The sequence below is a fragment of the Silurus meridionalis genome, chromosome 3, assembly GCF_014805685.1.
Source record: "Silurus meridionalis isolate SWU-2019-XX chromosome 3, ASM1480568v1, whole genome shotgun sequence".
In the NCBI taxonomy this organism is placed as follows: domain Eukaryota; kingdom Metazoa; phylum Chordata; class Actinopteri; order Siluriformes; family Siluridae; genus Silurus; species Silurus meridionalis.
Genome location: NC_060886.1, coordinates 32,490,305 through 32,562,393, shown reverse-complemented (window position 1 = coordinate 32,562,393; position 72,089 = coordinate 32,490,305). Strand labels below are relative to the sequence as shown.

At 39.7% G+C, this 72,089-nt stretch overlaps 13 non-coding genes across 13 annotated transcripts; 8 read left to right on the top strand and 5 right to left on the bottom strand.

Moving 5' to 3' along the window:
* Positions 1-906: 906 nt before the first annotated feature.
* Positions 907-978, top strand: trnap-agg. Its single transcript has one exon. It is a non-coding gene; the product is annotated as a tRNA-Pro (tRNA).
* Positions 979-5,522: 4,544 nt separating this feature from the next.
* trnap-cgg lies at positions 5,523-5,594 on the bottom strand. Its single transcript has one exon. It is a non-coding gene; the product is annotated as a tRNA-Pro (tRNA).
* Positions 5,595-7,415: 1,821 nt separating this feature from the next.
* Positions 7,416-7,487, top strand: trnap-agg. The gene has a single exon. It is a non-coding gene; the product is annotated as a tRNA-Pro (tRNA).
* Positions 7,488-15,626: 8,139 nt separating this feature from the next.
* On the bottom strand, positions 15,627-15,699 carry trnak-uuu. Its single transcript has one exon. It is a non-coding gene; the product is annotated as a tRNA-Lys (tRNA).
* Positions 15,700-34,713: 19,014 nt separating this feature from the next.
* Positions 34,714-34,787, top strand: trnat-agu. The gene has a single exon. It is a non-coding gene; the product is annotated as a tRNA-Thr (tRNA).
* Positions 34,788-35,043: 256 nt separating this feature from the next.
* trnar-ucu lies at positions 35,044-35,134 on the top strand. The gene is given in 2 exon segments: positions 35,044-35,080; positions 35,099-35,134. It is a non-coding gene; the product is annotated as a tRNA-Arg (tRNA).
* Positions 35,135-37,860: 2,726 nt separating this feature from the next.
* trnam-cau lies at positions 37,861-37,933 on the bottom strand. The gene has a single exon. It is a non-coding gene; the product is annotated as a tRNA-Met (tRNA).
* Positions 37,934-47,152: 9,219 nt separating this feature from the next.
* Positions 47,153-47,224, bottom strand: trnaw-cca. Its single transcript has one exon. It is a non-coding gene; the product is annotated as a tRNA-Trp (tRNA).
* A 560-nt stretch (positions 47,225-47,784) lies between these two features.
* On the top strand, positions 47,785-47,857 carry trnak-uuu. The gene has a single exon. It is a non-coding gene; the product is annotated as a tRNA-Lys (tRNA).
* A 763-nt stretch (positions 47,858-48,620) lies between these two features.
* Positions 48,621-48,693, top strand: trnak-uuu. Its single transcript has one exon. It is a non-coding gene; the product is annotated as a tRNA-Lys (tRNA).
* A 2,280-nt stretch (positions 48,694-50,973) lies between these two features.
* Positions 50,974-51,084, bottom strand: trnal-caa. The gene is made up of 2 exons: positions 51,047-51,084; positions 50,974-51,019 (listed from the first exon to the last, which is right to left on the bottom strand). It is a non-coding gene; the product is annotated as a tRNA-Leu (tRNA).
* Positions 51,085-55,153: 4,069 nt separating this feature from the next.
* Positions 55,154-55,235, top strand: trnal-uag. The gene has a single exon. It is a non-coding gene; the product is annotated as a tRNA-Leu (tRNA).
* A 2,246-nt stretch (positions 55,236-57,481) lies between these two features.
* Positions 57,482-57,554, top strand: trnak-uuu. The gene has a single exon. It is a non-coding gene; the product is annotated as a tRNA-Lys (tRNA).
* Positions 57,555-72,089: the final 14,535 nt, after the last annotated feature.

Genomic DNA, 72,089 nt, shown 5'->3' with positions numbered 1-72,089 from the left:
GTTATTTATTTGTTACCATTCATAGTATTGACAGACAGACAGCGGTCAATTATTATTAGCAACGGTCTGTTAAACGAAAATAATTGACCGCCGAACGTTTGGTATACAACATAAACTCATCCCTATGTGCACTGGACAAGTAGTCTCACTCTTCAGATGCATATTTCACAAATGACTAGATGATATTTGTGGCTTCTCTCAGTTAAAGCTACTCTGTCTCACCAGTTGGGGTCCATGCACTACTTCATCTGTCTAAGAGACTTGAGTCAACAACAATTTTTTTGTGTTACTGTTTGGGTAGAAGTGGTCATTTAAAGTGGATCTGTTAGATTCTGCATGGTTAGGAGAGGTCATTAGGGATAATACTGAAATGTTGAGCCCTATTAAAAAATATAGAAATTGCTGACCTTCAGAGCTTCGAGCCATTTATGCCTGCTCAGATCCCTGGACTCATTTCATAGAAAATGTTTGTAATCTGCATGATAGGAGTTTGACCCATATGATTTAAATGTGGAAATGCTCTCTTTTCACAGTAACTGTTCCAAAATGTTAGCATGGAGAACAGGAGACATGTATTTGCAAGTTCAAATCACTAATGAACCTTTCTGTTTCCTGCAGTTACAGAAGCAGCTTTGGCTGGACACATTAAGTTTTATCTATGTGTTTAAATTGAAGACATATGCCAGCAAAGCACATGAACTATGCAGTGACATATCAGTAGACACTTCTTCCACAAGAAGGCTTTTTGGTCTAGGGATATGATTCAGGTTTTTTGATCCAGGATTTTACTTTGCATAACATGAAACAAAAAGATCCACAGACCTCCAGCTGTTGGGTTCTCGCCTTCCCTTCAACTTCGTGTGCAGAGTCGTTCCAGGTGCGAATCAATCTTGCTTGCATTTGCTTGGCTCGTTGGTCTAAGGGTATGATTCTCGCTTAGGGTGCGAGCGGTCCCGGGTTCAAATCCCGGACGAGCCCAAGTATTACACTGAATAAACTGTGTGTGGGTGAACAAAAGCTGTAGAACACTGAACTCTGTATCATTGATAGCGTGGATCTCACATGCTGCTTGTTCTCTCACAGCATCAAAGAGGTTGGAATCCTGAAATAGTTGCTTCTTTTACCAAAGCTACTACTCTGGTTTTATGCTTAACAGTCTGTAAATACATTGGCGATCAAAATTAAAGAGCAATTTATAAACAATTGAACAATTCTGAAATAATGTCATCTTCACTGCTCAACAGTTGAAGGAGTTTTTGTCGTGTCTATACCATGCTACCAGAACACCTTTTCCACAAAATAACTAAGGCATTAAAAAAAAAAACATTATTTTGCAGAAAACACACTGATCAAAATTAGAGAACACCAAGAATATTGAATCTTCACAACATCACAAACTCATTCAAGTCTGCCAAGAAGGCTGGTCGTCCACGGAAGACAAATACAAGAGAGGACAGGATACTGCAGAGGATCTCAATGGGCAATCGTTTCCACACTGCAGCTGGAATTGCTCACCAGTTCAGCGCTGAACAGGGTGAGGATCTGTCTCGTCATACAGTGTCTCGATGTTTAAGAGCATTTGGACTGAAAGCCCACTCTGCAGTGACCAAACCTTTCATTAGCAGAAAGAATCAAAAGGCTAGACTAAGCTTTGCTGAGGAGCATGTTGTGTGGACAGAGGAGAACTGGTCCAAAGTTCACTTCAGTGAACTCAAAAAAATATTTATAAAGAGATCACATTTTTAGGTTTTATGTGATGATGGAGGAAGCTGATCTGGAATGTGATCTTCTTCTGCTTCAGGATCAGTTACAAAACAAAGCCCATGTGCTCGTAAGCTCTTAGTAAACGCTTCATGAAGAAAACATGAAGAGAAAAAGCATTTAAACACATGCAAAGGTTATTAAATACAACATGCTCTAAAATTAAAACACACCCAAATACACAGGACCAAAAACAGAGTGTTATTAAAAAAGGAGCTTTTCTGCATTTAATTGATTCTTTTTATATAACAACTCATATAAAGTGACAAGTAAATTCCTTTGGAGTTTTTAGTTGCTCTTTACAAAAACATGCTGTATGTTACCACGGAAATGTTGCAGTAGTTCTATATTATGAATCTGGACTTTTTCAATGAAGAACAAAGCTTGGAGTAGAATGAACTAATAACAATAATAATAATTATTATTTAATAAAAGGGGAAAAAAAGAAGAAGACAAAGAAAAAGATCTGCATTAATTATAGAAACAGTTGAATTGTAACACACAGGTCACATTGACAATTGTCAGTCTCACACTGCCCTCTAGTGGCACTGTCAGTGCTTGATTTTTGCTTAATTCTGAGTAAATATTTTTTAATAATTTGTTTGTTTTATAATATGTTTATGATGTATCTCTCTCTCTCTCTCTCTCTCTCTCTCTCTCTCTCTCTCAGACTAGAGTACAGGTGTGCAGTAAAAAAGCTCACACATCTGGCCTATTAAAGAGATGTGTGAGGATGTTGAGCAGTGTGTCAGGTTTCATTTAACACTGTATCATTTTATATGCCTTCATCCTGTACAAACAACTGATGATGTTTGGGAGTGTAGATGAGAGAGATGGTCTCATATTGCTCCAGAAAATGATTATTAAGTTACTGAAAATAATTTGCATTTTTAGTGGATGTTCCTCTGATGTAGTGACTGTCAGAGTAATGAAAATACTCCACCATGTACAGTAATTGGGTGACAGTAGGTAGCGCAATAATGACCTTGTTTATTCATGACAATAGAATTAATGACTTCAACTTTAATAAAAAACAAACACAAAGGTGAATGAGAGAGATCTCAAAGTAAGTACTGTGGCAGAGACATTAATGCTACCTGCCTGCAAAACCTTTTATTTTGAGATATATATATATATCTCAAAATAAAAGGTATATATATATATATATATATATATATATATATATATATATATATATATATATATATATATATATATATATATACAGGAGTGCAGAATTATTAGGCAAGTTGTATTTTGAGGATTAATTTTATTTGAGGATTTAATTTGAACAACAACCATGGTTTCAATGAACACAAAAACTCATTAATATCAAAGCTGAATATTTTGGAAGTAGTTTTAGTTTTAGCTATTTTAGGGGGATATCTGTGTGTGCAGGTGACTATTACTGTGCATAATTATTAGGCAACTTAACAAAAAACAAATTCATACCCATTTCAATTATTTATTTTACCAGTGAAACCAATATAACATCTCAACATTCACAAATATACATTTCTGACATTCAAAAACCAAACAAAAACAAATCAGTGACCAATATAGCCACCTTTCTTTGCAAGGACACTCAAAAGCCTGCCATCCATGGATTCTGTCAGTGTTTTGATCTGTTCACCATCAACATTGCGTGCAGCAGCAACCACAGCCTCCCAGACACTGTTCAGAGAGGTGTACTGTTTTCCCTCCTTGTAAATCGCACATTTGATGATGGACCACAGGTTCTCAATGGGGTTCAGATCAGGTGAACAAGGAGGCCATATCATTAGATTTTCTTCTTTATACCCTTTCTTGCCAGCCACGCTGTGGAGTACTTGGACGTGTGTGATGGAGCATTGTCCTGCATGAAAATCATGTTTTTCTTGAAGGATGCAGACTTATTCCTGTACCACTGCTTGAAGAAGGTGTCTTCCAGAAACTGGCAGTAGGACTGGGAGTTCAGCTTGACTCCATCCTCAACCCGAAAAGGCCCCACAAGCTCATCTTTGATGATACCAGCCCAAACCAGTACTCCACCTCCACCTTGCTGGCGCCTGAGTCGGACTGGAGCTCTCTGCCCTTTACCAATCCAGCCACGGGCCCATCCATCTGGCCCATCAAGACTCACTCTCATTTCATCAGTCCATAAAACCTTCGGTCTTGAGATATTTCTTGGCCCAGTCTTGACGTTTCAGCTTGTGTGTCTTGTTCAGTGGTGGTCGACTTTCTGCCTTTCTTACCTTGGCCATGTCTCTGAGTATTGCACACCTTGTGCTTTTGGGCACTCAGTGATGTTGCAGCTCTGAAATATGGCCAAACTGGTGGCAAGTGGCATCTTGGCAGCTGCACGCTTGACTTTTCTCAGTTCACGGGCAGTTATTTTGCGCCTTGGTTTTTCCACACGCTTCTTGCGACCCTGTCGACTATTTTGAATGAAACGCTTGATTGTTCGATGATCACGCTTCAGAAGCTTGGCTATTTTAAGACTGCTGCATCCTCTGCAATATATCTCACTATTTTTGACTTTTCTGAGCCTGTCAAGTCCTTCTTTTGACCCATTTTGCCAAAGGAAAGGAAGTTGCCTAATAATTATGCACACCTGATATAGGGTGTTGATGTCATTAGACCACACCCTTCTCATTACAGAGATGCACATCACCTAATATGCTTAATTGGTAGTAGGCTTTCCAGCCTATACAGCTTGAGTAAGACAACATGCATAACGAGGATGATGTGGTCAAAATACTCATTTGCCTAATAATTCTGCACTCCCTGTGTGTATATATATATATATATATATATATATATATATATATATATATATATATATATATATACAGTGAGGAAAATAAGTATTTGAACACCCTGCTATTTTGCAAGTTCTCCCACTTAGAAATCATGGAGTGGTCTGAAATTGTCATCGTAGGTGTATGTCCACTGTGAGAGACATAATCTGGAAAAAAAAAATCCAGAAATCACAATGTATGATTTTTTAACTATTTATTTGTATGATACAGCTGCAGATAAGTATTTGAACACCTGAGAAAGTCAATGTTAATATTTGGTACAGTAGCCTTTGTTTGCAATTACAGCGGTCAAACGTTTCTGTAGTTTTCACCAGGTTTGCACACACTGCAGGAGGGATTTTGGCCCCCTCCTTCACACAGATCTTCTCTAGATCAGTCAGGTTTCTGGCCTGTCGCTGAGAAACACGGAGTTTGAGCTCCCTCCAAAGATTCTCTATTGGGTTTAGGTCTGGAGACTGGCTAGGCCATGCCAGAACCTTGATATGCTTCTTACAGAGCCACTCCTTGGTTATCCTGGCCGTGTGCTTCGGGTCATTGTCATGTTGGAAGACCCAGCCTCGACCCATCTTTAATGCTCTAACTGAGGGAAGGAGGTTGTTCCCCAAAATCTCGCAATACATGGCCCCGGTCATCCTCTCCTTAATACAGTGCAGTCACCCTGTCCCATGTGCATCCAACCATCACAAACCAGCATCCAACACTCAGTTTCCTGAAGGTATTGAACCTTGAGTCTGGTACCTTTCAAATATTATTCTGTCTGTCTGTCTGTCTGTCTATCCATCTGGCCATCTATTTGTCAGCTTTTTTGTCTTTATCTATCTGTCTGTCAGTTTTATATTTAGTCTGACTGCTTCTCTTTTCTATTTACCATGCTGTCTGTCTGAGCGCAAACAAGTTATCACCGATACAGTGTTTTGACAGCACTTTTCACCCACCCTAAGGTTGTTTCCTGTAAAATCTGGGCTTGTCCGGGAGTTGAACCCGGGACCTCTCGCACCCGAAGCGAGAATCATACCCCCAGACCAACAAGCCTTGCTGTAAAGTAACCAAAAACTTTAAGGTGTCCAGTCAAAGCGGCCCTCTGTAACTGCAAGAAACAGAAAGGCTCATTAGAGATTTGAACTTCATTTTAACTTTTGTAATAAAATGTTACTGTACATTGGAAACACATGTCTTCTCTCCTCCATGCTAACATTTTAAAACCGTTACATGGTGCAACCTAAAATGTAAGATCGGAAAAGAGCTAAACTATTCAGTCCAACACTTGGCATTGATTTACCACTGGATTGACACTACACCCTGCACATGTAGGTGAAGAGAAGGCGAGATCCAAACAGCCAGAGGTCCAAGATTCTTTTTGTTTCTTTGTAATCATTTTACAGACTGTTTAGCATAAAACCAGAGTAATTTCAAGATGTTCAGGCAATTTTGGGCTCAGTAGCTTCAGGAGAAGAAATCGCCCTTGAAGGATTTCAATCTCTTTGGTGGTGTGAGGAAACGTGCAGCAAGCGAGAACCAAGTTATCAGCCGTACAGCATTATTACAGCTTTTGTTTACCCACACAAAGTTTATTCAGTGTAAAACTGAGACTCGTCCCAGAGTTGAACTCGGGACCTTTCGCACCCAAAGAACCATACCCTAGACCAGGGGTGGGCCATACATTTTTACAAGGGGCCACATGAGAAACCTGAATTGTGTCAAAGGGCCACACCAATGATAATATTTTAGGGATGCACCGAAATTAAAATTCTTGGCCGGAACCAAAAACCAAAAATGAGGAAACCAAGGCCAAAACCGAAAACTGAAACACCGAAAGAAAAGATTGTCAATTATTAGAATTGCATTTATGGTTATGAGTGTGTACTAACCTCACTAAAATCAATACATTGCAATTCAAAGAATAAATCAATTACAAAAGTGTTTTATTTATTATTATAAATGATTGTTATTTATTTGTTACCATTCATAGTATTGACAGACAGACAGACAGCGGTCAATTATTATTAGCAACGGTCTGTTAAACGAAAATAATTGACCGCCGAACGTTTGGTATACAACATAAACTCATCCCTATGTGCACTGGACAAGTAGTCTCACTCTTCAGATGCATATTTCACAAATGACTAGATGATATTTGTGGCTTCTCTCAGTTAAAGCTACCCTGTTTCACCAGTTGGGGTCCATGCACTACTTCATCTGTCTAAGAGGCTTGAGTCAACAACAATTTTTTGTGATACTGTTTGGGTAGAAGTGGTCATTTAAAGTGGATCTGTAAGATTCTGCATGGTTAGGAGAGGTCATTAGGGATAATACTGAAATGTTGAGCCCTATTAAAAAATATAGGAATTGCTGACCTTCGGGGCTTCCAGCCATTTATGCCTGCTCAGATCCCTGGACTCATTTCATAGAACATTTTTGTAATCTGCATGATAGGAGTTTGACCCATATGATTTAAATGTGGAAATGCTCTCTTTTCACAGTAACTGTTCCAAAATGTTAGCATGGAGAACAGGAGACATGTATTTGCAAGTTCAAATCACTAATGAACCTTTCTGTTTCCTGCAGTTACAGAAGCAGCTTTGGCTGGACACATTAAGTTTTATTTATGTGTTTAAATTGAAGACATATGCCAGCAAAGTACATGAACTATGCAGTGACATATCAGTAGCGTCTTCTTCCACAAGGAGGCTTTTTGGTCTAGGGATATGATTCAGGTTTTATGATCCAGGATTTTACTTTGCATAACAGGAAACAAAAAGATCCACGGACCTCCAGCTGTTGGGTTCTCGCCTTCCCTTCAACTTTGTGTGCAGAGTCGTTCCAGTTGCGAATCAATCTTAATTGCATTTGCTTGGCTCGTTGGTCTAAGGGTATGATTCTCGCTTAGGGTGCGAGAGGTCCCTGGTTCAAATCCCGGACGAGCCCAAGTTTTATACTGAATAAACTGTGTGTGGGTGAACAAGAGCTATCAGAACACTGTATCAATGATAACGTGCATCTCGCTCGCTGCTTGTTCTCTCACAGCACCAAAGAGGTTGAAATCCCGAAAAAGTTGCTTCTTCTACCAAAGCTACTACTCTGGTTTTATGCTTAACAGTCCGGGATTGCCTGTTGAGATCCTCCAGTATCCTGTCCTCTTGTATTTGTCTTCCGTGGACGACCAGCCTTCTTGGCGGACTTGAATGAGTTTGTGATGTTGTAAAGATTCAATATTCTTGAAATCACAGATTTGGAACGACCAACTTGTCTTGCTATGGCTGATAGGGTCATCCCTTCATCTGGACAACCTGCTGCCGGAGGCTTTCAGTCACATAAGAACGGCCCACCATCTTGCAGAGTCAGTGAAACTGGAAGTTAGGCTGCCAGTTGAATAGGGGTTGACAGAAAATCAAGGAAATTAGCACCAGGTACCAGATTAACACCAATAACTGGGAGGTATCTGAAAGTGTTCTCTAATTTTGATCAGTGTGTTTTCTGCAAAAAAAATGTTTTTTTTTTTTTAAATGCCTTAGTTATTTGGTGGAAAAGGTGTTCTGGTAGCATGGTATAGACAGGACATAAACTCCTTCAACCATTGAGCAATGAAGATGACATTATTTCAAAATTGTTCAATTGTTTATTAATTGTTTTCTAATTTTGATCGCCAATGTCAAATGCTTTCTCAAAGTCTAAACTGATAATAAAACCATCTTTATTCTGCGCATGCATGTATCTTATCATATCTTTTATAAAATTTTTTGTGTCTGCTATATCTCTACCCTTTACACCGTACACTTGGTTAGTTTTAATTATGCTCAGCATTACTTCCTTCAGTCTGTTGACTGAGATTTTGGATAAAATCCTAAAATCAGTATTCAGCATAGTCTGTAGTTTTTAAGATCTGTTTTCTCCCCTTTTTTCTTGTATAGCAATTTTATTAAGCCCATTCCCATTCTTTGATTCAACTCTCCTTTCTTAAAAATATCCACATATACTTCTTTTAAAATACAAGTTAAAATGTCTTGAATAACTATATATATCTTGAATAACTCAGGATACTAGCGGAACGGATGTTGCATTTTTTTCCCTTTTGCACTTTATTTATACACAGATTTAGCCACACAGTTGCACAATTTTGTGCCATTCCTGGAACCAGATCCTGTTCAAATGAGAGATCATGCTCAGCTATTATGATAACAAAACAAGTGTTCAAGCCAGTGATGTCAAATGGACTCTTTTAGTCTAAAGACATGCTCAAGCATTTGGATGAGTCTTTATTATACAGTGACATTTTGCCAAAATCTTTTAGTATCAAAAAGCAACAGAAAACTTGAACAGAGTCAACATGTTAAATAGATTTCTCTCATGTTTTTTCAGTATCAATAACAACTCAAGTCTCCTCCACATGGGCTCAGTTTAGAAAAATTGACCAAGAAGTCTCCGATTCAAACCCACACCTCCAGAGGAGACTGCAACCTGAACGCAGCGCCTTAAAAAGCTCAGCCATCCTGACAGCCAGGCTTAGATGTTTCTTGCATTGGTGACCATGTGTATGGTACGGAGGCTCCACTGTGTGTGAACGTAGCACTGCAAAGGGTGGTCAAAACCGCCCAACACATCACTGGCACCCAACTACCTGCCATTGAACAACTTCACCACAGCAGATGTCTGAGCAGAGCTCACAACATCATCAAGGACTCTTCACATCCCAGTCATAAACTGTTTAACCTCCTTCCATCACGAAGGAGATACAGGAACTTACGCACCAGAACCAGCAGGTTCAGGGACAGCTTTTTTCCATCCACCATCACATTACTGAACTCAACACTACACCGCTAATCACTACAAAACAAACACAAACAAAAGACTGTATATAACCTCTGTACAATACATGTACATACTACATATTATATCTTTTCACTCCTCAGTACATCTGCACTTTTACATCTGTATGTATATTTATCATTACTGTATATTCTGCCCAACATTTCACATTCATCTGTGTATATAATGTATGTGTATATATTTATATATATATATATATATATATATATATATATTTTTTTTTTTATATATAGTAGACTGTTTATTCAGCTTGCTACTCCTTAATGCCATAATCCTGTAACCTTTCATTCTGCACATTTTTCTTAATTACTGTATGCCTCCATATTTATTCACTGTACTCCTGAATGTCCACACATCTCTGCACTGAAATAGCCTTTATACTTATTCACTGTATATACTTCATATATATACCACTGCTGTAAATATGCCAGATAGTTATCTGCACTGTAAATATGCTAGATATTTATCTGCACTTTGCACGACTGCTACATTTTGCACTTCTGGTAGATGCCAAACTGCATTTCGTTGCTGTGTACCTGTACAATGCAATGACAATAAAGTTGTATCTATCTATCTATCTATCTATCTATCTATCTATCTATCTATCTATCTATCTATCTATCTATCTATCTATCTATCTATCTATCTATCTATCTATCTATCTATCTATCTATCTATCTATCTATCTATGTCTAGGCCATGTGGTGAACATGCAACAGTAGCAGATGTATTTCGTTCATGGTTTACGGTGTTGACTTAAAAAAGTGCTGCTGATCCACTCAGCCATGGTTACGAAAGGATTTTCCGATTCTGCACATCCATCAAAAACATTTGTTTTACTGATACGCCAAGTCTCAAATCAGCACTGAAATCAGCCATGATGCGCACATTCGCCATTTTTTTCTGTTTTGTGTTTAATGGTGAAAAAGTGCCAAAGTCTGTCAGAGACACTTTCAATTCTAAATGCTTCTTTTTAGGTGAAATTGTAGACAAGTCAAGACATTGCAGAAAACTTTATCACCGCTGTGATGGCCGAGTGGTTAAGGTGTTGGACTTGAAATCTAATAAGATTTCCCACGCAGGTTAAAATCCTGTAGTGATTTATTGTTAAGTCTTTACTGTGTGAAGTGAAGGATGTACAGAAGTGTTTCAGCATAGAAGAAACGTTAGAAACAAACATAATCTGTTTTACTTGAGGTGAAAGTTGTTTTGCTGGGACGAGGAGGAAGTCCATTAGAACTCACATTATCTCTTTAGGAAACATGATTCATCTTGTGCTTTCTACAAGATCAAAAGGTTCAAAAGATCTTTTGAAACTTCTTGTTTTAAAAGAATATGTTTCATATCACTTTACTTCTGTTCTCAGACTCTCACTAGTGCACAGAGATGATTATGGATTAAACATTGTTGGATATTTATTATGCCCAAAGGAAACTTAATTCTTGGAGAGGTTTTCCATAAGACCTGCGATGCCCGTAGTGCCTTTCTGATCAGGGAAGAATCACACTGCACACAGCAAATGTTCTTAAGTTTTTTGCAGGCAGCACAACATATATATACACACAGAGGAGAGAAAGCTGACCTAAAGTTGTTTCCTGTTTAGACAAGAGGATATACTAGCCGGAGATGTGTGAGCCCAGATAAGACTCCCTGATTACTTTACAGACTAACATCGTAAATATTCTATAGACACTGAACAGACAAAGGAATGTGTGTGAAACAGTGTGAAAACCGTCTTAACACTAACAATGGCCACTTTAAATCATTTATGATTTAGCATCACACACCAAAACATAGGATGTTCATCCTAGGAACAGAATCGGTGACATAAACTGGAAATGAAAAGATAAAGACAAACAAAAACATACAGATTCCATTTCATTTTTTCCCTACATGCATATAATCCTTCATCATCACCACTCCAATCGAGGCCTTTATGGCCGGTCTTACCATCGTCATCAAACATGGCAACATACAAAGTACAATTCCAACAATCAATAAAAGAACCATTCCTAAAACAAAATAGTGTTCAACACTCATAAACAAACTCTTAATCTTCTCAAAAAAAAAACTTTGTTGAGCAGTTGTTTCACGTTCTCCAAGATATCATGAGACAATTGTTTCTCAGTGCTTGTTCAATATGTCTATTAGCAGTATTATAAGGTAGTTTCTTCTCACTGAATCATGTATTCAAAGAGAATAAAAAAGATTTCGAGTCTAGTTACAACTATGCACATATTGTTATAGAATTTAGACCTAGAGCAGGTATCAGGGTAAGCTAAACAAAACAGTCAAGTGAGTCAGATCTTCACCCCGGAGGTGGCCCCCTTTCTACTATAAAGAAAGGATCTTTCTGTGGGCTCTCAACTGTTTCATCCCTAAATACTCACTTAGGTAGGCTTCTTAGGCTAACAGACCAATTAGTGCACAGATTAAGTGGGTGCTGTTTAGATCCTGCTTGCGTGTATCCACTGTGGCTGATAATCAGTCAGAACTCCAGTTCTGGTTACAGCTAGAACAGTCACTGGACCCAGATACTTCGGCTCACTGACCTTGGTAGGCTTCAGACTTCGTATCAGGACCTGCTGATTAGGCACAAAAGGGTGTATTGGCTTATCTGTGGGCAGAGGAAGAGTTAGGGAGACATCAGCACTGATAGAATTCAATTTCTCAACCAGGGCAGAAACGTAGTCGTCTCCCATCACTTCCAGGTTACCTAAGGAAGCAATGCCAGTGCGTGCCCTGACCCATGGGGTTGGGAAAGGCTTGAACATAAAACTTTCAAAGGTTAGTTTTGTTGAGGATGGGGTAATTTTCATTTCTGTGAGTACTGCCGGAGAACAACAGCCTGTTTCAATGCAGGCTATAGAAATACGCTCCTTGATGGTTCTGTTTGTTCTCTCTAACACTCCAGCTGACTGTGGGTGATAGGGAATATTAAAATGCCAGTCGATTGCTAAGGTTTTTGCCAAAAGTTGTGTTAACTTCAAAGCAAAAGGTGTGCCGTTATCACTTTCAATCACACTAGGAATACCAAACCTAGAGATGATCTCTTTTATTAATATTTTGACAACCGTTTTAGCATTCTCTGTCACGCATGCAAATTCACTTACTGAATCTGTCAACTATAACCAACAGGTACCTAAAATTTCCTACAGGTGGCATATGTGTAACTATGGCCACTTTGGCTGGGTGTTGAACAGCTTTTAAAAGGTCGCCTATGGAATTAAAATGTGCTATGGGCATTCCATCGGCTGTTTTAAAGTCTCTTTGCTTCCATGTTTCGGCAAAATAATTTCTTTACCTGTTAGTGGGATTTCTGGGCGTGGTGACTTCCACACACTCAGTCTATTCATGGTAATATAGTGGTACATAGTGACAGCCTAATATAATTTTCTGGTCTAGCCTTGCCCTGTACTTGTTCTTCAGATATGCCAGTGTGGAAAAACCGCTCTCACAAAGGTATGTAGTTGGAAAGGGTAAAAGACACCTCAATGCTTTTACTGTAAGCTCTGGAAATTCTGTCTGGCAACTGATCCAGAACTTCATAAGGGGTTGTGTGTCATACATATGCCTACTGACAGAGTCTGTGGACATCTCTATGAGCTGATCCTGAAATTAATCGTGAAATTATGTAGGCCGTCACGGACCACATGCAATGCCATCGCGGACCACCAGGGTGCCGCGGACCACCGTTTGAAAACCCCTGGTCTAAAGATTTAAAAAGATACGCAACAGGGCGATATCTGTCACCGTATTCCTGGGCTGGATCCCTGAAGCCGTACCACCAGGTTTGTGCACATAAAGGTAAAAAAGGCTTAGCATAATTCTGAAGACCTAGAGCTGGGGCAGACTGTATAGCCTTCTTGAGGGCAGCAAAATTGTCAGTCCACAGTCCACAGAATAAGATGTGATGGGGAGCTTTGTGATCAATAGCACTACGCAAAATTTAATCATGCTGTGCGCAGTCAGGCATCCATGCTCGGCAGTAGTTCACCAGTCCCAAGAAGCTCTGCATCTGTTTCACAGTCTGAGGTCTTGAAAACCTAGTCACAAGCTGTACTCGGTCCTGCGATATCTTATGTTGGCCTTCTGAGATCACATGGCCCAGATATGAGACCTTTCTCTTCACCCACTGTAGTTTCTGGTGTGAAGCTTTAAATCCTGCCTGAGCCAGTACATTGCAGACAATTACTGATGCTTTGTGGCAGTCCTGCTCAGTCAGTCCTGTGACAAGGATGTCATCTGCATATTGAGGAATGGAGGTTGTTTCTGGAAGGTGTATATCAGTCAAAGTTCTGTGCACAACAGCAGAGAATACAGCTGGCGAGTCAACAAAGCCCTGAGGAAGACGTGTCCAAGTGAATTGACGTCCCCTATAGGTAAACGCGAAAAGCAGCTGCGTCTCTGAGGCCAAAGGGACACTGAAAAAAAGCAGAACAAAGATCAATCACAGTAGAAAATCTGTGAGTCGCTGGTATAGAGAACAATGGTAGCTACATTGGGCACCAAAAGAGCCAAACGGAATAACTAATTTATTAATCTCACGTAAATCTTGTGTTAGCCTCCAGCATTTTTTATCCGCCTTCAAGACAGGATTAATCACTGTGTTATAAGGTGTATAAGAATGTGTCTCGATCAAAACATCTTGTGACAATAAATTGTCAATAACTTGAGCAATGCCAACATTCCTCCCTTTCGACAATGGATATTGTTTAACAAAAATCGGATAGTGTGTTTTCATGAGTGCATGATATGGTTTTACCTGGATTAAACCTGCCTCGTCTTTGTGAGAGGCCCATAATTTAGGGTTAACTTCACCTAAATTTGGTTTATCGGGCAGGACCTCTGTACTTCTCTGGAAAAAATCTCCCGGATGTGGCTGTGGTTCGGTTGAGAGCATGAGGACAGAACGAAAAGACAGTGAGACATTGGTTTCAAAAAACAGAATTTCCATTCCCATTTTGTGCATCATATCTCTTCCTAAAAGGTTTAAAGGTGAGTTTGGAATTATTGTAAAGCTATGATAAAAAATTTTATCAGTCGGTGTCACCACAGGCAAAAGGTGAGTTACAGGACATGAAATTGGAATCTATTCCCTAATAGATGAACTTCCCCTTTTTCCTAGGACCTCCACCTTGAGTTTTGTGCTGAGGCTGGAATGTACCACTTCCTGTTGCAATGAAGAGCCCAACGGGTTAACTAAACCTGGAGCAGAACAGAGACCTCTAGCAGCATCTTAATCTCTAGGAAAAAGTATTTAGACGTGACACAATTTTACTCCATAATGCCAAATGATCTAAATAAAGATTAGTGCAGTAACCGGCACAATTCCTATACATCCAATCTTTGGGATTTTCTCCCGGCAGTAAGCGAGAAATCCCATGACCCAATGTCTTTACACAGAACTAAGAACAGACACACAACCCTTAACACACAGACAATACACACAACACTAGGCACCAGGGGGATCGCAGTTTTAAACAAAAAATAATCCAGTCTCTCCAATTGGATCACAAATTTTGTAAGTTAGGAGAAAAAAAATTGCCTATAAAGCCAAAACAAGATTGAAGTCTTTTGAAAAATTTGAAAGTCTTTTTAAAATGTCCGTTTTTCTTTAGTTCCTTTTCTTTTTTATCTCACTTTTATTTATTTATTTATTTTTAAATACATTTTTCATTTATAATTTTTTTCGGCATATAAAAATTAGCGTGGATTCTTTTGGATACTTCACACAATATCGCCTGTATTAGACAGAGCGTGAAAAACGTCTTCTAATCTTGCATTTTACGTCTACAGTGAGGAAAACAATGTGCAAATAGTGACTGAGATGTATTCACAATTCAAGTTTCAGTGACACCTCAAATAATGTCACAGTCAAAGTATGTTTGAACCAAGTACAGGCTTTGACATCCAGTGGCTCTGACAATAGTCGTCTTTGTTTGAACCCAAAAGATATTCCCATGATCCTCCCATGCAAATATCTTTTGGGTTCAAACAAAGACGACTATTGTCAGAGCCATTGGTTGGTCAAAGTTAACACCATAAAGGATGCTTACTACAGTGAGACTAAACCATAATTTGCTAATGTATCGGTAAGACTTGGAAAGCATGTGGAAATGTCAGAGCCTGTACTCTGTGCAAGAAAAAACATCTTATGGTGTTTTGACATGCAGAGTAGATTCAGACAAGCTTTGGATTATCCCACCAACAAGAATCAGCCACCCATTGGCTTTTTAACACCCGAACAGGGACTTGAACCCTGGACCCTCAGATTAAAAGTCTGATGCTCTACCGACTGAGATATCTAGGCCCTGCGCACATTCCTGCTTTGAACCTAGAACAGTTGCGACACCTGGCCTCAATAAACTACTTGTCTCTGTGCTGGCTCAGAGGGCGAATCTCAGGAGTTTCTTGAAGCTTTCTCCAATAGTTTAATGTGCCTTTTTTGCAAGACACCCACCATGAAGGTTATCCCCTATTTCATGTCCAACAGCAGTATTCAAGGATGCAGGCTAGTTGAAAAATGTGACTATGTATAACTCACATAAAAAGCACCTTAAAAGCTCCTTTGCCAATCTTTGTCCATAGTCTTATACATAGCATTTGCTTTATGAAAACTAACTTTACATTTCATCACAGACCAAATGACTGACACGAAGTTCATTAGTTCACTGTATAGTGTAACAGATTGTTTCCTGTACATATGAAATGTAACTCCTGACTCTTATTTACACCAACAATCAGGGACTTTAAATACGGAAAATGTCAGAGCATGCAACCTGACCGTCAGACAAAATTTGTCATTACAACCGTGACGAGAAAATGCAAAGCCTTATCTGGGCAGACTTTCAATCTGAGGGTCCAGGGTTCAAGTCCTTGTTTGGGCATTTAAGAGCTAACTAGTGGCTCATTCTTTGTGGTGGGATAATCCAAAGCTTATCTGAATCTTCCCTTGATGTCAAAATGCCATGATATTTTTTCTTGCACAGAGAACAGGCGCTGACGTTTCCACATGCTTTCCAATTCTTACCCATACATTAGCAAATTATGGTTTAGTCTCACTGTGGTAAGCATTCTTTATGGTGTTAATTTTGACCAACCAATGGTTCTGACAATAGTCGTCTTTCTTTGAACCCAAAAGATATTCCCATGATCCCCCATGCAAATATCATTGGTTTAAACATACTTTGATTGTGACATTATTTGAGGTGTCACTGAAACTTGAATTGTGAAAAGATCTCAGTCACTATTTGCAGAGTTTTTTTTTTTTCAGCTAGAGCAAATTGACAAAGCTTGGTAACATGTTAAATGAGGGTTATAATGTACTAACATTAATTTGATGAGACAGACTACACTTTGGACAAATTAAAAGTCTCCACATTGGACAAAAAGCAAGAGTCCAGAAACCATGACCTCGATGTGATTCAAACACACAACCTTTTGATCTGGAGTCAGACGTGTGACCGCTGCGCCAAGAGGTCCAAGTGGCCCAGAAAAGGCTTTGCATTTTTCTCGTCATGGTTGTAATGACAAATTTAATACTTTGATAGTGACATTATTTGAGGTGTCACTGAAACTTGAATTTTGAATACATCTTGTCGAGAAAAATATTTTAATCAACCATATCTAGCGTGTGTTATAATCAAACTAATATTATCAAACTAAATTAACCTAATTAACTTAATAAAGCAATATAGAACTTATTAGATATAATAGATGTAGTTTGACAAAACCTATTTGATCTATATGTTAATCAAACCTTTATTTACATCAAGTATTAATAATAATAATAAGGTATTTACATGTGTGAGTAGGATAGAATCTGACTAAATGTTATGAGTGTATGGAATAGGCAAAGAAGGACAGGAAACAAACTTGAGGGAGATTAAGCATCTTTATTGAAATAGCAAGGCGTACGGGCTTCAGCAGCTGCAGGAGACATGTAGGAGTAGCTAGGCCCAAGGCCGGGCGAAGACACAGAAGCATGGGCAGGAGACATGAAAGAGCGGCTTGGCCCAAAGCCAGGTGAAGGCACAGGAGCACGGTGACTTGGCAAAGCAACAGGAGACGTAGGGGAATAATCAGTGGGAGACCAGTGTGAAGGATAGGGAGAAAACTGTGGTGTCGTGTCAGGGAAGTAGGAGCATCCGTGACGGCTGTTGAGCTCAGGAGAAGTCTGTGTGCTCTTGTCATGCGTAGAAGTGCTCTGCATAATGCGAGGAGGCAGGAAGGCATCCTCAGGGACACTTGGGCTGGAAAGATGTTCAAGAAAATGAGTAAGCTCAGCGGCAAGTAAGGAGAGCTGAAACTGGCGAAATTGTCGGCGAAGAATGCCCAACTGAGTCGTTCTGGGAGGCAAACGTGGTGGAGCTGAGCAAAAAGAGACCAAATGAGACCAACAGAGATAAGATGTTAAAATAGGGAATATCATAGTGACGGTTGAGCACAAGCAAAGGATAACACTCAAGGAAAATCATATACACTATGTAACAATCAGTTCAGAATACACAATTAGAAAAAATGTAATCTAGGCGCTTGCAAGTATTAAATAAAAGCATTATATAATCAAGCACAGTATACAAGCAATCAAAGACGATGACATAACTCAAATAAGTGAAAGTAGAATAGCAAACAGCATTATAAAAGAATAAAGCATAACACTTACCCATTGCAAATGCAGGAAGACAAAACAGGCCGCAAAAAGGTTGTTCACACTTGAGAGACTGAAGAACGTATGCTTGAACTCAGAGAAACGCGGGGCCCTGAAGGTCAGCACAAAGGTCGAAAACCTGAACAGGGGACTGAGCATCCTGTGGGCTACAGCCGCTGAAAACAAAAATTCAGAGAAAAAAGGTAAGCAGACACCTGTTATACTCAAAGTCTGTGATTAGTAACTGTATGCCTATGAGGTTGTCGGCCCCGGGGAGGGTATAGACTGCTGGCCTAGGGCCAAAGAACTATCGGGTGGAAAATTAGTGTTGGATGAGTATAAGCAAAAGTAAAGACATAAGTTGTGAGGTGTAGAGTCACTGCGTATAGAGATGCAGGGTGGGACCCACGTGAATAAAGTTGTGAGGTGGAGAGTGACTGCGTATAGAGACGCAGGGTGGGACCCACGTGAATAAAGTTGTGAGGTGGAGAGTCACTGCGTATAGAGACGCAGGGTGGGACCCACGTGAAACTACGGCTAATTGTTTGTACCTTAGTCTGTCGGACTTTCCATATGGTCTAATTAGGTTGCAGACTAAGCAGACCGAAATCGTGTAAACCCAAAAGTGAAGTCTTGGTGATTCGGGTGCAAGTCCCGATGTGAGAAGACAATGTGAGAGGATATTGAGATTATTGAGATGAAGTGATGGCCATGTGTACATGTACGGTAAAAAGAGAAACGTTGTAACTGCAGTTGTGTAAGTGTTGTTGTCATATTGTTTATGAGAAGCGTGTTTTGTGAAAACCGGATTTATAGTGGTGTTTCTATGTATGTTAATGTTTTGTCTGTGAATTTATATGTATGCCTGTGTTTGTATTGTTGCTTGCTGTTTGCTTACGCTGCTTGGGATGATGCTGAGTTTGTGAGTATACTCATATTATTTGCATATCTGTACTATTGATAAAATAGCATGGTATATACGCGCACACATTAGAAGCACAGGAGAGCTGCGCGTGGACGAGAGACAGAGCACAAAAGGAGGGGGCGCGGGCACGCGCGTATAGACACGGAGTGCACGAAGGGGGGTGCGCATGCGCATAGGCGCACGGAGTATAGCACACACACATAGTGTTCGCTCGCTGACACACATACACATACATGCATACACTCGGACATACACAGTGCGAATAAATGAATAAATAAAATAGAGAAAATATAGCAAGATACATGTATGGATTTGATAGACATAGAGATAGAGACGAACGGACTTAGAACTCATTTTGGGACGAAACAACATATAAAGATAGAGGTGGCATAGAGAGGAGGTAGACAGAGAAGCAGATACAAGACAAATTGTGGGCTATTACACGATTACATGGCATAGAGGTGTTACACCAGATATTCCCAGATGAAAACTGGTATGAAAAAATAAAAAGCGTCTGGAAACCTCAACTGTTAAGCCCAGTATTGCGCACCCTCGTGGAAGCCCCTACACCTAGTAAAGCCGTGATACACCTGTTTGATTTCATAGCAGACCCACACAACGAAGACGAGGAACCATTGATAGAATTAAATGCAGAAGTACCTGAACAATCTAATTATTGCTCAGGACTGACGGCAACTGTTGTAGTAGAACCTAAAGAGGTTTTGTGGGAAAGAGGTGTAGCCACCTCGATTCTAATCGATAAAATCAACTCGTTAAGTGGACAAAGCCGAAAGAATCCAACACGACCTTGTAAGACAGTGAGACGGATAAACGTCTATCTAAAGTGGTCTGCTCAAAATAGAAACCCAGGCCACCGTAGAGAGGCACACAGAGCAAGACAAGGGTGCATCATGAGCAAGGAGGAATCCCCAATCACACCTGTGGACGTGATAATTATACGGCATAAAGGGGCTGAAAAGGAGATCAAAAAATACATGAAAAAATGGAAAGACCTGACAGCTGGGGATTTGCAATGGCCGGAAGAGGGAACATTTAACAAAGAAAAGTGTGATGCAATGAAAACCAGAAATGGAAATTGGGGAGAAATAAAAAAAGAAAAGAAAGAAAAGACAAGACGGAAATTAGACATCATTGAATGGTTTAAGCATGAGGGGGAGATGTTAAAAGTGCACAAAGAAAAGACAGAGAAGGGAACAGGAAGTAAGGAGGGAAAAGGGTCAGAAAAGGCCTCAGTCCCACCATTGGAGGAGTTTTGAGGAACAGAAGAAAGCACCACCATATGCTGAAGTAAAGAAGCCAAAGGTGATTAGCTTCTACCCAGTACTAGGAAAGAGAGAGTATCACGACATACAACTAGACATAACAGGAGGACGCATTAAAGGGAGAATGGAACTCCCAGCTTCAGACAACAAGATAAACAAAGGAAGTGCAAGACAAACAAACAGAGTGTTATTTCAGAATCTTGAAGCAGAAGAGGGAGATGATGAAGAAAGCGGCAGTGAAGGGAGATATGATTATGAACATGATTATGATTTAGATATCCCACCTGAAGACTGGGAGAGAGAGCGAGAGGAACTAGAACCACCTGAGCATGACCAGAATCAAAGACATCGCCAGAAAAAGCAAAAACAAAGGCAAGGAAGGTGTGAAAGCACCCCTAAGGTACAAAAAAGATTAAGCAAAGCCACATCTCTTCCAGATGTTAGAAACAAGGAGGAAAGGAAGGAAGATTCAAACTCAGAGGAATGTAAGGATGAAGAAGATTTTGTCATCCTGAACCCAGAAAGAGGGGAAAAGGTGCATGTCCATGGAATATTGGAAATGACACCAAAAATGCCACTGAAAAGTGATCCACTGCGAACAGAGGTGAAAGCTCTGAAAGAAGAAATGACACTTCAGGAAGAAGAAAACGCAACAAACAGACAAGAACTGGCAGAAACCCAAAAGAGGATGGAGAAAATGGAGGAAATTCTAAAAGACACTCGAAGAGAAATGGACCAGACAAGAGAGATCATAACGAAAGTGACAGGTGAAAATCGTCAATTACAGGTGAAGCTATATCAACATGAACATGCCCAGCTTGATGCAGAGATACAGAGGGCAGAACAGAAAAGCGCAGAAAGAATGGAACAGTGCCGACAGTATATTGATGAGCTAGAATCTCAACTATCCATGAATCAGCCAAAAACCAATGTAAAGGCTGGAAGAAAGGAAAAGCAGAAAAAAACAAGAGAAGCCATAACGGATTTTCCACATGAACGAAGGATGACAAGGTCACAAGGGCATAGAAGAGATCACAATGATGAAGAAGAAGACATAGAAGAAGGAGAATGGATAAGTCCCAATTACCAAAGATCTCTACAGATGCCTGTCATTATAAAAGGCACAGAATCAGTATACACACCATGGTCATTTATGGATCTTACGGGACTAATAAGCCGACTGCCTAACATATGTGAGGGAGCACAAAGATGGATAACACGCTTTGAAGAACAAACCATGGGCCAGATGCTGGCTATGGGAGATATCAAGGCGATCCTGACACAGTCATTGGGAAAAGCTAAAATGATAGAAATATTGGATCAGGCACATCTAGGAGACGTGGGAAAGGATCAAAAGTATGATCGCTGGACGTTTGGAGTGAAAAGAAACGACGTATGGAATGCACTTCGATCTGCATACCCAACGCAATCTGATCTAACCAAGGTGGAAAACCTGAAAATGGACGAAAAAGAAGGAGCTGCGGCCTTCATTCTTAAATTACAGAAAGCATGGGCTGAAGAGATGGGGTCAGCATGGGATGAGACAACGGCTAACATCACATTGTTCAAAATAATGTTGAAGAGAGCGCTTCCAAGTGAAGTACAAGAACAGCTTGAATCGGTTGTGGGACTTAATGCACTGCCCTGGGCAGCTTTCCAGGCAAATGTCACACATGCTGTGGAAATGCACAGAAAAAAGAAAGAAGCAAGTAAACAAGCAGCAGAAGATTTAATAACATTGCTGCACAAAGCACAGCTCGGAGAGATAGCACGGAGCAAACAAGAAAGTCAAGAAAACGCAAAGAAGAGAAGTTCAGCTAAACAAGCAGCAGTCATGATGATACCAACAAATGCACAGCAGGATCCAGCTAGGCAAACCATACCAGATCAAGGAAATCAGCAACTAATGCCTGTGGGACAACCAATAATGACCCATCCAATGTATCAGCAATATCCACCACAAAACAGAGGGTGGGGGCAAGGAAGAGGCAGAGGAAGAGGAGGAATGTTTCAACCAAGAAATTATCAACCACCGAGAGGAGGAAGATGCTGGAACTGTCAAGATCCCAATCACATGATGAGAAACTGCCCCTATCCAATAAGACAACAGCAAGGAAACCAGCAACAAAATCAAAGCTGGCAAGACCCCGGAAATTGGGCGGGACCATGGATGGGCCAGAATCAGCAGAATCAACAAACTCAGGCAAACTTTAGAGGTGGCCCTCCGGGACCACCTCAAGGTAACATGTGAAGATGCCCAGAGAAGCCAGAGGGGGAGCTGGTACAGTGCCCCACCTCACTGTACCCTGCACAAGAACCAACCATAATGGTGGATGTGAGTAACCAGCTCCAGACATCGTTTTTGATTGACACAGGAGCAACATTTACAAGCATTGGAAAAGAAGGCTCTAAGCTCCCTCTCTCACGCAAAGCAGTAAAGACAGTAGGCTTCTTGGGTAAAACTCAAACTTTGCATTTCACAGAGTCACAAGACATAACAGTAGAAGGAATCACAATACAAGCACCATTGTTGTATTCCCCCGATACCCCAGCAAATCTATTAGGCAGAGATGTACTGTGTAAGCTAGGAGCAAAAATCTTCTGTGGACCTACAGGAGTGTGGGTCAAACTTCCAGAAATCCTAGCTCAACAGTGTGTGATGGTAGAAAGAAAAATAGAACAACAGACACTGGATAAAGTCTATTGGCTGGAACTCGACGTGACATCTTCAGAAATTCACAAGCTGTATGACCACTTGAAAACATGGTTTACAAACATGCGTCCAGACTGTAAGGAAACCAGGAAACCATGGCACTGCACAATAAGGTATGATGAGGGGGGACAAGATGAAGAATATGAGACTTTGTGGGGAGAACATGTAGAAGGAAACCAGTACAGCCTTAAAGCAGAAAACGTGATCATTGGTCCCCAAGGGATAGCTGCAACAGTACAACTACCAGACCACATTGCACAGTGGTATTCAGTCAAGAACTCTGTTCCACATGTCTCCCTAATGATCGGGCAAAATCTTAAATCAAAAGACTTAGGGCCAATGGTCAGAGAAGCAAGTCAGATAACTGAATGGATACCAGTGGAAAAAGATATGAGCATGACATCAGACAGGAAATATCTCAGAATAAAACTAACAGCTGAAGACAGTGCGGTAGCTCACACTATTTTGATCAACAGACAGATGCAAGTGAGAACACAAGTAGGGCAGGTAGGACAATGGCAACAGAAGAACAGGCTGAACTAGAAGAAGAACAGGTGCTGAAACAAATTCCGGAAAAGCTATGGACTAAACATCAGACAGATGTAGGGTTAGTTAAGTCATCAGGGTTGGCGAAAATTCAATTAAAACCCAATGTGCAATTACCGTACCAGAAACAATACCAATTGTCGCAACAGGCGATAGAGGGGATAAGACCCACCATTGAGGGACTAGTTGAAGCAGGAGTGTTAATCCCAACAAACAGCCCTTGCAACACCCCCATTTTTCCAATCAGAAAACCAAATTCAGACAAGTGGAGATTGGTCCATGATTTAAGACCAATAAATCGTGTGGTGGTAGCAGAAAATCCTGTAGTACCTGATCCACACACACTGTTAACAAACATCCCTGAAGGGACTAAATGGTACACTGTAATTGATTTATGCTCAGCATTTTTTAGTGTACCTCTGCATTCTGAGTCTCAGTTTCTGTTTGCATTTACATACGGGGGAAAACAATACACCTACACACGTCTGCCACAAGGGTATTGTGAAAGTCCGTCAATTTTTAACCAGGTGTTAGCACGAGATCTGGCAGATCTAGACATTCAAAGCAGTTTGCTTCAATATGTGGACGACCTACTGATTTGTAGTCAAACTAAAGAACAGTGCATGAAGGACTCGTTAAAGGTCCTGGAAACCCTAGCTCATAATGGACACAAGGTCAGTAAGGAAAAATTGCAATTCTGCCGACAAAGGTAGAATATTTGGGTAGAGTGCTCGAAGGCACTACACGCAAAATCTCGCCCTCTCATGTAGAGGCAATTCAGAAGACACCACAACCTCAAACAGTGCAACATATGTTGTCATTCCTGGGGTTAGCAGGTTTTAGCAGACCATGGATTTGTGATTTTGCATTAAAAACACAACCTCTCAGAGACATGATGAAAGCAGCTGATCAGACAAAATCTAGCGCACGCCTGGTCTGGACAGAGGAAGGAAAAAAGGCTTTTGAAACAATTAAAAGTGATCTAAAATCTGCCCCAGCACTAGCTTGTCCAGACTACACAAAACCATTTCACCTCTATGTGTCAGAAAGGCGAGGTTTTGCATCAGCCATTTTAGCACAACAGCAACAGAGCATGGGAAAGAAGCCAATTGCATACTATAGTACGGCTCTTGACAATGTGGAGAAAGGCATGCCACCTTGTTACAGAGGATTGGCAGCGCAGCATTTGCCTATCAAAAGCATCAACAATCACGATGGGTCATCCAGTGACCCTGTACACTTCTCATGCATTACATGCTCTGCTGACAAGTCAAAAGTTTGTGATCACGAATGCACGAAGGACAGGGTATGATGTCATCCTGTCTGCACCAGAACTAACAATTGAGAGGTGCCTCACAATCAATCCAGCTGATCGAGTGGTCTTATCAGATGAGGGAATTCCCCATGAGTGCACTACAGAAGCAGAGAAATTTCTAAAAGCTAGAGATGACCTAGAGAACCAACCATTGCAAAATGCCCAAATTGTTTTGTCTGTGGACGGTTCTTGCTATCGTGCGAATGATGGCAATAAAGCAGGATATGCTGTGGTCATGCACAATGAGTAAGATGACTCGTTTCGAGTACTAGCTAGTGTAAGTGTACCACAACCTTGTTCTGCCCAATTGGCAGAAATAAAAGCGTTAACAGCAGCATGTAGGCTGGGAGCAGGAGGAAGGTGTACTATTTACACTGATTCAGCATATGCACATGGGGTATGTCACACATTTGGACCCATCTGGGAACAAAGGGGTTTCCAGAGAGCTGATGGATCATCCATTTTACATGGTCCTGCAATTTCGGATTTGCTCAAAGCAATGATGCTTCCAAAGGCATTAGCCATTGTGAAGTGTAAAGCCCACAAATCTGATGGAGATATGGTCAGTAGAGGTAATGCAGCAGCAGATGAGGCAGCTAAGAGCGCAGCAGTAGAAGAAGATTGTGTGAAAGTGATGGTACAGGATGAAGAACATGAGGAAGTACGAGGGCAGGTAACAGAGGAAGATCTTGGGGAATATCAGGATGTAGCAAGTGGGGAACAGAAAGAGAGGTGGAAGAAACGAGGTGCAGTACAAGACCCCAACACAGGGTTATGGAGGAGTGTTGATGGAGTGTGAGTGGCACCGTTAGCTCTTTTACCAAAGCTCATTGCTGAAGCACATGGGGTAGATCACTGTAATCGTAGGGAGGCCATAGACACAATCCGAAGGAATTGGTGGTCGCCATATCTGGCCAGTATGGTGGACAAATTCCTGAGGTCCTGTGAGCTATGTGCAGCACGTAATGTCAGAAAACATTTCACAGCACCAATCAGTCACATTCCTGAACCAAGGGGACCATTTCGACATTTGATGATGGACTTTGTGGACATGGCAGATAGGAAGGAAGGGAAAAGATACATCTTGGTAGTAATAGATCGTTTTAGCAGATGGGTGGAGGCAACAGCTACTGCCAAGAATGACGCAAAGACCGTAGCTAAGTTTTTGATCAGGGAAGTGGTTCCGAGGTTTGGGATACCTGACAAGTTGAGCTCTAAAAATGGACCGCATTTTGTAAATAACGTGATCAAGGCCTTTGCCGAAGCTTTGTGCATCAAGCAAAGAATGGGGTGTGTTTACCATCCACAGTCACAGGGAATGGTTGAGAGAGCAAATGGGGTGTTGAAAGAGAAAATAGCCAAAATTTGTGCTAGCACAGATTTGAATTGGGTACAGGCTTTTCCACTGGCATTGATGAAAATGCGCTCTCAAACAAATCGCAACACACACCTGACACCACATGAGTTGCTGACAGGATGACCCATGCCAGTTGCTTTTACACAAGGACCTTACACAGGCTCCTCACTTGAACAACTTGAAGCAGACATGTCTAGTTATTGCAAACATCTGACGCAAATACACAGAACTTTATATTCACAGGTCCGTGAAGCCACACACGGGGCACAGGTTGATGAGCCAATGCAACAGGTGCAACCAGGTGACTACGTGTATATCAAAGTGTTTAAAAGGAAACACTGGAGTGAGCCACGACGTGAAGGCCCATTCAAGGTGGTACTAGCAACTCCTACCGCAGTCAAAGTTGAAGGTAAGGAATACTGGTATCATCTTAACCATTGTTGCAGAGCTGCAGTGAAAGGACCACAGTGGAGGAAGTCTCAGGTCGAGTTGGCACACTGCGCCCACTCTGACGACTCAGAGGACGATGACGACGGCGCAGGCCCAGCACAGGACAGAGGACCAGCATACAGGACACGTGCCAAAACCACACAACCACGGCCAGTTGAAGGAGAACCGAGGCCAGGTTGTTCGTATCAGGTTGATTCACGACCACCACATGACACACTAGACTCCTGTCACTCCACCTGAACAGTTTGACACTCTTAATCTACAAGATCTAGTAGACTTAGATATCGATCTACCTGTGGAACCATGATGAAAAATTCCCTAAAGACCAAACAGACTCCCACCAAAAGACACTGGGCAGTACTCGTTATGGCTTTAGCAGTATGGTTCATTTGCCCTTACATTTTCATTAACCGTTATTTACATCATCCAGCAGATATATCAGTCCCTTTGTCCAACATTTCCCTAAATAACTATTCCCAACCCGCAGCAGGTCCAGAAAGTCGCACAATGTCCACAAATAGATACAAAAGGTCTAAACCACTAGGGTCTCTAGGTCACCTTGCTAAAACTAGTCTCACTTCAGAACAGGCTACAAAGGTTTCTGTACATATGGCCAGAAACGTGCTTGCAGAACAATTCCGGTGTGCATTGGGCGTTTTAAATAACACTAAGGTCCTGCCATCCTTTCCAGTAACTGCACAACATATGTTTATAACATACACTATATCCCTTTTTCATCCCTGCAACTCTACAGAGATAAATAATACTCCTGAATACGAGATGAGACTTGAGGCTCGAATGACCGACACGGATAAAGAAACAGACATTATAGTGGTCACAGGAGTACCCCACAGAATTATACCTCGCATATTAGGCACCCGCAGTTGTGTTGATATTACGCTTCTATGGTATTTTGGTTTTCCCCAAGTTGGGATCCCGCATGGCACGTTTGAAAGAACCTCAGTAGAATCTTTAGCGTATGGGGATGTTTTGTATAAAATTCTAGTATATGTCCCTAACTGGCAGGAAGAGATGAACTTACCTAGAATACAATTTAGTTTCAGATACAAGAACCCCAACTATCCCTCTAATCCAAAAGCCCCGACCTGTTATAGATATGCGGAAAGGATCAATGTGACATCAGTAAAGCAATATGCTGAAACTACAAACATTCAGCCAAACCTTAACCTGTACAGACAATGGTTGGTAGATTCAGGGCGTGCAGCAGTGCCCCACTCTACATGCATTGTATGTGACAGAAGATCTCGACGTCCACCTCGTGTTATGCCGACAGTAGGGCTAAAGGCATGTGACAAAGCACCTTATAACACCACTCATCTTTGCCCAGCTATATGTTTATTAGGTTCAGCCGCTGTTGATTATGGTGCCAACTGGATGCGCTCACGTAGTGCTGCGTGCGATTATCAGCCCCTGGCTACGCTTAGTAATGATGATTTGCGGGTGGTTGTGCATCCGGGACAAACTTTCCCGTTGTGCCTTCGCGCAAGAGGAGTGGTTACTGTAGGATCACTGCCGGAGGCGGCATGTAGCCAACAGATTGATGCAGCGTTCCACATACTTAACTTAAAACAGTCTTGTAATTCCTCCACACAAAGGTGTGATTCACGTAGTCAATTTCATGTCCCAAGCCTAAGAAGGGGCACGCTAAACTTAGCAGACATATTTTGGTTCTGTGGTGGAAATGACGTGCTGCAGGTTCTACCGAGCCTATGGCATGGTCGCTGTGCACCGGTAGTTCTAGAAGGACGTCTCATTGTCATGGCGGTAAATGAGACCCATTTAAATGACCTGGTGAGGTCAAGACGACGTCGAAGCACTCTTCAGGATGACATTGAAAAAACTCTGTTATCTAGTATCATGAACAATTATAAGGACAAGTATCTCACAATCACTAATAAATCTATATAAGTTGGAAGGGCACACCAGTAGGTGTTCCAGTTGAATTTGCTGCCCTAGATAAAGGCGCCTCCAAGGCATTGACAATGTTTCTCCCTTGGATCCAAATAGATCGTAATATGGCCTGGATAAATTATATTTGGTACAACCAACAACGTTTTATCAATCACACAATTGAAGCCTTGAAACTGATATCAGAACAACTTCACGCCACTACATTAATGGCTGTGCAGAATAGATTCGCTATTGACAAAATGCTTGGACCAGACCAAGGTGTATGCCATCTTATCGGGGAGGACTGTTGCACGGTTATTCCTCTTCACACTGGCTCTGCGGGTCCGCTACACGCTCTACTAGACCGCATGGCGAAAGCTCGTGATGAAATGGTCTCCAATAATGCGAAGGAATCTGCACTTACCAGTTGGCTAGGTTGGTTTTTTTCTTCAAACTGGTTGGCGTGACTAATACGTATTTGAACTACGCTTGCCATTATTCTTGCAGCCGTGGCATTTTTTGTTTGCTGCGGAATACCTTGTCTCCGTGCTCTTATAAGCAAGACTGTGCACTCACTGTTCGGACAATATGTACAGCTCCCAATGACGGCTGTTATGGAGCAGGAATCTACTACAGAACACATCTATGCTGCTATGGACCATAACGTCTACGTGGACATGAAAGCAGATTTTTTGGGTTTAAACAAAGGACAAGAATAACGTACACCAAACATATCCTTTTAATATGTATATAGATATATATCTGTCTAGCCATCTATCTATCTGTGCTTGATTATTGATCTTGATGCTAATAACATACCTGTGGAGGTTTACTTCTATATTTCCCACTTTCATGGCAAATGCTTTAGGTCGTTGCTTGTCCGCATTATATTGTATGAACCATGTTGTTGTTGTGAGTTTTACATGTTGTCTGCAGGAACATGGCCGCGGGTGAACCCAGGTGGCTACAGCCGAATCTGCGACTGTTTCCTGGTGTGTGTGCATTCGCAGAAACATGTTATGAGGGTTATCGCCGCCTTCGACACATTCAGGGGTGTAGTAGATTCAGGGCGTGCAGCAGTGCCCCACTCTACATGCACTGTATGTGACAGAAGATCTCGACGTCCACCTCGTGTTATGCCGACAGTAGGGCTAAAGGCATGTGACAAAGCACCTTATAACACCACTCATCTTTGCCCAGCTATATGTTTATTAGGTTCAGCCGCTGTTGATTATGGTGCCAACTGGATGCGCTCACGTAGTGCTGCGTGCGATTATCAGCCCCTGGCTACGCTTAGTAATGATGATTTGCGGGTGGTTGTGCATCCATTCAAACTCTGTCTATAATCTTCCTGGTGGACTCAGATGGTCACCGGAGTCTTCATGTCGCCAACAGATTGATGCAGCGTTCCACATACTTAACTTAAAACAGTCTTGTAATTCCTCCACACAAAGGTGTGATTCACGTAGTCAATTTCATGTCCCAAGCCTAAGAAGGGGCACGCTAAACTTAGCAGACATATTTTGGTTCTGTGGTGGAAATGACGTGCTGCAGGTTCTACCGAGCCTATGGCATGGTCGCTGTGCACCGGTAGTTCTAGAAGGACGTCTCATTGTCATGGCGGTAAATGAGACCCATTTAAATGACCTGGTGAGGTCAAGACGACGTCAAGCACTCTTCAGGATGACATTGAAAAAACTCTGTTATCTAGTATCATGAACAATTATAAGGACAAGTATCTCACAATCACTAATAAATCTATATAAGTTGGAAGGGCACACCAGTAGGTGTTCCAGTTGAATTTGCTGCCCTAGATAAAGGCGCCTCCAAGGCATTGACAATGTTTCTCCCTTGGATCCAAGTAGATCGTAATATGGCCTGGATAAATTATATTTGGTACAACCAACAACGTTTTATCAATCACACAATTGAAGCCTTGAAACTGATATCAGAACAACTTCACGCCACTACATTAATGGCTGTGCAGAATAGATTCGCTATTGACAAAATGCTTGGACCAGACCAAGGTGTATGCCATCTTATCGGGAGGACTGTTGCACGGTTATTCCTCTTCACACTGGCTCTGCAGGTCCGCTACACGCTCTACTAGACCGCATGGCGAAAGCTCGTGATGAAATGGTCTCCAATAATGCGAAGGAATCTGCACTTACCAGTTGGCTAGGTTGGTTTTTTTCTTCAAACTGGTTGGCGTGACTAATACTAATATTATCAAACTAAATTAACCTAATTAACTTAATTCTTGCAATATGGCATTTTTGTTTGCTGCGAATACCTTGTCTCCGTGCTCTTATAAGCAAGACTGTGCACTCACTGTTCGGACAATATGTACAGCTCCCAATGACGGCTGTTATGGAGCAGGAATCTACTACAGAACACATCTATGCTGCTATGGACCATAACGTCTACGTGGACATGAAAGCAGATTTTGGGTTTAAACAAAGGACAAGAATAACGTACACCAAACATATCCTTTTAATATGTATATAGATATATATCTGTCTAGCCATCTATCTATCTGTGCTTGATTATTGATCTTGATGCTAATAACATACCTGTGGAGGTTTACTTCTATATTTCCCACTTTCATGGCAAATGCTTTAGGTCGTTGCTTGTCCGCATTATATTGTATGAACCATGTTGTTGTTGTGAGTTTTACATGTTGTCTGCAGGAACATGGCCGCGGGTGAACCCAGGTGGCTACAGCCGAATCTGCGACTGTTTCCTGGTGTGTGTGCATTCGCAGAAACATGTTATGAGGGTTATCGCTTCGCCTTCGACACATTCAGGGGTCCCTGTGAGGCGTGTGCAGCCCTAACTTATGACCATCAGACACATTGCTTGTGGTGCCAAGACGGTGACGACTGTCCTTTGGGTGACCGGTGCCATGATGGACCCCATGAGTGGTTCGGTTTTCCTCCGCAGAGGGATGAATTTGCTTGGGAAACAGATGAGGACCAGCGTAGACCAGTGACCGCCATTTTGCGCCATGCTAACATGTTTTCTCTGGAGCGTGGTTGAGCACAAGCAAGGATAACTCTGTCTATAATCATATACACTATGTAACAATCAGTTCAGAATACGGCAATCTTAGAAAAATGTCATTTGGGGTTCTTTCCTTCTCAACAAGAGCATTATATAATCAAGCACAGTTTCCTGCAATCGACGATGACATAACTCAAATAAGTGTAACATACTACACCATTATAGGAATAAAGCATAACACTTCTATGGACAAATGGAACCAGCAACACATCGGGATTGGCACTGTCGCCCTATCCTGATTCACAGATATCGCACATTATCACGGACTACATTGTTTAATTTCAATTTTCATTTTAACATATGTGTCTCATATTTAACTGCATGTACACCCACGACTAAGGATGACCTTGGTGGTGATTCCACTGTCGAAGCCACTGGCCAAAGATAAGGGGAACTAGAAAATGTTTGAAGACAGAAATGGGAGAAGGCAGTTCATCGATGTTGTGGTTTGGCGCACCCATTAGTGTGAGGGTGGGAGTAATGTCGATCTTATAATGTTGCATTGTCAATCTTAATCATTTTGCTTTTATTTCTTTTACTTTTTGTTTTTGCTTTATTATTCTTTTCAACACACGAGTGCCTGGTAAAGTGCTATCATTTGTTGATGGGCTCAGATGCGAATACCCAGTTCTCTGGCTCAGAAAAACTACATGTGCCAAAGAAGTCAAAGACTTTTACTTTGTTCTACTGCTGTATTACATGACATGTATGATTGAGAAACGGTTATAAGTGGTTATAAGCGGAATGTGAGACTATAAAGTCTCAGAGGGGGGAGTAATGTCGAGAAAAATATTTTAATCAACCATATCTAGCGTGTGTTATAATCAAACTAATATTATCAAACTAAATTAACCTAATTAACTTAATAAAGCAATATAGAACTTATTAGATATAATAGATGTAGTTTGACAAAACCTATTTGATCTATATGTTAATCAAACCTTTATTTACATCAAGTATTAATAATAATAATAAGGTATTTACATGTGTGAGTAGGACAGAATCTGACTAAATGTTTTGAGTGTATGGAATAGGCAAAGAAGGACAGGAAACAAACTTGAGGAGATTAAGCATCTTTATTGAAATAGCAAATTACAGACCTCTGAGCTGCAGGATTACATGTAGGAGTAGCTAGGCCCAAGGCCGGCGAAGACACAGAAGCATGGGCAGGAGACATGAAAGAGCGGCTTGGCCTTAAGCCAGGTGAAGGCACAGGAGCACGGTGACTTGGCAAAGCAACAGGAGACGTAGGGGAATAATCAGTGGGAGACCAGTGTGAAGGATAGGGAGAAAACTGTGGTGTCGTGTCAGGAAGTATTATCCTGTTGAGCTCAGGAGAAGTCTGTGTGCTCTTGTCACTAAATCTTAGAGAAGTTCTGCATAATGCGAGGAGGCAGGAAGGCATCCTCAGGGACACTATATTAAAGATGTTCAAGAAAATGAGTAAGCTCAGCGGCAAGTAAGGAGAGCTGAAACTGGCGAATTGTCGTGAAGAATGCCCAACTGAGTCGTTCTGGGAGGCAAACGTGGTGGAGCTGAGCAAAAGAGACCAAATGAGACCAACAGAGATAAGATGTTAAAATAGGGAATATCATAGTGACGGTTGAGCACAAGCAAAGGATAACACTCAAGGAAAATCATATACACTATGTAACAATCAGTTCAGAATACACAATTAGAAAAATGTAATCTAGGCTTGCAAGTATTAAATAAAAGCATTATATAATCAAGCACAGTATACAAGCAATCAAAGACATGACATAACTCAAATAAGTGAAAGTAGAATAGCAAACAGCATTATAAAAGAATAAAGCATAACACTTACCCATTGCAAATGCAGGAAGACAAAACAGGCCGCAAAAAGGTTGTTCACACTTGAGAGACTGAAGAACGTATGCTTGAACTCAGAGAAAAATAAGGGCTTTATACTCACTCATATTTTTTAACATAAAGTTATGGGCGTAAATAAGGAAACGGAAAGACAGGAACCCCAAATATGGTGTTGGTTGGGAGAATAGAAGCCAAGGCCAAAGATAAGGGAACTGGAAGAAGTTGAATCAACACAAGCAGAAAATGGAAGATAAGGGGAAAAGAAGACAGAAATGGAAGAGAAGGCAGAAAATGGAAAATGATCATTAGTCATCCAAGGTCAAGGAATAAAAAATAAAAGATACGGTGGCTACAGGGTATAAATATGAGCGTGAAACAACAGTCAGTGTACTTCCTCACTATGGCGTGCTCTATCATTTGTTAATGTGCTGTTCATTTTGATGTGAAGTACCCACCTTCTACTGAGCTCTTTGAAATGTGCATGGAAATAAAGAAGTTTTGCTTTTACTCATCCAGGACTGAGGATCCTTCATTGGCGGTTTGTGTCTATTATATTTGTGTTTTTTCTAGAATTGGCTGGGCATTATTGGGAATCCTCTGAGCAAAGAAATCCACCCTCGATGTGTCGCCTCAGAGACGGGCTCTGAGTTCCGACAATCTCAGTCACTATTTGCAGAGTTATCTTTTTTAGCTAGAGCAAATTGATAAAGCTTGGTAACATGTTATAGGAGGGTTATAATGTACTAACTTTATTTGGATGAGACAGACTATGCACCACGAGTTCTGAGTAGCTTGGGATGTAAAATTGCAAGTGGATAAGATGGTTTCTCTCGGGCACTGAATGGTAAATTGCAGGCTTTGCTCTGACCCTTTTGAAAGGTTGATAGTATTTGTTAGCAATGGAAAAAAAAAGTGATTTTAAACAAACTACGAGCCATCCCTTGAGATAAACAGTTCCGAGATAGTAAATTACAGACCTCTGAGGTGTTGATTACATGGGTATGTCTTAAATCCTAAATGAACGTTTTCACTGCTATGGCATGGCTATTGTTTGTCAATATGTATCTTAACTATATTTGTATTTGACCATATTTTCTGTTGAGGACCTTAGCAAGTCTGAAATTAATGGTAGGACTAGCATTAAGACAAAAATCTAATTCATGCTTCTGCCTTATTAGCTGTTAGCTCGAATGAATATGTCCATGCACTTTTTTCCCCCTAAATCTTAGAGCGAAGAATTCCCATTCAACAGCTGGCTGAGCATTTGCTGTCTGGCAGCAAGGCGCTGTGGCTTAGTTGGTTAAAGTGCCTGTCTAGTAAACAGGAGATCCTGGGTTCGAATCCCAGCAGTGCCTGATGCAGTTGTCCTTTGGTGCTTCCGCTTGAGTGCCTTCCAGCTTTTTCTTTATGGCTTGAGATAGAACATTGCAAGTGGATAAGATGGTTTCTCTGGGGCACTGAATGGTGAATTGCGGGCTTTGCTCTGACCCTTTTGAAAGCTTGATAGTATTTGTTAGCAATGGAAAAAAACAGTGATTTTAAACCGACTACGAGCCATCCGTTGAGATAAACAGTTCCGAGGTAGTAAAATACAGACCTCCGCAACGTAGCGGCTCTGTGGCGCAATGGATAGCGCATTGGACTTCTAGACTGCAGCGGTAGAGCTATTCAAAGGTTGTGGGTTCGAGTCCCACCAGAGTTGCAGATGGATTTTACTTGTCTTGCTAGTAACTTCATTTTACACTAGGTAGATTGAAGAGCCATATCGCATTTGACATGTCCATGCTTCTGGCATACCGAAATGCTTTGTTGGGCCCTGACTCCTCTTGTTCACCTACTCATTTGACCAAAACTCTGTATAACCCTAATCATGTTCCAACAAATATGCACAGAATCATTCCATACTTTGTGCTCACACATCCAAAGCCCACAATAATGTTTTGATTAGCAAAGATTAGGAACATGGGCACAACTGTTTTGTCTCATCGGCACAACCAAAGACTCTTGTGTTGATTCAACTGCCAGGCAATGGTGGATTCTGAGGTGTTGATTACATGGGTATGTCTTAAATCCAAAGTGAACAGTCCAATGGTATAGTAATTGTTCTAAATATGATTCAAAAATCTCTTATATTAAACCAATACAACATGCATGGGTCCAAGAGCAACGATCTAGGTCAGCTGAATACCACTTAGGACATTGGTGCCTAATGTTGGTTAGTTGCAGGTCCCTTTGTCATTGCTGAAAGCATGGTACCATGGCCATACAAACTGCAATGAAAATCAGGTAAATTGGGTACGACTGTGCTGTGATTTCAACACAAAACATTATAGGCCTTTTATCAATGAGCAAACTGTTTGTGGTGGTACAACGCAACATATCAGTTTTTTTACATTCTTATTCATATTATATCTTTTCACTCCTCATTACATCTGCACTTATATATCTGTATGTATATTTATCAACACTGTACATTCTGCCCAACATTTCACATTCATCTGTGTATATAATGTATGTGTATATATTTATATATATATATTTTTATATATAGTAGACTGTTTATTCAGCTTGCTACTCCTTAATGCCATAATCTTGTGATCTGTAACCTTTCATTTCTGCACATTTTCTTAATTACTGTACACCTTTATATTTATTCACTGTACTTCTGAATGTCCACACATCTCTGCACTGAAATAGCCTTTATATTTATTCACTGTATATACTTCATATATATACCACTGCTGTAAATATGCCAGATAGTTATCTGCACTGTAAATATGCCAGATATTTATCTGCACTTTTGCACGACTGCTACATTTTGCACTTCTGGTAGATGCCAAACTGCATTTCGTTGCTGTGTACCTGTACAATGCAATGACAATAAAGTTGTATCTATCTATCTATCTATCTATCTATCTATCTATCTATCTATCTATCTATCTATCTATCTATCTATCTTTTAAACGTGAAGCATAGCTTGACACAAGTGTCTTGCAGCGATCTATAGGTATCTTCGCCCATTCATCATGGGCAAAAGCCTCCAGTTCAGTCACATTCTTAGGCTTGCGCACTGCAACTGCTTTCTTTAAGTCCCACCAGAGGTTCTCAATCGGATTTAAGTCTGGTGACTGCGATGGCCACTTCAAAATGTTCCAGCCTTTAATCTGCAACCATGCTCTAGTGGACTTGGAGGTATGCTTGGGATCATTGTCCTGTTGAAAGGTCCAACGTCTTCCAAGCCTCAGGTTTGTGACGGACTGCATCACATTGTCATCCAATATCTCCTGGTACTGAAGAGAATTCATGGTACCTTGCACACGCTGAAGCTTCCCAGTACCTGCAGAAGCAAAACAGCCCCAAAGCATGATTGACCCCCCGCCATGCTTTACAGTAGGCAAGGTGTTCTTTTCTTCATAGGCCTTGTTCTTCCTCCTCCAAACATAGCGTTGATCCATGGGCCCAAACAGTTCTAATTTTGTTTCATCAGTCCACAGAACACTATCCCAAAACTTCTGTGGTTTGTCCACATGACTTTTGGCATACTGCAGTCGACTCTTCTTATTCTTTGGGGACAGCAAGGGGGTGCGCCTGGGAGTTCTGGCATGGAGGCCTTCATTACGCAGGGTGCGCCGTATTGTCTGAGCAGAAACTTCAGTACCCACATCTGACAAATCTTTTCTCAGTTCCTCAGCAGTCACACGGGGACTTTTCTCCACTCTATGCTTCAGGTAGCGCACAGCAGTCGAAGTCAGCATCTTCTTTCTGCCACGACCAGGTAGCGTTTCAACAGTGCCCTTTGCCTTGAATTTGCGAATGATGCTTCCTGTGGTGTCTCTTGGTATGTTTAACATCTTTGCAATCTTCTTATAGCCATTGCCATTCCTGTGAAGAGTAATCACCTGTTCTCTTGTCTTCCTGGACCATTCTCTTGACCTCACCATGTTTGTAACCACACCAGTAAATGTCTAGAAGGAGCTGAGTATCACAGTCATTTTAAAGCTGCCTAATTGGTGCTTATTAGGCTTTATTGCTGCTCCCTGATATCCACAGGTGTTTTCAATACCTGATTGAAAACACTTCATTGAACCTCTGTTCTTCAGAGTGGTAGTCTTTAAGGGGTTGAATAATTATGTCAATGAAGAATTCACAAAAGAAACATTTACTACTGTATTACAAAACTAATTGATGTCATTTTAGTTGCATATGGTTCTTTAAGAAGTCCTTGTAGGATTTCATTCTGAATACAATTACAAATGTACACTAAATTCCCTAAAACCATTTACAGCATTGGGGGTTGAATAATTTTGAACACAACTGTAACTGTTTGTGCCGATGAGACGAAAAACTTGTAGCTGTTTTACTTGATTTTTGTTGCAGTTTGTCTGCCTGTAGAACCACTAGCAGTGATGGAGATTTCAAAAGAAAACGTGCCTCGTGTGAGGATCGAACTCACGACCTTCAGATTATGAGACTGACGCGCTACCTACTGCGCTAACGAGGCGACCTGGGCGAAGGCCGTTACTAGGAACCCCCGCTCTGAGAATGTAATACAATTAAGGGCCTGTTGGCTGTTGTTTTTGTTTTGTGTAAAAAAGATTTTTTAACTGATTTAGAGCAACTGCTGTACCAATGTACTGTCCAAACTGACTGTACGGCATATCCATGTTATTACAAACCTCGGAATCTGAGCTTGCTAGGGCGTTGTACCACCACAAACAGTTTGCTCGTTGATAAAAAGGCCTATAATATTTTGTGTTGATATTACAGCACAGTCGTACCCGATTTACCTGATTTTCATTGCAGTTTGTATGGCCATGGTACCATGCTTTCAGCAATGACAAAGGGGACCTGCAACTAACCAACATTAGGCACCAATGTCCTAAGTGATATTCAGCTGACCTAGATCGTTTGCTCTTGGACCCATGCATGTTGTATTGGTTTAATATAAGAGATTTTTAAATCATATTTAGAACAATTACTATACCATTGGACTGTTCACTTTGGATTTAAGACATACCCATGTAATCAACACCTCAGAATCCACCATTGCCTGGCCGTTGAATCAACACAAGCAGTCTATAAATGGTTGTGCCGATGAGACAAAACAGTTGTGCCCATGTTCCTAATCTTTGCTAATCAAAACATTATTGTGGGCTTTGGATGTGTGAGCACAAAGTATGGAATGATTCTGTGTCAGGAATATTTGTTGGAACATCCGATTAGGGTACAGCAACGTTTTGGTCAAATGAGTAGAACCATGTGGAACAAGAGGAGATTTTTGAAAACTGCGCCCAACAAAGCATTTCGGTTTAGGACGAGAAGCACGGACATGTCACATGCGATATGGCTCTTCAATCTACCTAGTGTAAAATGAAAGTTACTAGCAAGACAAGTAAAAAATGCACAACGACTCTGGTGGGACTCGAACCCACAACCTTTGAATAGCTCTACCGCTAAGTCCAGAAGTCCAACGCGCTATCCATTGCGCCCTCAGGGCAATTGCTGTCAACAGTTGTGTGTTGCATGCTAATTTCCACAGAATTTTAGTGGTTTGTTGAGACTATGATCAGATATTAGATAGAACGTTTTCACTGCTATGGCATGGCTATTGTTTGTCAATGTGTATCTTAACTATATTTGTATTTGACCATATTTTCTGTTGAGGACCTTAGCAAGTCTGAAATTAATGGTAGGACTAGCATTAAGACAAAAATCTAATTCATGCTTCTGCCTTATTAGCTGTTAGCTCGAATGAATATGTCCATGCACTTTTTTCCCCCTAAATCTTAGAGCGAAGAATTCCCATTCAACAGCTGGCTGAGCATTTGCGGCAGCAAGGCGCTGTGGCTTAGTTGGTTAAAAACATACAAAGGTTATTAAATACAACATGCTTTAAAACACATCCAAATACACAGGACCAAAAACAGTGTGTTATTTAAAAAGGGACTTCTCTGCATTTAATTAATGCTTTTTCTATAATAACTTATATAAAGTGCCAGGAAAATTTCTTTGGGGTTTTTAGTCACTTACTTTACAAAAACATGCTGTATGTTACCACTGAAATGTTGCAGTAGTTCTATATTGTGACTCTGGATTTTTCAAAGAAGAAAGACTGCATTAGTTATAGTAACAGTTGAATTGTAACACACAGGTCACATTGACAATTGTCAGTCTCACACTGACCTCTAGTGGCACTGTCAGTGCTTGATTTTTGCTTAATTTTGTGCTAATTATATTAATCATTTGTTTGTTTTCGAATATGTTAACGATGTATCTCTCTCTCTCTCTCTCTCTCTCTCAGACTAGAGTACAGATGTGCAGTAAAAAAGCTAACACATCTGGCCTATTAAGGAGATGTGTAAGGATGTGAGCAGTGTGTCAGGTTTCATTTAAAACTGTGATGAGAACTTTATAGTGCCTTCATCCTGTACAAACAACTGATGATGTTTGGGAGTGTGGATGAGAGAGCTGGTCTCATATTGCTCCAGAAATAATTATTAAGTTACTGAAAATAATTTGCATTGTTTAGTGGCTGTTTCTCTGATGTAGTGACTGTCAGAGTAATGAAAATACTCCACCATGTACAGTAATTGGGTAACAGTAGGTGGCAGGTCATGACAATAGAATTAATGACTTCAACTTTAATGAAAAACAAACACAAAGGTGAATGAGAGAGATCTCAAAGTGAGCTACCTAGTAGCTGAACTCGTAGCCTAATCAAAAAAAGCCCCGCACTGTGGCAGAGACATTAATGCTACCTGCCTGCAAAGCCGCTGTCAACAAGATGCTCGGCCCTGACGCAGTTAAAGAAATAGCTAAAGTTCCTCTCAGATTACACAATTACCAGACGTATTGATGAAACTAAAAACAGAGAGACACTGAGAGCTGCTGAGCAAAAGCTTTGTGTCTTTCCTCACTTCCTGCAGGAAATCATCGTTGTGTTCATCTAAACAGCCCCAGATTTCACACTGAGTGACTATAAACTTACTGAGAGACTGAATTAAGAAAGAAAGGAGAGTAAATCTTTTCTATTATATAATATTTTCTATTCTTTTTATTCACCTTTTAGTCTTGGTATTTTTTCCAGATCTAAATAAGAAGAAACATTGCAAAATCTAACATTCACACATTAATATGTTTAATCCACAATTGTCTCTGTACACTACACTGTAAAAAATAAAATGTTGAGTAAACTTAAAAAATTTAGTAAATTTGCTGCAAAGCAATTTTGAGTTTACTCAACTTCCGTGGTTAAAGTTATGCCAAATCATTGTAGAAAGTGGATTGAAACTGCTACTTTAAGTTAGGTATACCTTCCTCAGTAAGTTCATCTAACCTTCCTCAGTAAGTTCATCTAACTAGTCATCATGAGTTTGTTTAAAGTTAAAAAGGGGGTTGAGTGAACTTTAAAAAACGAGTAGGGAGAACTACAGACCTGAAGTTCAGTAAACTCAAAAAAGCTTTGCAGCAAATTTACTAATTTTTTAAGTTGGTTCAACTTAATTTTTTTCTTTTAATTTACAGCTTTAAATGTTTCATTCAAACTTCTTTTACAAATTCCTGTTTGGCATTCACATTAAAAATCAAACACAGATATTGCAAAACATACTGTAAACACAATGAAAAAAGACAAACATTTTTTAGAGAAAAATGTTTATTTTACCATTTTGCCAAGTGACACATTTCCTGTCAACATGAACTGCAAAAATTGCATTCAGATAGTTTTTTCTCTAGTCATCAAAATATAATAAATAATTAAAAATAAAATATATATATAAAATTGAAATAAAATAAAAGGCAAAAAAGGCAATCTTGTAATGCCTTTAAAGTGCTGGAGTAAAATAAATTGTTCTTAAAATGCCAGAATAATCTTAAAATGCTCCAAAAATAAACAAGCAGAGTTTCAACACATTCGTTAGAGCAATGAAGTATTAACTGTTATAAACAAAACTTGAAAGTCATTAAACCTTACATTAAAACTCAAAACTGACTTTGGCATATATTGTACTGTAATACAGCTACTAAACAAACAGGAACAAATCAGTACTTGCACTTTTGATCAGCCATATGAACTGCAGCTACTTCAACTTTACCAATTTGTTTTTAAATCACTGGACTCTAGAAGAGCACTGGGGGTCAAGACCAATAAACACTTTCTGAATAGTTTCAACGTGTACTTTAGTTCTTTAAGATAGCGAAGGATTTTATTGGCATAAATCAAGTCAAATAGGAGAGCAACAGCTGTAGGGACGTCTTGCACATTATCCAGCACAACCTGCTCCTCTTAAACTACAGACAGGCACCTTACATTTGGGTTTGAATGGATGGTGGCAACGTCATCTTCAACGACAGTTGAGACCCCCTTCTTCATCCCTTCTGTGTGAGTGTCTTCTGGGTCTGTGTCCTGCAGTAATAAACACAGATACAAAACCCATTTTTAATTGATAGAGTTCTGCTGGACCACAAAGAGATTTTTATATTGTTTAAGATAGGTCACTCAAAATCACACATGCCACAATTTTCCATTGTGTTTGCTTGGATATAGACCATGTTGCCAAAAGTATTGGGACACCCCCTTCTAATGAACAGGTTTGACTACTTTAGTAATTTTAATGAGTACAAATCTTAACGTTTAAGCATAAGATGAGATTCGATGGAATTATATTTTATAGGAACAGTTTGAACAGGACCATTTTCTATTCTAAAATAGCAATGCTGCTGTGTATGAAAAGGTTCAAAAAAGAAATGACTAATTCAGTCAGTGTGGAAGAACTTGACTGGTCTGCAGAAAGCAATGGCTTAATCCCAGATGAACATCTCTGGTGGGACTTATATGCAGACATTGAGCCAAAAACTAATCACCAAACACTAATGATTTCTACTTACAGTATATGGACAAAAGTATTGGGACACACCCTTTATTAGAACAGAAAAAGGCACTTTCAAATCTGTGGCAACAAAGATGAAAACATAATTCATGTATTTACAAATTGTATTTCCATCTCTGTTGCAACAGTTTTGGAAGTGTATAAAATGACTACCCATATGTATAAGTCATTGGTGTTTGGTTTGAGTTTTTGGCTCAAGCGCTACATTTAAAGTGACATCAAAGGTGTTTAGATGAGATTAGGAGTTGGCTTCATGCAGACCAGTCAAGTTCTTCCACACTGAATAAATAAATACTTTCCTTTTGAACCTTGCCTTATACACAGAGGCATTTTCATGTTAGAAAAGAAAACTTTTGGCAATACAGTGTAACACTTAATTTTTGCTGTCAGACTTATTACTGATAAGTATTCAACTAGGATTATTTAATAAATAAATTTTTGCCAACATTTTGCCTCCTCCATTCTACTCTTTTCCCTGACGTGTGGCTTATAGAACAGTTATCAGATTAGTTTCAGACACCAGACAAAACTGTTTTCTCTTTACAGGATCTGTACCTCAGGTATGAGATAATATGCCTATAACAGACTGATAGCACACTTACCAGGCAAGACTTCAGGAAGTTTCCAGACTTTTCCCCTCATAAACAAAGGTAGACTTTTGAGAGCTGTAGGTTTATTTTGAGCAGCACACCTGAAGCCTGAAAGACACAGAAAAAGTTAAAACCTTCAGATTTATGCTTCCGAGATATGTGGCTACTAAAAGTTGAAAGGACATTGGTTGCCAACTCACAATCTTTAAAAGGACAAGTGACTGCGTCATGCCTCCTCAATGGATTAAAACTGGGATGGCTAACAAACATCTTTAAAATCACATAACTCACATGAAAAATTACATCTTGTCAAATGTGTTTTTAACGCACCTAAAGTTTTAAAAGTGCAGATGCAGTCAGTATACAAACAAGGATGCTGCCAGGATCTCCCTAGATAGTGCCGAAGCCTGTAGTGTTTCAAAAGGACCTCTCTGCTACTGTGGGCAAATCTGCAAACCTATAAAAAGAAAAACAAACACAGTTTGACATGTGCAGTAATACATTCCATCTAAATTGACATTAATTGTTTAAAACACAACATAAATATTACATACAAAAAATGAGACTATACAATGAATCACATTCAAAGCTAAATAATAATGCCAAATTACATTGAACTAGTTAAATGGTGCTAAGAAGAGCTATGCTAAAAAACACTAAGCTCCTGAAATACTAGACATTTGCTGATAATTCATGATATATTTTCTGTATTTTAGACTGGATGTTATGTAAAGCACGTTATGTTTTACGTCTAAGATCAGAAATAACCACACGGTTCACAAGGTTAAGAATACTCTATAACGTACTGAAATGTAAAATGCTGTTTTTCCCCACTTTTTAATAACACTAAATCCATCCACAACACACAGTCCATTAAACTACAGTTTATTGTAATAACTATAACATACAAAAATCGTGTATTTTGAAACATTTCACTCAGATTTTGCAAAGTGAACTGAACATGACCTTCAAATGAAGCACGCTAACTGTCTGAGCTCATTGCAAAATATCACTACATTCCTTAAAATAGTTTTTCCAAAAACAACTTTACATTTTACGTTAAGCATCTGTGTAATTTATTTAGGTTATTTTCGAAAATAAAACTTAAAGAAAGCTTACCTGAATCAGAGAACATCCAGCCCCTAGTAAAATGCGGTTGATGAGGGGAAACCCTGTGCACAATGCTAGGGAAACAGACTGCGCATGTGCAATGACGGGAAGTGAATCGCTTGAATGAAGAAATCAAAATGTTACGTTTTCCCAACTTAATTGTTTATTTTTATTGGACAAAACAGTAGTAAACGTGCAGTTAAATCGTTTTTATGAGTAAACTCAACACTGTGCTCAAAAATATGTCCACCTAACTTATAATTTTAAACTGAGTTAACAATTTGCAAGTTGGATTTTTTACAGTGTAGTGAGAGTCTGAGGGCTGAAGTCAAGTGATATAAAACATATTCTTTTGAAACAAGACGTTTCTCAAGATCTTTTTGAACCTTTTTGATCTTGTAGAAAGCACAAGAGGAATCATGTTTGCTAAAGAGATAATGTGAGTTTTAATGGACTTCCTCCTCGTCCCAGAAAACAACTTTCACCTCAAGTAAAGGACGCTATGTTTGTTTCTAACGTTTCTTTTACGTTGAAACACTTCTGTACATCGTTCACTTCACACAGTAAAGACTTAACAATAAACTACTATCACACATTGATGAAACGCTGTGAGCAGGATTTGAACCTGCGTGGGGAAACAAGCTTTCAAGTCCAACGCCTTAACCACTTGGCCATCGCAGCGGTGATGAAGTTTGCTGAAATGTCTTGACTTGTCTAAAATTTCACCTAAAAAGAAACATTTAGAATTGAAAGTGTCTCTGACAGACTTTGGCACTTTTCTCACCATTAAACACAAAACAGTTTGAGTCCCGTTGAGTTTTCCTGCTGAGCACAGCACAATTCTTTAAGCACAAAAGAAGTGCAGATAATCCAGTTTCCATCATTTTTGCTATACAGGGTTCACTTCCTCTTGAACTTCATTGAACCCTTAGCAATATGTGGGTTTATACAACACATTTACTGAGAGCTAAAACCCCATTAGATTTCGAGTCTAACGCCTTTACCTCTCGGGCCATCACAGCAGCAGATATTGTCTTTTATATTTTATATATCGTTTTTCAACAGGAACGTAACTACACGTGTCAGCATGTTAAAAACCTCACTTTTGCGGAACAGGACGGCGAGCTCTCAGTCGTAAAATCAGACATCAAACATCATTTTTTCAAACACCTTTTTCTTAAACTACCAGTCAGTAGCTGGCGTGTGTTTTGCATGAAGTCCATGTGACATGGAGAATTAAATGATGTGCTCGGCGTAGAGCGTGAGATTCTTAATCTCAGCGTATTTAATTCCTTCCCCACATTGGGCAATAAAAAGCTTTTGCACTGGTGCGGTGCACTGAGATGGCAAAGGTTTCTATTCATGTTGGTGACACCTTTCTGACGAGCACCGCCGAATCTGGTCGTCCTTATTAACCCGCTGATAATCGCTACTGTGTGTCTTATTGTCTCAGTCGGTAGAGCATGCGATTCTTAATCTCAGGGTTGTGGGTTCATGATCTATGTTGGGTGAGGACAGCTATTACAGTGACATGCTTAGATGATAAAGGTTTCTGTTTATCGTGGGGACACCACCAAATCTGCTACACACAAAACGGGACTGGAAATGTGTGTGTGCCACTTTCCACTCAAAGGTTCTGTTTTGAAAAAAAAAAAAACCTTGACGAGTGTACACACATTCTGGAGACACAAAAGGTGAAAAGGGGAAACAGCGACACAGATGGTGAGATGAAGAACTGAAGTCAGATAGTTAAAAGTAAAAGATGCTGCAGAATAAAAAAGAGGAGGAGAGAGGAGAAAACAGTGAGTGTGAGGAGAAGATTCATATGGAAGTCTGTTTCTGTCACATAAAATTTTTTTCCAATTACAAGGTTTTTTTCCAAGTTAACTTCAGACCCATAACATGTTTACCGGTGGAGGCACCAGAAATATTGGATGTTTACGAGAAAAAGTCAGAGTTCATTTATGATTTTTTATTTATATATTTGTATTTGCATTTTGATGTAATATGCCAATTGAATGTTCTAAATGGGTTTAGTTTTCACAGAATGCAATTTCAGCAATAAAAATTTTTGTCTAAAAAGGAAACAAATTCATTTTCTTTTAAAGTTCATTTTAAGAGACCCGTCTTATATCCAATTACTCAAATAAACAATGGACTAATTGGTAGAAAACTTGATTACTAAAATAATCCCCAATTATAACTACTAAATATAGTGTGTGTGTGTGTGTGTGTGTGTGTGTGTGTGTGTGTGTGTGTTGTTATGTAGTGTCCTTGTAGATCTGGACTTCACTCACAGATGCTGAAGAATACTGGTTTCTCCTCCACAGCTGGAACTTGGGCTGGATGTGGGTGGACTCTGGATGTGGTGGTTCCTCTCAGTCTCACGCTCCTTATGAGATTAAAGTGTTGATGGAGCTGTAACACAACAGAGACACTGCTCTTACACACTGCTGTTAGTCTTTATGCCGACACCAGCAAAATTACCCCCTGATGCTGACTGAAATCCCCTCATATGACCAAACCCACACTTTATATTAATCTGAGGGTCCAGGGTTCAAGTCCCTGTTCGGGCGTTAAAAAGCCAACGGCTGGCTGATTCTTGGTGGTGGGATAATCCAAAGCTTGTTTGAATCTTCCCTTGACGTCCAAATTCCACGAGTTTTTTTTTCTTGCACAGAGTACAGGCTCTGACGTTTCCACATGCTTTACAAGTCTTACCCATACATTAGCAAATTATGGTTTAGTCTCACTGTGGTAAGCATCCTTTATGGTGTTCATTTTGACCAACCAATGGCTCTGACAATAGTCGTCTTTGTTTGAACCCAAAAGATATTGCCATGATCCTCCCATGCAAATATCATTAGTTCAAACATACTTTGACTGTGACATTATTTGAGGTGTCACTGAAACTTGAATTGTGAATACATCTTAGTCACTATTTGCAGAGTTATCTTTTTTTCAGCTAGAGCAAATTGACAAAGTTTGGTAACATGTTATAGGAGGGTTATAATGTACTAACGTTAATTTGATGAGACAGACTACACTTTGGACAAATTCAAAGTCTCCACATTGGACAATGAAAGATAGAGCAGCTGCTAATAAAGGCCAAAAGCAAGAGTCCAGCAACCATGACCTCGACGTGATTCGAACACGCACCCTTCTGATCTGGAGTCAGACGCGCTACCGTTGCGCCACGAGGTCCGAGGGGCTGTTTTGACCAGCCTCATGGCCCAGAGAAGGCTTTGCATTTTTCTCGTCGCGGTTGTAATGACAAATTGAGTCTGACGGTCAGGTTGCAGGCTCTGACATTTTCCGCATTTCAAGTCCCTGATTGTTGGTGTAAGTAAGATTCAGGAGTTACATTTCATATGTAAAGGAAACAATCTGTTACACTATACAGTGAAATAATGAACTCAGTGTCAGTCATTTGGTCAGTGATGAAATGTAAAGTTAGTTTGCAAAAAGCAAATGCTATATATAAGACTATGGACAAAGATTGGCAAAGGAGCTTTTAAGGTGCTTTTTATGTGAGTTATACATAGTCACATTTTTCAACTAGCCTGCATCCTTGAATACTGCTGTTGGACATGAAAAAGGGGATAACCTTCATGGTGGGCGTCTTGCAAAAAAGGCACATTAAACTATTGGAAAAAGATTCAAGAAACTCATGAGATTCGCCCTCTGAGCCAGCACAAAAACAAGTATTTTATTGAGTCCAGGTGTCGCAACTGTTCTAGGTTCAAAGAAGGCACCTTAGCAGAGCCCGGATAGCTCAGTCGGTAGAGCATCAGACTTTTAATCTGAGGGTCCAGGGTTCAAGTCCCTGTTCGGGTGTTAAAAAGCCAATGGCTAACTGATTCTAGGTCGTGGCATAATCCAAAGCTTGTTTGACTCTTTCCTTGATGTCAAAATTTTATGAGATTAGCAGTTGCTAATAAAGGCCAAAAGGTAGAGTCCAGCAACCATGAACTCGACGTGATTCGAACGCGCAACCTTCTGATCTGGAGTCAGACGCGCTACGGTTGCGCCACGAGGTCCGAGGGGCTGTTTTGAACAGCCTCATGGCCAGGAGAAGGCTTTGCATTTTTCTCGTCGCGGTTGTAACGACAAATTGAGTCTGACGGTCAGGTTGCAAGCTCTGACATTTTCCGCATTTCAAGTCCCTGATTGTTGGTGTAAGTAAGATTCAGCAGTTACATTTCATATGTAAAGGAAACAATCTGTTACACTATACAGTGAAATAATGAACTCAGGGTCAGTCATTTGGTCAGTGATGAAATGTAAAGTTAGTTTTCAAAAAGCAAATGCTATATATAAGACTATGGACAAAGATTGGCAAAGGAGCTTTTAAGGTGCTTTTTATGTGAGTTATACATAGTCACATTTTTCAACTAGCCTGCATCCTTGATTACTGTTGTTGGACATGAAAAAGGGGATAACCTTCATGGTGGGCGTCTTGCAAAATAGGCACATTAAACTATTGGAAAAAGCTTCAAGAAACTCCTGAGATTCGCCCTCTGAGCAAGCACAGAGACAAGTATTTTATTGAGGCCAGGTGTCGCAACTGTTCTAGGTTCGAAGCAGTTACTTGAGCAGATCCCGGATAGCTCAGTCGGTAGAGCATCAGACTTTTAATCTGAGGGTCCAGGGTTCAAGTCCCTGTTCAGGCGTTAAAAAGCCAACGGCTGACTGATTCTTGGTGGTGGGATAATCCAAAGCTTGTCTGAATCTTCCCTTGATGTCCAAATTCCATGATGTTTTTTCTTGCACAGAGTACAGGCTCTGACATTTCCACATGCTTTCCAAGTCTTACCCATACAGTAGCAAATTATGGTTTAGTCTTACTGTGGTAAGCATCCTTTATGGTGTTAATTTTGACCAACCAATGGCTCTGACAATAGTCGTCTTTGTTTAAACCCAAAAGATATTGCCATGATCCTCCCATGCAAATATCATTGGTTCAAACATACTTTGACTGTGACATTATTCAAGGTGTCACTGAAACTTGAATTGTGAATACATCTTAGTCACTATTTGCAGAGTTATCTTTTTTTCAGCTAGAGCAAATTGACAAAGTTTGGTAACATGTTATAGGAGGGTTATAATGTACTAATGTTTATTTGATGAGACAGACTACACTTTGGACAAATTCAAAGTCTCCACATCGGACAATCAAAGATAGAGCAGCTGCTAATAAAGGCCAAAAAGCAAGACTCCAGCAACCATGACTTGATTCAAACACATAACATTCTGTTCTGGAGTCAGACAAGCTACCGTTGCGCCACAAGGTCCGAGGGCTGTTTTGACCAGCCTCATTGGCCCAGAGAAGGCTTTGCATTTATCTAATCGCGGTTCAAATGACAAATTGAGTCTGACGGTCAGGTTGCAGGCTCTGACATTTTCCGCATCGGAAGTCCCTGATTGTTGTTTTAAGTAAGATTTAGGAGTTACATTTCATATGTAAAGGAAACAATCTGTTACACTATACAGTGAAATAATGAACTCAGTGTCAGTCATTTGGTCGGTGATGAAATGTAAAGTTAGTTTGCAAAAAGCAAATGCTATATATAAGATTATGGACAAAGATTGGGAAAGGAGCTTTTAAGGTGCTTTTTATGTGAGTTATACATAGTCACATTTTTCAACTAGCCTGTATCCTTGATTACTGATGTTGGACATGAAAAAGGGGATAACCTTCATGGTGGAAGAAACTCATGAGATTCGCCCTCTGAGCCAGCACAGAGACAAGTATTTTATTGAGTCCAGGTGTCGCAACTGTTCTAGGTTCGAAGAACGTACCTTAGCAGAGCCCAGATAGCTCAGTTGGTAGAGCATCAGACTTTTAAACACGTTCCTATTTTGTCTGTTCAGTGTCTATCCTTGATCTTTATGATGTGTGTATGTAAGGTAAACAGAAAGTCTTTGTGTGGGTTCACACATCTCTGGTTACTATGTTTTCTTACCCAATCAGGAACAGTATTAGCTCAGGTTTTTTCAGTGTGTATATATATACTTGTCTGTTGTCTGCAATAAACTGAAGAAGAACATATGCTGCATTCTGTGTGCTGTGTGATTCTTCCCTGATCAGAAAAGACACCACGGACATCGTAGATCGTATGGAAAACCTCTCCAAGAATAACTTGGAGTGACTTTGGGGTTGCTGGGTGCCAGATCACGAGTGGCATAAACCACTGCGAGCTGCAGCTCCCACGGCAAATCTGCACACAAACTCCATCATAAAATTAGGACTTGCTAAAGCACTTTCCTGTTGATAGAGAACTAAAAATCAGAGAATAAAGATAAAGATTGATAAAGGACTTGTTTAATTAATCCTTTAGTGATCAGTTACACTTTTTGCCAGATCCTCGACTGATGCTGCCATGTTTTTCTGTACTTGTTTATTCTTTATGTCTGTGTTTGAAATACAAAGGGGAATAATTATTTCATTGCTGTTTTGATTTCTAATGAAAATAAAGTCACTGTCAGAAGTGGGACTTGAACCCACGACTCCATGTGGAGACCAGAACACTCAGTTTCCTGGAAGGTATAGAAGCTTGAGTCTGGCGCCTTTCATATATTACTCTGTCTGTCTTATATTTTTTTCTGAATGCCTATCTGACAGCTTGTCTTTCTATCTATCTATCTATCTATCTATCTATCTATCTATCTATCATCTATCTATCTATCTATCTATCTATCATCTATCTATCTATCTATCTATCTATCCATCCATCCATCCATCCATCCATCCATCCATCCATCCATCTATCCATCCATCCATCCATCCATCCATCCATCCATCCATTCATCTGCTGCTTGTCAGTATTAACTGTTATTTTCCGCTCTGTCTGTCCCACTATTAGATAAACATCTACTTGTATCCTCTGTATTTCTTGTTTAAAAGACAAAGGAAACAATATTTTTATATTTTCTAATGAAAATAAAATTACTGTCAGAAGTGGGATTTGAACCCACACCTCCATGTGGAGACAAGAAGACTCATATTCCTGGAATGTATAGAAGCTTGAGTCTGGCGCCTTAGACCGCTCGGCCATCCTGACATACAAGCCTGTGTTTCTTATCCCCTTAGTGGCTGATAAAACTATTTTTACAAATTTCTGTCTACTTGTTTGTCTTATCTATCCTTCTATTTGTGTGTTTCTTATTTATGTAAGTCTTTTGTTTTTCTGTCTGAATGCCTATATACCTGCTCATCTTTCCTATCGATTAATATCTATCTATTTAATCTATCCATCTGCCTGCTTGCAGAGGCGGCAAAAGTACACACATCCTTCACTTAAGTAGAAGTACAGATATTCATGTTTTAAAAGACTCTGGTAAAAGTTGAAGTTCTGACTATACTTTTTTACTGAAGTTACAGTGAAGAAGTTTGGGCTTTGACATGTACTTAATTAGTAGTAAAGGCTTTGTTTTTACTTGTTTCAGTGTCACACTGGTAACTGGACCTCACATCATATTAATATTAGGGCTGTCAGTCGATTCAAATATTTAATCGCGCTGTTCTAAATGTAAAAAAGACAGATGACAGAGATGGCAGAAAGCGCCCCCTATCTGTTTTCTTTACTTTACAAAAGCACAGCATTTTGTTGTTATTATTATTGGTACAAAAAAAGTAGAGCCTTTACATATTTGAATGATGTGTTGCTCTGTTTGATCAAAAAAGACAGTAATTTATGTTCGTTTCTTTGTTAGGAGAAAAAAATAGCACAAAACGTGCTGCCGTGTTTGCCGCCCCAGACAGTAAAATGTTGAATGTGCGCATCATGACTGATTTCAGTGCTGATTTGAGACTTGGCGCATCAGTAAAACAAAGGTTTTTGATGGATGTGCAGAATCAGAAAAACCTTCCGTAACCATGGCTGAGTGAATCAGCAGCACTTTTTTAAGTCAACACCGTAGATAATTAAACCATGAACGAAATACATCTGCTACTGTTGCATGTTCACCATATGGCCTAGACATGGTCACCAATGCAAGAAACGTCAAAGCCTGGCTGTCAGGATGGCTGAGCTTTTTAAGGCGCTGCGTTCAGGTTGCAGTCTCCTCTGGAGGTGTGGGTTTGAATCACACTTCAGATAGGGGTGTACCTTCTTGGTCAATTTTTCTGAACTGAGCCCATGTGGAGGAAACTTGAGTTGTTATTGATACTGAAAAAACATGAGAGAAAACTATTTAACATGTCGACTCTGTTCTGTTGCTTTTTTGATACTGAAAAATTTTGGTAAAATTTCACTGTATAATAAAAACTCATCCAAATGCTTGAGCATTAAAAACTACAGACCAATCACTATGCTGAATACTGATTTTAAGATTTTAACCAAAATCTTAGCCAACAGACTGAAGGAAGTAATGCTGAGCATAATTAAAACTAACCAAGTGTATGGTTTAAAAGGAAGAGATATAGCAGACACAACAATTAGTATAAAAGATATGATAAGATACATGCGTAAACAGAATAAAGATGGTTTTATTATCAGTTTAGACTTTGAGAAAGCATTCGACAGGGTGGAACATAATTTCTTATTTGACGTTTTAAAGAGGTTTGGGTTTGGAGAACATTTTATTAAATGGATTAGGAGACAAAGGTGCAGTAACAAAAATTAAATGTAATGGGTTTTTAACACAGTGTTTTAAAATAATCAGATCAATAAGACAAGGATGCCGCTGTCAGCACTTTTATATTCTTTAGTTGCGGAACCTTCAGGACTAACTATAAAACAAGAGCAAGGAATAAAAGGATTAGGCATCGAGGGAGAAAAGAATAAAATATTGCAGTATGCGAGTGACACAACGCTATTGGTTAAAGATCTGGAGGGGTGAAAAATGCAATGCAAATCATACAAAAGTTCTGTAGGGGATCAGGAGCCAAAATAAACGAGGATAGAATGGTATATATGAGATTCGGAAGGGCGGCGGTTTTAATGGAGCATTTTACTTTTATGGAAGCAAAAGAAATAAAGATTTTAGGAGTTTTAATGGGAGGGATGAAAAGAAAGCAGAAGAAACAATGTGGGAGGAAATATTAGGAGGGATTGAAAGGAGGTTGATATTTTGGAAAATGAGAACATTAACACTAAAAGGGAAAGTTTTAGTTTTTAACGTCTTAATGATTCCTAAACTGTGGTACATTTTATACACATCATCTATGCCGTTGTGGGCAGAAAAAAGGCTGAAAAAATGTTTTTTAGATTTTTTATGGGAAGAGAAGCCTGCAAGAATTGCATACAACACCTTAATAGGAGCAGTAGAGAAGGGAGGACTGGAGTTAATGGATGTGGAACAAAGAAAAAACAGTCTGAGGGTGAAAATGGTAAAAAAAATAAATGGATAAAGAAAACAAGGCGACATGGAAAGCAACAATGGGTTTTTTCTTAAATAAATGTAGCAACTTCAATCTTGGAGACAACATACTGTGGATGAAAAGAAAGAATTGAATGACGGAGGGGTTGCCAGTCTTTTATAAAGAACTCTTGAGGGCCTGGGGCACATTTTTATCTCATGTACATTTTAATCCACAAGGAAGAGAGAACATTTTAAATCAGCCTTTATTCTTAAACAATGGCATTTTAAATCGGGGGAAAAAGATATTCTTTAAGAAATGGTGGGATGTGGGTATTATGAAAGTAAGAGATGTTTTATATGAATTCAAAGAGGGTTTTTACCAACACAATACATTGTGGACATAATGGAGGAGGCAAAGGAGGATTTTAGCAGACAGGAACGCTGTTTTTAAGAGACCTGTTGCAAATGAATATTGGTTGCGCACGTTTAAAGATTTAAAAGAAGACAGCATATGGAGGAATATGAAGGGATGAAACTGAATAAATACAAATAAAGTTGCAGAACTCCGACATAAGGCTATTTTTACAGATGCAATTAAAAAAAAGAATTGGAATGGAACAGTCCGCTTCATGCAAAGTTTGTAATAATGATGCTGAGGGATTTTTACACCTGTTTTTATACTGTAAAGAATTAGAAGATTTTAATAGGAAATGTAAAATAATGATGGTAAAATTGAGGGGGGAAGATGATGATGATATGGAATGGAATAAGGTGATGATGTTGGGCTTTGAGAAGAAAAGTAAAAACAAAACGCTTCTGAATCTACTTATGATGTTGATGAAGAGTACAATATGGGAAAGTTGGGTGGTAGCAAAGAGAGAATAATTTTTAATGGATGTCTGGTTTGTTTTAAAAGGAAATTTGAAAGTAATGTTGAATACTTGTTCTATCATTTTAAAGAAGATGGACATATAGATGAATTTGACAAAGTTTTTATGCAGGAAGTCACTAAGGTTTTAAAAGATTCAGATTGAAGAATGTCATTTTAACAAAATGAAAAGAATGTAAAAATAATTGTGATTTTCATGCTCTGGGAGGTTGAGAGCCTTTTAACCTGATGTATTTTCACTTGGAAATGTATTCTCAAAAAAAAAAAAGTTAAGGATGGACTGCAAATCCATTGTGCTTTACACGCGTGGGTTCCAGTCCCACCCTTGTCGCAAGGTTTTATCTTAAATTGCCGAATTATTGCAACTTCTAGCTTTGTTGCTATTTCTATCACAAGGCTTCAGGATATAATGCTTTTCAGCAAAGCCATACTTGACTGTTTAGAGGAAATTCCAAAGCTGTGTGGTTTGCGTAAGCATTGCGACATTTTGCCTCCAAAGGCTTTCCTAGGGATTGTGGCTCCCCTTCTTTCTTGCTGTCCACTTAAATGCCTCCAGTGGCATCAAGAGCCCAACTGAGACAACAAACCAAAATTTACCATTGGCAGATGATGCAAGTGTGCCGCTACTTTTAGAAGAATTTCTGAAGCTGTTTTTGTCGCTGTCAAATTTGTAAAGGTTGTCTGTTTCCATGATGATTCGTAGCAGCTGTGGCAAAACGACAGTGGCAAAAAAACCTTGTGTCTGAATCCTGTTTTTATATGTGGATGATTGTTGACAATCAGAGGGAAATGCAATGGACTGCCAATTCTGCACAGCCTGTTGTGTGTTTTTTTATTTCTTTGTTCTCAAACAAAAGTCTTTCGTTAAGCGTGTTTTGTGCATGCCGCGACAGCATCTCCTCCACAAGCTGGCAGTCCTATTTCGAAGCTTAACTACTAGTAGCGTGGCTGAGTGGTCTAAGGCGCTGGATTTAGGCTCCAGTCTCTTTGGAGGCGTGGGTTCGAATCCCACCGCTGCCACTTTATAAATTTGGTCAAATCTCCTTCCGTAAATACTGCAGAATTTAATCAGCGGGTCCAAAGCCTAGATCCATCAAGATCGGGGGTCGCTGTAAATGCTAGTCAAAAGGTGCTTGTTTTAGCTCTATGTTAAACAGTCTCACGAGTTCTTGTCAAATAGAATACAAAGGTTATCCTGCACTGCACACAGTTTTTCTTTTAGTTTGTCAAGTTTAGCCTTTTTAGTCAAAAAGTAATGATTTGTATTTATTTCTCAGAACAAACAGATAGGTCCAAAACACACATACTAAGCTTATTTTCAGAACACAATAAAGGACTGGATTATGCAGATCAGTGTACTCTGTACAGCATTGTTGTGAAATCTGTCCTTTTACTTTTATGTGACACTTTTTCTTTCACAAATGCTGTAAATAAGAGAGTCATGGTTCATCAATGATCCATCTCCTAATTGAATTATTAAGATAAAATGCCACTATAGAAACGAAAAAATAAAGAATCTGAGGATACTAGCAGATAAGATGTTGCATTCTTTTCCCTTTGCACTTTATTTACACACAGATTTAGCCACACAGCTGCGCACTTTTGTGCCATTCCTGGAACCAGATTCTGTTTAAATAAGAGACCATGCTTAGCTATCATGATAACAAAACAAGTGTTCAAGCCAGTGATGTCAAATGAAAGCTAGACTGGTGTCTCACAGCGACATGCTCAAGCATTTGGATGAGTCTTCGATATTCAGTGAAATTTTGCCAAAATATACGTTCAAACTGATTTTCTCCATAAGAATGAATGTAAAAGCGATTTAATCCGTTCCGAGATCTCATTCGATCGCTTATTTCTGCACTTAAAAAGTATTTGTAGCCTATTTTAACAAACAAATACACTGCAAATTACCGTAATGTAAACATAATTGAACACTTACTCATGTGGTAGTGGTTGATTGCGAGTGTGAGATGCGCAACATGCTCGTAACCTTCTCAGTTTCCATGGTAATTCTATTTACTTTTGTTTTCGCAGCACCATCACTGATTTTCTTGGGAGACATTTTTCAAGATTTCTAGTGAAATAAAAATATAACACAAAAAAAAAAAAAAGTTCTGTTTTTGCTGCACTGAACAAAGAGAGCGACCGAGTGATACGTCATCATCTAAGTGACTGATGCTTCACTCCGCCGAAAACGGGGAACCTGCAGCATGGGTTTGCTCGTGGCTTCGAAATTTGCTAGTGAAATAGGGTAAAATTTTGCAAACAAGGTCACTCGTATCTCCGTTTGCTCATACTATAGGTTGTTTGTACAATGGGGTTTTACTGTACTACATTTTCTATATACTTTGTAAGATAAAGACGCAGTCTTGCACTTCAACGACGAAATGACGTCATCACACAATTATGTCACGGTGTTACTTAGCAACTTTTAGAAGGATATTAATTTATAATCCATAACAGTTTTAAAATAAAGATACATTTTAATTTCCCTTTGACCGATCATCTCAGTTCATCTCCTCCAAGTCCTTTAGCGAGTCAAACCTGACAAAGCTTGGTAACATGTTATAGGAGGGTTATAATATAGTAATGTTAATTTGATGAGACAGACTCCACTTTGGACAAATTCAGTCTCCACATTAGACAATCAAAGATAGAACAGCTGCTAAAAGAGGCCACAAAGCAAGAGCACTGCAACCATGACCTCGACGTGATTTGAACACACAACGTTCAGATCTGGAGTCAGATGCGCTAACGTTGTGCCAACAGGTCAGAGTTGCTTCAGGAACCTGCCTCATGGCACAGAGTTGGCTTTGCATGTTTCTCATCAAGGTTGTAATGACAAATGGAGTCTGATGGTCACGTTGCAGGCTCTGACATTTTCCGCTTTTAAAATTCCTGATTGTTGGTATAATTAAGATTCAGGAGTTAGTTTTCATATGTACAGGAAACAATCTGTTACACTATACAGTGAAATAATGAACTTAGTGTCAGTCATTTGGTCTGTGATGAAATGTAAAGTTTGTTTTCAAAAAGCTGATGCTATGCGTTAGACTATGGACAAAGATTGGCAAAGGAGCTCCTTGAATACTGCTGTTGGACATGAAATAGGGGATAACCTTCATGGTGGGTTCTTACAAGAAAGGCACATTGAACAAGTGGAGAAAGCTTCAAGAAACTCCTGAGATTCGCCCTCTCTGAGCAAGCGCAGAGACAAGTATTTTATTGAGGCCAGGTGTCGCAACAGCAGACATGCGCGCAGAGCCCGGATAGCTCAGTCGGTAGAGCATCAGACTTTTAATCTGAGGGTCCAGGGTTCAAGTCCCTGTTTGGGCGTTAAAAAGCTAACAGTTGTTGGTTCTTATTGGTGGAAAATCTAAAGTTTGTCTGAATCTTCCCTTGATGTCAAAATGCCATGACTCTTCCTCTGATATTCCAGATGTTTTCCTATCCTACCCATACATGAGTAAATAATGGTTTAGTCTCACTGTGGTAAGCATCCTTTATGCTGGTAATTTTGACCAACAAATGGCTGTGACAATAGTCGTCTTTGTTAGAACCCAAAAGATATTCCCATGATCCTCCCATGCAAATAACTATGGTTTAAACATCCTTTAACTGTGACATTATTAGACGTGTCACTGAAACTTGAATTGTGAATACATAGGGTTGTTTTTACTCTGGACAGGCAACACAAAAGATGCTGCGGTTTCAAAGAATAATTCACGAGTCACTGTTATATGAACAATAAAACATTTTATTTTTGATTACCGGAAAAACTACAAAGATGTCAAATAATAAAATATAATAGATGCAAACACACAAAGGTACAAATAATATTTCAAAATTATGTATATTTTAGCAAAGAAGGCACAGGTATTGCATTTGTATTTTTGTTATTATTAATAAATCTGATTAAACATTTCAGGAGATTATTTTCTGTATGTGGTTTGATCTATCGGTGGTGTTGAGGGTTTCTCTGTGTGTGTGTGTGTGTGTGTGTGTGTGTGTGTGTGTGTGTGTGTGTGTTTCTGAGTTTTAGCCTGTGCATCTCCCGGGATCTGATGTTTTAGGTGCCACCCAGTAAACTTCATGCAGTGGATCCAGTAGAATGGGGAGTAATACAATCAGAGACACAGGGTTTATTTTTTTAATGTTTATGTGCCAATGTAGCTTTCAAAATTACCAAAAAAAACAATGCCAATGTCTCTGTGGTGCAATCGGTCAGCGCGTTCGGCTGTTAACTGAAAGGTTGGTGGTTCGAGGCCCCCAGGGACGTGATAGTGGCTTTTGTTAGACACCAAGTGCTGCCGTGCTGCACACCAACCTGAGCTGAGAGCAAGTGGAGGAACGAGTGACTGTTACTGGGTGGTGCGTCTTAGAAAAAGGCTTCCATGTTTGAACAAGTTCTCGATGCCACTTTTCTTCATGGTGAATTTCCTCGGAGACCACATGAATCTCATAGGTTTCCCTATAGGGAGCTCACAATTAAGTGTTGCCAACGCTCGCTCAGCTGAGGAAACAAAATTCATTACAGGTCATTCATTTCAGTAAAAAAGACTGGGGAAAGGTGGGTGAGGAGAAAACACTCAAATTTTAAGTCAGAAAACCTGACCATATTCATGTAATAAAGTAGTAAAATAATACACAAATGACTCCTGGAGCATTTAGTAGACAATAAACTGGTATAAATGCAGAAATAGTCTATTGGGGTTTAATGAGGATTTAATTACCATCGGCTCGCTGGTGAAAGTTGACGTAGGCGTAACTGATTAAAACACCGGCGTTCCGGTTCCTGCAGACATGGATGGAGTGAACGTGGCCCACAGAGCTGAATTTCTCCATCAGCATGTTATCTGTCACTTCATGGTGCAGATCACCAACATACAGTGATGAAATACTGGAATTCATTTTATCTAAAAAAACAACAAACATACAAATAAACTCAGTTATAAACAAGAGAAAAAACACGAAGCCTACAGTCTAAAGCAGAAAAACATCAGCATAAGTAAACTACAATCACTTTTCACTCTGAAATGTTGAAAGATTGTAATACATACATGTTTAAAAGATCTTACATTTCTACATTTCTCAGTACAAAAATAAAGTTAATGAAAAGCAAAAATTAAAGTATAACTATAACTATATATATATATATATATATATATATATATATATATATATATATATATATATATATATATATATAGTTATATAGTTATATAGTTATATAGTTATACTTTAATTTTTGCTTTTCATTAACTTTTATGTAGCATCACTCTGGTCACATGACCAGTTGGACACATAAATCGCAGGCACTTAAATCACAAACACTATAAAAATCTTATTTTAATACAAAACTAACTCAAGATATCAATATGATAAAAAATAAAAATGCTCCTGAATCCTGCATGTACACAAAACAGACCAATGAATCCCATTTAAAATGCTTTCAGTGATTCTACATCCTGCATCTGATCTACACTGTGTGATTTTTATTTATTTATTTGTTTGTTCTTCATTAATGATTTTCAATATGAATAAAGTTCATACACACAAAGCAGCACAAACAATGTTGTGAAAATCTATTCAATGGATAAATGTGTGACATTGATCACAAAAAACAAACAAACAGGGAATTCAGCACAAGCAGACAAAAAAGGGTAGATGGTAGGAGCAATAAACCAAAGATTCGGCCTTAAAGAAAATATAATTGGTTTGTGTTATCCTGTTCCTTTTGCCACATTTTATCTCTGAAACTTTTTAGATGTTGCTAAACTGAAAATTAAATACAGATCTCATCTCAATATTAAACATGACTTGAGAGTGACAGTATCAAGTCTACAACTCAGTTGTGAAAAGATGTATGAAATGCATTTGCTCTATTTTACACAGATTGCAAAGTGACAGAAAGTTAAAGTGATAACACAATTACACCTTTCTTTTCCCTTTTTTTGTTTTTGATGCTAGTTGATCATTTAGAATTGGATAGTTTAATAAATTAGACATTTTAGACAGAAAGTACTTCATTATCCTTTTTTGAGGTGACGGAGGACAGGTGGGGTTTAAAAATCCACCCCTCTGAAGTGGTAAATGGCAGAAAAAGATTGAGAATCACTGCTAAAAAACACAAACAGAAGTCACATTAGTACAGAATGGAGCATGAAGCACGTCCGGATAGTGCCGCTAGAGGGCAGTGTGAGACTGAGAGTTGAGGATGTGAGCTGTGTGAAGCTGGGGATCAATAGTCTGTTAAGGGGTGGGAAGAGGGAAAAAAGAAGGGAAAGAAGGAAAAACAGGAAAAAGAGAAAGAAAAAAATGAAAAATTGAAGAAAAAAGAAAAGGTAATGGAAACATGTCTTGCACATTTCTTATGGTTGTTGGCAGATTGATGTATATATTTTATAGCAAACTGCCTTATGTGCTTCCCAGGGAGAATCTCTGATGTGAATGACGCTGGTTCAAATCCCTCAATAGTGCACAAAAATACTGATGATGTGAATAAAAATACATCACTTGTCACTCATGTTCATTAATATCTTTGTGATTTGACTGATTTTTTTTACTGGAAATTCCAATAAAGTGCATAAAATGCATGTTTATTTCTTTTGTTCATGTAATTATTTAACCTTTAACACTTTTTTTTAACAAAAGTCTCTTTTTCATTATATGGGACATGTTCTGTATTTATCTTTTATATTTATATCTTACATAATAATAATAATAATAATAATAATAATAATAATAATAATAATAATAATGAAGATGATAATGAAGATGATAATGGGTTCACAGCAGGTTCACAGAATAATTCACGAGTCACTGTTCTATGAACAATAAAATATTTTATTTTTAATTACTGAAAATGCTACAATATTACAAATCAGTGTATATATTAACAAACGTTATTTAACAATAGATATAATCAAGTACAAAGATTAAAAAAAATTCCTAATTGGGTCTGAAACAACAACCTAATGATAAATAACTATAGATTATAATAGTAGTAAATCCACAAAAATAAATGGTAAAATAATATCAAGTCTCTGAGTGACTCAAAACACCAGGAAGAAATGGTTAAAGGAGCAGAACTGGAAGAAACAGCAGGTCTGGATGCAGATGAAGGACTGGCTGAAGGAGATGAACTTTGACTACCAGGCTGTAAAGACACATATTGTATATTATGAACTTAAGCATAATAATGATGATGATAATGACATATGAAGATCTTTTTAAATGACAGGAATCTGCATTGGTACATTTACATTAGGTTTGGCTGCTGAATTGTTGCTGAAGGATCCACCAAACCGTGACTTGTAAAATCATGTAAAATCACACATGTGCTGGAAATGTAAAGATCTGATTTCCCTTTTGAAGAAAACACAAATAATCTTCTATTCAATAAAAGACAATATGACTATAAAAGGCTTTGGGGACGTTCCAGAGATAATTGCGTGTGGAGTAAATACTGAAATATGAAAATGAAAAGCTGAGGAGCTGGTCAATGACCTGAAAAGAGCTGGGACCACCGTTTCCAAGGTTACTGTTGGTAATACACTAAGACGTCATGGTTTGAAATCATGTATGGCACGGAAGGTTCCCCTGCTTAAACCAGCACATGTCCAGGCACGTCTTAAGTTTGCCAATGATAATTTGGATGATCCAGAGGAGTCATGGGAGAAAGTCATGTGGTCAGATGAGACCAAAATAGAACTTTTGGGTCATAATTCCATTAAACGTGTTTGGAGGAAGTAGAATGATGAGTACCAGCCCAAGAACACCATCCCTACTGTGAAGCATGGGGGTGGTAGCATCATGCTTTGGGGTTGTTTTTCTGCACATGGGACAGGGGGACTGCATCTATCTATCTATCTATCTATCTATCTATCTATCTATCTATCTATCCATCTATCCATCTATCCATCTATCTATCTATCTATCTATCTATCTATCTATCTACCTATCTATATGATGTGAGGCTAGCTAAAACAGGTAGAAGTAATAACTACTTTTTACTTAAGTACATTACAGAGTATTTAGTTCCAGTTCATAAATTAGAGACAAAAACAGAGATTAGAAATATTAGAATGAACATAAATAAGGTCCAGGTGTGGTAAATAAATATAGTATAAAAATATAAGTATAAAAACCAAATTATTTTATCATTGAATCCGGTTACAATCTGTTTATAACAATAATGATAAATGCTTAATGTAGCACAGCTTTCAGATATGGAACCTTCAGTGCAAGCTACGGCAGTATAGTTTTTTCAGCGCAACAGACATCCTCTCTAAATGTTGGCTTCCTGAGACCTCCAACATTCATGATGTCGCTACACAGCTCCAGGACCAATGGCCCTCTGAGGATGTTAGCCAGACCAGTGTTCACTGGCAGACCGTTCTGGAGAAGTTGGTTGGGTCTATGCTTGGTACACTAGGACTGCATTTGGACTGCTATGACAACGAGCCTCCTCTTCATTGTCTTGTTCCTCTGTCTGTAACTACAAAACGAAACCTATACAAGTGCACATGAGCTCACACACACATACACACACCATGACAGGCTGGGGTACATTGCTCTCACTATTGCCAGTCTAAGGTGTGTCCCTCCCTGTGCACTGCCAAGCTAGGGTGCGTTGATTGCTGCCGTGCTGCCAGACCTGGAAACATTGCTTGCCTTTATGCTGCAAAGCTGGTGTTCCCTGCTCACTGCTGCATGTTGGTCCAGACTAGAGTGCAGCAATTTCCTGCACAGGCAGACTCATTTCCTTACAGTACAGTACAACAGTGGAGCTTCAGCTGGAGAAAGAGACAGACAAAGAGAAAAAATGAAAGACAGACAGACAAATTGACAATGTTAACATCAAGCCATTGGGTCGGTCTCTGTGATAAGGAATTAGTCTACTATATGTTTTGGCCATATTTGCTCCAAGCTGTAATTATGCATGTGGACTTGTCCAAACATCCATATTCCATCCCCTCTGACACCCATAGGGACACTATTCATTGATATGTTAACTAAACACAGAGTTAGACAACAGAGAAAATAGACTTTTTTTTCAAGAAGTAATAAACAGTGCTTTATTGGAACCATAATCAGAAATACAATGACTTCACTTTACTGCACAAGTCCAACAAAGAGATGGAGACATTTAGTGGCATTTGAAAGACAGTAAAGGCAAACAACAAATAAGAAAGAAATGTACAGCAATCAGACATAGTATGAACACACATATAACATCAGCAGTGTGTGTGTGTGTGTGTGTGTGTGTGTGTGTGTGTGCGCGTGTGTGCGTGCGTGTGTGTGTGAAATATTCATTTGAACTGCAGGCCACTGCTGTAGGAGTCCTGTGCTAAGCTCAGGAAGGGAACTGGCTGGCTGGATCCCATGTGTCCTCCCATGCTTTGCCACTGTAATTAAGCATAGCACATCTTACATTAGTTCAGGAGAATAAGTCTATTTGTGTACACAATGTCTATAGCATTCACAGCTTATACTGTACATTTCACAAAATCTGTCTTTCTATTTATTGTTAATTTCCTTTTAAATATCAAAAGCACATTGCTACCCAAGTAGTAGGGCTGTGCGATTTCAGTAAAAACATTGATGTGCGATTTTATTAACATATAAGTCAAGCTTCAGCTCGAAAACTTTCCAAAAGTGTGCAGTACAGTAGGTTTATTGAAAAAACATCACAAAAATTATAATGGTTTGCATTTAAACCATTTAAAATTTCCTTTTATATAGTGTTTTCTTTATATTTTTCACATTGTGTCTACATTGCAGCCTTTGTGATTAGCAAAGTGCAACATAGCAAATTGCGATTTCGATGCAACCTCGATTAATTGCACCAAGTAGGCATCATGCTGTTTTTACATTGTGTTACTGTTTAGAGGACAGGCTTTACCAAAGTAAGCTCTGAACTAAGACTGCCTAAAGCCAGTTTGCAGCCAATGTGTACATACTACTCTATCATCCTAGAACAACACTATACCAAAAATGCCAAAGGGCTGATGAGAAACATAGTCAAGTGTGAATGGATATGTACTGTATGTCAATCCTTACCACTGAGAACAAGGCAACCAGCGCACCTTTACTTCAGCCTTATCCTACAGAAACACACACAAACACTTTTAAGTATAATTGTGTATTTACTTCTCAAAACCATACAGACAGTAATGACATTCATGCTTGGCTGTATACACTGGTCGGGTGATGTGGGCTAAACATCAGTGGGTAAGCTATAAAGTAATATTGTACAATGAGGGGGACATAATTAATATTAGAGAGACATTAATAAAAAATATGGTTCTAAATCTGACCCCTGTCATTCTTTTGTCAACGATAGTGTCGTATTGCCACAACCCAGCCATTATGGATGCACAAGCCAGTGCACTCTTAGTGCCGGTCCCAAGCCCGGGTAAATGGGGAGGGTTGCGTTAGGAAGGGCATCCAGCGTAAAACATGTGCCAAATCAAATATGCGGATCACAAATGAGAATTTCATACCGGATCGGTTGAGGCCTGGGTTAACAACGACCGCCACAGGTATCGTTAACCAACAGGGTACCAGTGGAAATTGGGCTACTGTTGGCCGAAGGAGGAGAAGGAGAGGAGGAAGACGTCTACAGAGACGGCAGGGAAATGAGCAGTGTAGGAGAGTGGAGGTTCGGGTTAGTACTTTAAATGTTGGTACTATGACAGGTAAAGGGAGAGAGATAGCTGATATGATGGAGAGGAGAAAGGTAGATATGCTGTGTGTTCAGGAGACCAAGGGGAAAGGGAGTAAGGCCAGGAACATTGGAGGTGTATTTAAACTGTTTTATCATGGTGTGGATGGAAACAGAAATGGTGTAGGGGTGATTCTGAAGGAAGAGTACAGTAAGAGTGTAGTGGAGGTGAAGAGAGTTTCTGATAGGGTGGAGGGGGAGAAAGATTCTGGAGTGAATTTAATGAAGTGGTAGATGGTGTACCTAGGAAAGAACGATTGGTGATTGGGGCAGACTTTAATGGGCATGTAGGTGAAGGGAACAGAGATGATGAGGAGGTGATGGGTAGGTATGGTTTTAAGGAGAGGAATGTGGAAGGGCAGATGGTGGTAGATTTTGCTAAAAGGATGGAAATGGCAGTGGTGAACACGTATTTTAAGAAGAAGGAGGATCATAGGGTGATGTATAAGAGTGGAGGAAGGTGCACACAGGTGGACTATGTGCTATGCAGGAGATGCAACCTGAAGGAGGTTGGAGACTGTAAGGTGTTGCCAGGGGACAGTGTAGCTAGACAGCATCGGATGGTGGTCTGTAGGATGGTTTTGGAGGCGAAGAAGAAGAGGAGGAGAGTGAGGACTGAAAGAAGAATAAGATGGTGGAAACTGAAGGAGGAAGAGTGTAGTGTGAGATTCAGGGAAGAGGTCAGACAGAGGCTTGGTGGTGGTGAAGAGGTGCTGGATGATTGGGCAACTTCTGCAGGAGTGATGAGGGAGGCAGCTAGAAAAGTACTTGGTGTGACATCTGGAAATAGAAAGCAAGACAAGGAGACGTGGTGGTGGAATGAGGAAGTGCAGGAGAGCATAAGGAGAAAGAGGTTGGCAAAACAGAAGTGGGATAGACAGAGTGATGAGAAGAGTAGGCAGGAGTACAAGGAGATGCGGCAGCAGGTAAAAAGGGATGTGGCGAAAGCCAAGGAAAAGGCATATGAGGAGCTGTATGAGAGGTTGGTCACTAAGGAAGGAGAAAAGGATTTATACCGATTGGCCAGGCAGAGGGACCAAGCTGGGAAGGATGTACTGCAAGTTAGAGCAATAAAGGATGAAGAGGGAAATGTGTTGACTAGTGAGGAGAGTGTGTTGAGAAGGTGGAAAGAGTATTTTGAGCAGCTGATGAATGAGGAAAATCAGAGAGAGAGAAGATTGGATGATGTGGAGTTGGTGAAGCAGTATGTAGATAGGATTAGTAAGGAGGAAGTAAGAGCAGCGATTAAGAGGTTGAAGAATGGAAAGTCGGTTGGACCAGATGACATCCCGGTAAAAGCGTGGAGATGTTTAGGAGAGATGGCAGTGGAATTTTTAACCAGATTGTTTAACAGGATTTTGGAAGGTGAGAAGATGCCTAAAGGAATGGAGAAGGAGTGTGCTGGTACCGATCTTTAAGCATAAGGGAGATGTGCAGACCTGCAGTAACTACAGGGGAATTAAGTTGATCAGTCACACCATGAAGTTATGGGAAAGAGTAGTGGAAGCCAGGCTGAGAGAAGAGGTGACCATCTGTAAGCAACAGTATGGTTTCATGCCGAGGAAGAGCACCACAGATGCCTTATTTGCTTTGAGGATGTTGATGGAGAAGTATAGAGAAGGACAGAAGGAATTGCATTGTGTATTTGTGGATCTAGAGAAAGCGTACGACAGAGTGCCAAGAGAGGAGTTGTGGTATTGTATGAGGAAGTCAGGTGTCTCAGAGAGGTATGTGAGGGTGGTGCAGGACATGTATGAGGACAGTGTGACGGCAGTGAAGTGTGCAGTAGGTATGACAGACTGGTTCAGGGTGAAGGTTGGACTGCATCAAGGATCAGCCCTGAGCCCTTTCCTGTTTGCAGTGGTGATGGACAGGTTGACGGACGAGGTCAGACAGGAGTCTCCTGGACTATGATGTTTGCAGATGATATTGTGGTTTGTGGTGAGAGTAGGGAGCAGGTTAAGATGAGCCTGGAGAGGTGGAGATATGTGCTGGAGAGAAGGGGAATGAAAGTCAGTAGGAGTAAGACAGAGTACATGTGTGTGAATGAGAGGGAGGGCAGTGGAGTGGTGTGGTTGCAGGGAGAAGAGGTGGAGAAGGTGGAGGAGTTCAGGTACCTGGGGTCAACAGTGCAAAGGAATATAGATTGTGTTAGAGAAGTGAAGAAAATAGTGCAGGCAGGGTGGAGTGGGTGGAGAAGATTGACAGGAGTGATTTGTGATAGTAGGGTATCTGCAAGAATGAAAGGGAAAGTTTATAGGTCTGTGGTAAGACCTGCGATGTTGTATGGATTTGAGACAGTGGCATTGAGTAAAAGACAGGAGGCGGAGCTGGAGGTAGCAGAGCTGAAGATGTTAAGGTTTTCGTTGGGAGTGACGAGGATGGACAAGATTAGAAATTAGTTTATTAGAGGGACAGCGCATGATAGAATAATGCTGAGGATGGAGCCACTAGGTAGGAGAAAAAGAGGAAGGCCAAGGAGGAGGTTCATGGATGTGGTGAGGGAAGACATGCAGGTAGTTGGTGTGAAAGAGGCAGATGTAGAGGACAGGGTATGGAGACGGATGATCCGCTGTGGCGACCCCTAATGGGAGCAGCCGAAAGAAGAAGAAGAAGAAGATTATTTGAGGTGTCACTGAAACTTGAATTGTTAATACATCTTAGTCACTATTTGCAGAGTTATCTTTTTTTCAGCTAGAGCAAATTGACAAAGTTTGGTAACATGTTATAGGAGGGTTATAATGTATTAACGTTAATTTGATGAGACAGACTACACTTTGGACAAATTCAAAGTCTCCACATTGGACAATCAAAGATAGAGCAGCTGCTAATAAAGGCCAAAAAGCAAGAGTCCACGTGATTCGAAAACGTAACCTTCTGATCTGGAGTCAGACATGCTACCGTTGCGCCACGAGGTCCGAGGGGCTAGTTTGACCAGCCTCATGGCCCAGAGAAGGCTTTGCATTTATCTCATCGCGGTTGTAATGACAAATTGAGTCTGACGGTCAGGTTGCAGGTGTTGACATTTTTCGCATTGGAAGTCAATGATTGTTGGTGTAAGTAAGATTCAGGAGTTGCATTTCATATGTAAAGGAAACAATCTGTTACACTATACAGTGAAATAATGAACTCAGTGTCAGTCATTTGGTCAGTGATGAAATGTAAAGTTAGTTTGCAAAAAGCAAATGCTATATATAAGACTATGGACAAAGATTGGGAAAGGAGCTTTTAAGGTGCTTTTTATGTGAGTTATACATAGTCACATTTTTCAATTAGCCTGCATCCTTGATTACTGATGTTGGACATGAAAAAGGGGATAACCTTCATGGTGGGCGTCTTGCAAAAAAGGCACATTAAACTATTGGAAAAAGCTTCAAGAAACTCCTGAGATTTGCCCTCTGAGCCAGCACAGAGACAAGTATTTTATTGAGGCCAGGTGTCGCAACTGTTCTAGGTTCGAAGCAGGCACCTGAGCACAGCCAGGATAGCTCAGTCGGTAGAGCATCAGACTTTTAACCCTCTGGAGTCTGAGGGTGTTTTTGACCCCTTGAGAGATTTTGACATGCTCTTACATTTGGTTCTTTTTAGTTGCTTTTAAAATATATTATTGACAAAAGGCTTATTACACTGTATTCAGCACAAACTGGGCTACCATAATATGTAAACAACTTATATGTGTGTGTTTGTATTTTTGACAAAATAAGGTTTATGCGTGGTTTTTGAAAAAGCTAAAAAAAACTCCCTAAAATAAGGCCACAAAACCTATAGTAAACATGTTTCCCCAAGACTTTTTGAGAAGAGATGGTGCTGGTCCATTTTTGGCCTTGTAGGCAAGCATCATTGTTTTGAATCTGATACGTGCAGCTACTGGAAGCCAGTGAAGGGAGCGCAGCAGTGGGGTGGTGTGGGAAAACTTGGGCTGATTGAACACAAGTCGTGCCGCTGCGTTTTGGATCATTTGCAGTGGACAAATAGCGTTCAGGGTAGACCTGCCAGCAGAGAGTTGCAGTAGTCAAGTCTTGAAATGACAAGAGACTGAACAAGCACCTGGGCAGCCTGTATGGACAGAAATGGTCGAATCCTTTGGATGTTTCCTTTGTGTTTATTAAAAATACACATTAGCAAGGACAGCATTAAAAAGGGAATTGTGTAACAATAAAACAATACAGTACAGTATGTATAAAAAATAAAGAGTGCAACAAAAACTAACACAATACACTACAGTAGGGTTCCGCAAATCCTAGCCTGTAGGGCTACAATAATATGCATTAAATAATAATAGTGTATCCATTTGAGGAATCGGCAAGAACAAACAACTTGAACCCCCACTTAGTTGGCTTGGCTTTCATGTACTGTGTCCTCCCAGTGTTAGCTTTGCATGCTACCATCCTCTAATCCATGGCTAAATGTCTTCTAGGATGATAAATTGCTTTGCATGTCTTACGGATTGTGTCCATAAGCAGTTTCACTCTGAACAGACGGTCATGTTCAGATGTGCCCCTCTTTCTGTCATTTTCTCTGTCTGCATCTGGGTGACTCATGCATACATTCCACAAAGTTGTCCTGTATCTGTCCCTTGACATAATTGTTGCTGGAAAGGGAACTGTGAAAATTCTGCTCTGTTGCCAGTAGTCTATGATGGAGGGCAACTTTACCATTGACATGTAAAATAAGAGCCCAATGTAGCGATACATCTCCCTCACGGTTACATCTCTCCATTTGTATTTGCGTCCCTTTGCTATTGACTTGGCAGCTTGAGCATTTGTGTTGTGACACAGAGTTGACACTCTCAGAGAAAAACATTTTATATAGACTACATGGAGAATGAGAGTCAGAAGACCTCAGTTGAGGTCCAGGTTCACGTGCGGGCAGGAATCGCAGAGTCTGTGGAACTGTGTCGTTATCTGTCTGATCCTTCCATGACATGGTGGACTGTGTGTGCTGCCTTTGCCTTTTTTGGAGCAGGTGCTTGATCACATCTGTTTATGAAACACACACACACACACACACACACACACACACACACACACACATCACTAATTGTGTCATTGATAAAGTTGTTTGCATATGTCATACAATACAATAATGATTTAAACTAAATATAATTTAAGAAAATATAAAATATGTACTTACTCAGGATGATTCTCGGTCGAACTCAAAATGGAGCGACGCCTGCGTGGCCTGGTGTGAGTTTCCAGTGAAGGCAGGGGTGATGCAGCCACATTCCCAAAAATAACCAAACAATATCTTTTCAGTATTTTTGAGGAATACACTTGAACAAAATATATTTGTTAGCATGCATTGTACAGCCTATAGGCCTATTTGTTGATGGGCAATAGGACAGATAAATGTTTGTTGATGGGCCATAGACCATAATGCATCTCAGACATTTACACCATCACCATTTACAGCTGAGCAAATAATATTGTCATTGATAAAGTTGTTTGCTTTATATATATTGTTACACTTGAACAATATATATTTGTTAGCATGCATTGTACATATAGCATTTACACCTCAGCATTCCGGAACATCTCTGCTAGCTAACACTACATAACAGCCTTTCAGGATGATCAGTGACACTAACCAAAACTGAACTGAGGCTAAAATATAACTTTATATAACGTCAACAATATTTAGAGCATACAATTACAAACAGTTAATGTTACAAATGAACAGATATTGGCTGATTTTTGTTGTAATATTAAAAGGCAATGCTGACAAAAGCGAGGCAGAGATGTCTACACTTACTTATAACTTACTCATCGTAGCAACTTGCTGGAAAGTCCTCGCTCATCAAAATGCAAACGCTCCTCGTCGAAATCGCAATCTTCTTCAGATGAAAAGGTAAATTCTCTGGCATTGAATAGCGGGGGGCGTGTCCGCTCGCAGCTCATTATCAGATAATGAGCTGCGGTGGAAAATCTGTGCCTCTACTTGGTTTCACATGATTTATATTAATTGGAAACATATGTTTTTTATTTCACCTACTTATTCTAAAACTACACACTTTAAGCTGTCTAAAGATATATTTTTTATTTCCGTGTGTCAGCTATTGGCCGAGTTTCAGCGCTTTTTGATGACGTGTTTCTAAACGAAGTTTACGCAGACAAAGGCAACAGATGGCACACCCTGACTATTTTATTCATTTAAAACAATACAACGTTTTGTTTATACAGTGAGCATACACAAATAAAAGTAGACCCTTTACAGATTTAAATGATGTATTACTTTGACATGTTTGATCAAATATGACCGAGCAGTTTCAGCTCTTTTTGCTGGCATCTGAAAAAAAAGCACGTTTGGGTGCCGGCGGCAATTCAGACTCCAGAGGGTTAAGTATAAAACCAGAGTAGTAGCTGTGGTTGAAGAACCAACTTTTTTTGACTGATATGTCACTGCATAGTTCATGTGCTTTGCTGGCACATGTCTTCAATTTAAACACATAGATAAAACTTAATGTGTCCAGCCAAAGCTGCTTCTGTAACTGCAGGAAACAGAAAGGTTCATTAGTGATTTGAACTTGCAAATACATGTCTCCTGTTCTCCATGCTAACATTTTGGGACAGTTACTGTGAAAAGAGAGCATTTCCACATTTAAATCATATGGGTAAATCTCCCATCATGCAGATTACAAAAATTTTCTATGAAATGAGTCCAGGGATCTTAGCAGGCATAAATGGCTGGAAGCCCTGAAGGTCAGCAATTCCTATATTTTTTAATAGGGCTCAACATTTCAGTATTATCCCTAATGACCTCTCCTAACCATGCAGAATCTAACAGATCCACTTTAAATGACCACTTCTACCCAATCAGTACACAAAAAATTCTTGTTGACTCAAGTCTCTTAGACAGATGAAGTAGTGCATGGACCCCAACTGGTGAGACAGAGTAGCTTTAACTGAGAGAAGCCACAAATATCATCTAGTCATTTGTGAAATATGCATCTGAAGAGTGAGACTACTTGTCCAGTGCACATAGGGATGAGTTTATGTTGTATACCAAACGTTCGGCGGTCAATTATTTTTGTTTAACACACCGTTGCTAATAATAATTGACCGCTGTCTGTCTGTCAATACTATAAATGGTAACAAATAAATAACAATAATTTATAATAATAAATAAAAAACTTTTGTAATTGA